General features: G+C 38.1%; 1 protein-coding gene and 1 non-coding gene across 3 annotated transcripts; one reads left to right on the top strand and one right to left on the bottom strand.

Moving 5' to 3' along the window:
* Nucleotides 1-14,794: 14,794 nt before the first annotated feature.
* On the top strand, nucleotides 14,795-45,475 carry RNF125 (ring finger protein 125). 2 transcript variants are annotated; one of them, XM_090285673.1, is made up of 6 exons: nucleotides 14,795-15,162; nucleotides 27,822-27,975; nucleotides 31,066-31,160; nucleotides 33,524-33,614; nucleotides 41,890-41,997; nucleotides 44,792-45,475. In XM_090285673.1, the coding sequence occupies exons 1-6, from the start codon at nucleotides 14,999-15,001 to the stop codon at nucleotides 44,876-44,878; spliced, it is 699 nt and encodes a 232-aa protein (XP_090141799.1). In that variant the 5' UTR covers nucleotides 14,795-14,998; the 3' UTR covers nucleotides 44,879-45,475. The 2 variants fall into 2 exon arrangements, with proteins under 2 accessions (XP_090141799.1, XP_090141800.1); XM_090285674.1 differs by lacking the exon at nucleotides 44,792-45,475 and adding an exon at nucleotides 43,032-43,986.
* Nucleotides 45,476-52,241: 6,766 nt separating this feature from the next.
* On the bottom strand, nucleotides 52,242-52,348 carry LOC150002683 (U6 spliceosomal RNA). The gene has a single exon (XR_016512828.1). It is a non-coding gene; the product is annotated as a U6 spliceosomal RNA (small nuclear RNA).
* Nucleotides 52,349-60,948: the final 8,600 nt, after the last annotated feature.

The following is a 60,948-nucleotide window of genomic DNA, read 5'->3' as shown; positions in this document are numbered from 1 at the left end:
ACTCCCCTGCTAGAACCTCCAAACAAGCTCTCAAGAAACAGGTTGCTGAACAGATGTAGCCCCTAGCAGAAGATTTTGCACTGATGCTTACCCCAGATATGACCAAATAGGACAGTACTAGGGTTCAATTAGTGCAACAAGAAAGCAATCCTCTCAGGGCATAGCCTCAGATGGGTTAACCAAGTCTCTCCGCATGGCAGAGAGCTCTTGTTATTCCTGTCCAGCAGGATATAATGTGTTTTGAACTGTATGTTCTTGCTCTGCCTCCCGTTTCCCAACATCTTAATCTGTTCTTTGTATATTGGGGTGTTGAGAGCGATTTATCATTCAGACATTGGCCTCGTGAGGAACTATAGCTAGAATTGGTAATGATAACATAATGAGCAGGTTGCTGAAGTTGGCACCGGTACCATAGTTGGATGTCTTTGAGTTGACTCCTGGGTGAATGCATCTCATACTAGAGGGGTCATGTATGAAAATATAAGTAGTGGATGCTGCAATGCACCACTCAGCTCTCCCCACCATGTCCAAGGCACTCATTCCCACCAGCTGCCAGAAATTGTCCTGCCTCTAAATTACACTTGTCCTCAGGAGAAGCCTGCATCCAAAATTATAGGAAGGCAGGGATGTGAAGTTTTTTACCCAATAACTTTCCTGTACCTAAATTCCTATCTCAGAGTTTATTTCCTGGGAATCCAACCTAAGATAATAAATGATAATAATTGTCAGGAAATGCTTAGAGAGGGCTTTTTATGTCCCAGTCACCCTTCAAAGTGCTTCACATACATTAACTCATTTAATTTTCTCAAACCCTATGTGGTAGATGTCATTACTGACCATGTTTTATAGACGAAGCAAATGAAGTGCAGAGTTCATACAGCTGGTAAGTGCCAAAGCTGGGATCTAAGTGTAAGCATCCTGTTTTGAGAGTTCTGTGCTCTTAACTGGGCTGCCTCTCAGCCACTTGCATAGTGCTTATTATGTGCCAACCATCTCCAAATCCAGTACCACTGCTGAGAAATAAAAGGCCAAGAAAAATACCAAGTTGCTACAGAAGCAGATACCTCACAGATAAAATTTGACTCAGCTTGCCCATGGCCAAGAGGATCACCCACTGCAGGAACTCCTTGGCTTATTCCTGGCCTTCCTGGCTGTCTCAGAAGAGGCAGTCATTAGTCATATCAAGGTGTAAACATTCCAGTGCCTTCTTTAAGCAAAGAATGTGATGGGGGTAGCTGCTGCTGAGGACAAGAAAACTCAGAGGAAAACCAAGAATCTGAAAAATCTCAGACAGTCTGGCTCCATAGCAGGGCTGTTCATCCTGTACCCACTGCTTCTCAGCAGGGAGGAGGAGGGAGCATGTGGAAAGATGCTAGCAAGCCCAAAGGGAAGGACAAGAGCAGACTCCAGCATGTATCCCACCCCCACCCTTAGTAGCAATCATGTTCTTCAGGGAAGTGACCCCAATGAATCTCCATCCTGTTTTCCAGATACGAGTTCAAGAACTCAGGCCTCAAGAATTACCCTGGCCACAGGAATTGTAGCAAGAATGAAGGGCTATGAAAATATATTGGGGACACGAGGAAAGTTACCTTGAACCCATAGGTGGCAGCTATCTCACCTCTTCCTTAAGAAGGAGGTGGTCATGGAGAAAGCAAGACAATGGGAACTGGTGCTTGGTGCCCCTGGATGAAGTCAGCCCAGAAGCTTGCACTTCCTCTGGGTTTGCAGCTACATGAGCCAGTAAGTCTGACAGGTTAAATCAGTGTGAGTTGGACTGTCTGGTAGCAGCTGATAGCAGGGGCATCTCCAGACTTGAGTCACACCACCTCCCCTCTAGACCTATCAATGTTCCTGTGAGACAGTCAATTGAAAAAAAATGCTTAGAGTAGTTATAATTTTTTAATACATTATTAGTTCAGATTTTTTTGGTCGCAGATGACCAGAGCCAAGTTGAGCTATCTTAAGCAAAAGAGAGAACGTTTTAGAAAATAGGGACTTTTCACTGAATCCAAGGACAGAGTCCCAGCTGGGGCTCAGGGATAAACCAAAGCCTGAAACACTGGAGAGAATCCAAGGGCCTCATTCTCCCTTTCACTCTGGTGCTTCTTCCTTTTTCTTGTTGCCAAAAGGCTGTCTCTATTTTGCAGAGCACTATGAAGAATGCAACTACACAAAGGTTTTGAATTTTACATGTTACAGCTAATGTCAAGAGAAACTGATTCATTTTCTCTCCCTCCTTCCCTTTCTCTGCTCTAGCTTTTGAAAATCTCTCTCTCTCCTGATTTCGGAATTCATAGGAACAGACTGCTCAGTCCAGCTTGGGTCAGGTAGCAAGCCACTGCTGAACTAATAAACAGTGGCTCGTGGCTGGGGGAGGGGTATTGAGTGCAAAGTCACTTCTAGGAGAGTGGTTACTGTTGCTGAACTGAAAAGATAGAGTGGGTGGGGAGAATAATAAGCAGAAAAGAACTTCCCAGCAATATTGCTACGGACAACAATGAAGGGGAGTACAATAAAATTAAGCAGTTTCACCAGGGTTAGGGGGTTATTTGTAAAGTTTTTCTCTTCAATTTTGTAATTTTAGGACAAAATATGGAGTGTGGGCATTAAAAACTAAAACTTTGGTGTCATACAGCACTGCCTCTTAGATGCTGCATGACCTAGTGCCAGTTATTGAACTTCAAAGTGGGTTAATAATGCCAGTCCCATAGTTTAGGATAAATATTGGTTAACATATGTGATGCACTTCCCACTTTGCTGGCACATAGCAAGTGCCTTGTAAGTAGAAGCTAATGTTATTTATGAATTTTCTTTAACTGGCTAAAATGCCATTTCAACACAAATAAAAAGTGGGAAAGTAGGGGAAGTGTCCACTGCTTTGTCTGAATCAAGTCATAAATCATCGGTACTGTGAGAAATGGTCTTTGCCAGGCCTGTGGGTGAGACCCGGCCAAGCGGCTTCCTCCAACCATGGAAGTCAATGGTTCACGAGATATGAAGTCTGCAGCCCTGCATTGCTGTATTGATTGACTGTGAAGAAATTTTTTTCTGCAAGGGCTTTGACAATAACAGAACCATTAGCAGCATCTCTTTGAGAGCCATCTGGCATTGATTTTTTTCCACTGTTTCCTGAAAGAGAACTCGAAGGAGCCTGAAAGTGAAAGGAACAATGATTCTTCTCTTACCTCTGCCATTGCTGACTTAGATTCACCTGATTTTTTATATTCACTTGAACACAGAGACAAGCTAGAAAGAGGGCATAGAAAAGTCATTATTTCCATGTTAGGCCTTGTATGTGTGAGGGGCACAGTAATTCAGTTTAAAATTTCTGTTCAGTTTTTATCCCTGTAAGTTTTGTGTTTGGAGTAGAATTAACTCACAGTTAATGTTAATTTCATTTTACTGTAACTTAAAAATTGTTTGATTTAAAGTTTGCTTGTCCTTTGTATTACTACTATCTACAAATCACTATTAATAATTTCATTTTTTGACCATTTGGGCTATTCATTCTCATTTGGCAATGGAGTTCCAGATAATTATCTGAAACAAATTTAATAAAGTCGTGTTGTCATTAAATCTTTTGAGTTTGTTAGTTTATATATTATGGCTAGCAATCGTAAATATAAAGAAATAGTTGTAATTGTAAATATAAGAAATGCTTATATTTACAATTATTAACAAACATAATTAAATATTTAATTACAAATATAAGGAAATAAAATAGCAATTATAAATATAAACAATGGTTAAATATAAGCAAATTTAGAGCTGCTTATTTTTCAAGTATCAACATCTTTGATTAGGCTCATATGTTTAAAAAAATTAACAGTTTCAAATTTGACAGACTGGCCCTGGCTGGTGTGGCTCAATGGACTGAGCACCGGCCTGCAAACCGAAGGGTCTCTGGTTCGATTCCCAGTCAGGGCACATCCTGGGTAGCAGGTCGGGTCCCCTGTTGGGGGCATGTGAGGGGCAACCACACGTTGATGTTTGTCTCCCTCTCTTTCTCCCTCCCTTCCCCTCTCTCTACAAATAAATCAATAAAATCTTTTAAAAAGTTTTTTCAACAGACTGTATTTATGTGTATCTGGTCACGAAGTTGTTCATCCCACCCATATTGGCATTTTAGTATAACCAGTTTAATATATTAGAAGGGAAGTTAGTTTTGTATTGGGATCCAAAGAAGAAGGAAACAGGCAAATACAATTTATTAGTGCTATATACATACACTAAAAAACAATTGTGGTGCCTTGACTGGGTTTGGTTCAGCTGGTTGGGCATCATTCCACAAAGCGAAAGGCTGCCAGTTCAATTCCTGGACAGAGTACATGCCTGGATTGCAGGTTTGGTGCTTCAGTCACGATGAGAGGCAACTGATGTTTCTCTCTCACATCAATATTTCTCTTTCTCCCTCCCTTCCCCTCTCTCTCTTAAAAAAAGAAAGACCCCTCCCCACACACACCAATTCTGGCATGATCTTAACACACTAGATCCACTTGACCACTGCCTTGAAAAAGAATTTGTGGTTTTAAGCTAATTCTCTTTGTATGATTTTTTATATACTCTTGAATAGTGTGCTTTTAATAAACTTTTATTGCCAGTGATGACATATCCTTTGGTATACCACACTGAAATTGGAGAAATGCTATACTTTTAATAATCCCAGTTGAAGTCTTAAAAGTAATAAACTTAATTCCAGTGTCCATTGATCCATAACAGCTCTTCCTTTAACATCTGTTGCCAATTGCAAAGGGTCAGAGAGTGACCCCATCCAGCTAGCACACCACCTAACCTGGCTGGTCAGCACTTGTGAGAAGGCTTTGTATAGCTAGCACTGTATCTGCCAAGCTGCCACACAGAGCGTTATCATCCCATTTTACCCAGGGGTGTGTACCTTCTATTGCCTGTGGCTCATAATTCCTACATGGACCATGACTCTGTGTCCTGTCCCACTTTTCCTATTTGCTTATACAAAGGACCAAAAGACCAAATATAAATGGGGAAGGGAGTGGGGATAAGGGAGAGGAACACAAGCAATGTACAAAATGTATGTCCTCTAGCACTTTCTTAAAGACAGTTGCTTATTTCAACACCTGAAGTCACCATAGCTCTTTCACCTGGTTCAACTGGTATGGATTTTGATATAATGTCAAAAAGTGACACAACTCTTACTGCTATCCTATTTTTTAAGAGGAGAAATTGCTGTATTAGTTTGAGGCTCAGAGGAATAACTCTTAGTACTAATCTTTCCAAATTTATGCATAAAATCCATATACTAGTTGTTGACACTTCAGATCATTGGAATTTAACCTCTACCATAATTTCTTTTTATCTATTTTTCAACTGACCTACATTTCAAATTGTGAGGACATAAGCTAGAAATGAATGGTGTGTTAGGCCTATTTATATCCTTGAGTTTTCCATTTGTAAAATGGGAATAATAAAGTTTATATCTGCTTTAGTTCAGGGACACCTTATTATTTATAATATTATATATATTATTTGCTTATAAAGGTAGCACAAAAAGCAATTACATTTTTGTAATTAAAACCTAAAGCACTAACATTCTTCTGTTATAAAAGATAGCTAGTTGTGTAGTTCATAAAATGACTTCCAATGGCAAACTACATAACTGTTATGCAAAATCACAGAAAGATCTTACATTTGTATGCAATTAATTTTGGACTACTTTATTACATTGCTTCTAATTTTGTTTAAACTATTATATAAATAATTTACTGTTACTTATCTTTTCATCATTTATGATCTTACCTCCCCAAATAGATATCTCTTATAAATAGGCCAGTGCTTTCCAAGTACTAAATGACTTAATTTTTCTTTCCAATGTGTTGATTTGAAATGTTAAGGGATGCAATGTGAATGCCCTCAACTCATTGGGAAGCATTTTACTTGTCTGCAAAATGAGAGAACTGGGTCAGATGCCTCTATGATCTTTTCCCATTCTAGGCATGCCATGGTTTCATGTTCATTGAAATAGAACATACCAAATGTAGATTTGGTTCAAACATTACCCAGTTGTGCTGCTCACTGAGTTACCCTGGAGTGAGACAGCATGATTTGAGGACATGCTATAATGTGACTGTCCACAGTTGCAGTAAACTGCAGGGATCACAGTGGCATGGGGATAGCTGCCCTTGACATGCTATCTGGGAAACATAGCAACAAACAGCAGAGACCAGCTAGCAGGATAACAGAACAGTACTCAAGTTTGAAAACCCAATTATGCTGAAACCAGGGCAGAAGATCAGGTCCTTGACTGGTTTACCCAGATGACTCACTCCTAACTTTTGCTTTCAGCAGAACTGTGATGAAATCCTTCATTTTTATGGCATCCTTCTCCCTATAAGAAGACAATAGTACCTCATTTTATCATCAAATAATAGTTGAGACTGTGCAGGTGTGCTAAACACTATTCAAGTCACACCTTGGATGTTTGTGTTTCTGTAGAATACTCTGAATATTACTCTCAAGAGGTTTATAGACAGGTGTTTTTAAAATTGCCTTTGTAAATTCAGAAATATTTATGTTTTGGTACTAGTGGAGTGTCATCCAGTATTGAGAAGGCATAACCCTGACTGGTATGGCTCAATTGGTTGGATGTCATCCCACAAAGTGAAAGGTCGCTGGTTTGATTCCTAGTCAAGACATATGCCTGGGTTGCAGGTTTGGTCCTAGTCTGAGCAGGTACGAAAGGCAACCGATCAATATTTCTCTCTCACATTGATGTTTCTGTCCCTCTCTTTCTCCCTTCCTTCCCCTCCTCTCTAAAAATAAATTTAAAAAATATTTTTAAAAACAATGAAGAAAGAAGGCATGGACAAGGTTGAGAGCAGATCACATTAGGAATCAATGTAAATAACTCTCTCCTGGCACCTGGTCTCTGCTGTTGTCAAAGTAACCTGGGAGATCTGCTGTTTGCCTACCATGTAGAACCATGTTTATCAAAGAATGGTCTATTGACCCCTGCATCAGAACCAGCTAGATGTCTGTTAAAAAATGCAGCTTCCATAGCTCACTCCTGGCTCACTTAATTGAAATACCTTGAAATTCGGCCATTCTGATGTTAGGTAAAGTTTGAGGACCCTTGACATAAGCAGAGTGACTTGTCAAAATTGCAGCTATGGCCACGTCACTCTTCTTCCTAAACTCTTCATTGGCTCCACAAAGCCACAGGAGCAAGTTGAAAATGTTTTACCTGTCCAATGCAGCTTTCATGACCTTGCTTCTGCCTATGTCTCTTTTTTTTCTCTTCACCACCTGCTTCATGCTTAAAAATTCTGAAAGAAGGAGCTGTTTGTAGACTCCTAACAGAGCATGCTGTTACTTCTCTCCTTATCTGTTCTCACTGAGTCCTCTCTACCTGGAATGTTCCACCTTTCTTCCATTTCAGTTTCCCTCTCTCTGGAATGTTCTTTCTTTCCCTTCCCTTTCTTTATATTCCCCCTGGGCTAAGTGAGCACCAAAGCTCTTTCTCTATGGAGAGCTCTATCATTGGTCTTATCATATTGAACAATAAATGTAATGCTATTTTCCTGTCCACCTTACTTGCCAGGCCATGAAAGGCCTTGAGAACAAAGGATAAATGTGTGAGTTTGGGTGCAAGAGCTCAACTCTGAATAAATTAATCAAGAAAAAAAGGAAGTATTGGTAAGATGCTGCCTAGCTAGAAGATTTAAAAAAGGGAAGTATATCAATTATGCTTAGGAAGAACAGATACCAGAGAAACTGCAGATCACAACAGCAGGAACTCCTCTTCACACCAGGGGTGGGCAATGAGGGGTAAAAAGTATACACTGTGATTCTCAGCCCCACCAAAGTCAAGTGAGATAACGAAAGGGCAATTCCCTAAGGAAGAGTGTGTGGTGCTGTTACTGAAGAAGATGAGATGCTTGGCAAACACAACAGCTGTCCACTCCATCGAGCCTGGCTCCTGATTATGCTCCCAATGTCTAGTGAGGAGTTTGACGCATAGGCTATCATTGGATGTTTGTTGAATGAATCAAGTCAGAGAGAGAACTAATACTTATTTAGCACTCCTAAATGTTCAATGTTATTTCAATCGACCTCTCATGACAGTTCTACACTAAACATTATGTGTTTTCCAAATGAGGAAGCTGAGACCAAGGAACAACTTGCCAAGGTTAGCAAAAGAAGGAGCTAGGATCTTGAATATGTACTACTCCGCCTCCCTCCAGTGAGAAATATATAGTGATTTTTCTCCATAAGAAATATATCTTCTATTGATTTTTATTTTCTTCAGTAACATCCCTTTTTAGCTAACAGTGTCTTAGAAATACATTCATGTTATGGCAAATAGAGAAAGACATAGTGGTTAAGTCACAGACAGTGACAGCCAGATTTCCTGGGTTGGACTCCCAGCTCTACTTTTCACTACAAATGTGATTGGAGGCAAATTTTTAACCTATCTCCATCTCTGTTTATCCAGAAAATCAGGATAACAATATTAATTACCAATATCACAGAATTATTATGAGGATTAAATTAGTTAATATATATATAAAGCTCTTAGACTAATACCTGATATATAGTTAGGTGCTATAAATGTTTTATTTATTCTTTTTAGCTACTGCATTACCTCCCACAATCAGAGAAGGAAAACTCTGACTCCAAAAAACCTCCGCTGCCTTGCGGCATACCTCTTCAGGGGAAAGGCTAGGGGAGTAAACCCCGACAGAAAATCCGAAGCCGGAGTCCCTAAGGTGGTTTGACGTTGTAGTCAACACCGGCAACTCCTGCGGCGCACCTGAAGCCAAGCTGTATTGACTCCGTCTTTCCCTTGGATCCTTCAGCTGCGAAGAGAGGGGGGGTCTGCTGCATGGGCAACAGCAGACCCTCCATATCACCCTGCCCAGGCTCTGTAGCTTCAGCTTCACTGGAGAGGACACTCCAGCGTCATCGCAAGATGTCGATTCAACACGGGAGGAGACAGATACCGTGTCACTCCCGAGACGGACTGCACAGCCATTCTCGGCGGTGCAGATAGACTCTTAAGAAGCTACACCATCGTCTCTCGAGACGGACGGCTGCCGACGATTACCTCCCACAATGTGTATGTACCATAATATGTTTAATTGTTCCTCTGCAAATAGTTTTGCTGGTTACAAATTTTTGATATAATAGACAACGCTTCAAAGAACATTTCTGTTTATGCTTACTGGTGTACATGTCTATCAACACATTGGTTCAAGAATTAGAATTGTTGAGTCAATGGGTATATGTATGTTAAAATTACTAATTTTTATCTATGCAGTGAATATATATACAGTAATCCCTCTCTATATCGCGGTTCACTTATCGTGGCCTCATTGTATCCCGGGATTTAAAAAAATATTATATTTAATTATTTATCGCGGATTTTTCACTATATCGCGGGATTTTGCTGTACTGTATACGTATGTTGTTAAACTTACGTAGGTTTAAGAGTGTAGAATAAATGTAAGGTTCCTACTTCGCGTGGGGGGAGGGGTCTAGAATGTAATACCCGCGGTAAGTGAGGGAATACTGTAGTACAAGTGTCAAAATGGGCAAATGATCATGCAATAGGTCTTTTCCCATCCCTTTTCTCCAGCAAGTAGGTCCCATCCCTAGAAACCACAACACATACTCATTTTTTGTGTTTATTTTCAAGGCTATTAATATGCATATACTGGTATGTAGGTATGTGTGTATCTATACACATATGCACATACATATGTGCATATGCATGCATATGGGTTTTTTAAAATACAAATGATGATATAAATACACTCAGTTGTTCTCCTAGTGCTTTTTTCCACTTTGTAATAAATGTTGGAGAGCTTTCTTTGAGGATAGGTATTGAGTTGTCTTTCTTTTTAATGACTGCAGAGCATTCCACTGTAAAGATGTACCATTATGTATTTAATCAGTCTTTTATTGGTGGACAATTAAAGTGTTTCTAATAGTTTGCTATTACAAACAATACTTTAATAAATATCTATATGTCATTTCACCTATGTGAATTTTCAAAATGAAATACTGCAAACAGCCCTAAAAATGATGAGCTACACTTTTTTTAATGTTGTTTTATCTATTTGTTAAGTAAGCTTACTGCACTTTAAGAAAACATTTTCCTATTATGGCCATTTAGGTTTTCTCTAAGTTTTTGGTACTAAAAATAAACTTTGAAGACTATAAGAATGTCTTTCTCATACTTTCAACACTACTTTGAAACTGTAAATTCATTTCTTTTCATCACTCTTTTCAAGGAAATAAATAAAGCATGTATTTTTCTAGCAATTGTGCTCTCCTTTTAGTTTACTGAGGGATATATTAGCCTTCTTGATAATGCAGATGTTGATTTATAATAATCTGTACTCCTTTTTTAAAAAATATTATATATATTTTTAGAGAGAGGAAGATGAGGGAGAAATAGAGAGAAAGAAACATCCATGTGAGACAGAAACATTGACTGGCTCTTGCACGTCCCCAACTGTGGACCCAGCTTGAAACCCAGACATGTGTCCTGATTGGGAATTGAACCAGTGACCTTTCTCTTTGCAGATGATGCTCAACCCACTGAGCCACACTGGTCAAGGCTAATCTTTACTTCTGATGCCCTCAGGGCCCACAGTCTGGATTGAAAATTTATTCTCTGGCTGATACCACAATTGTCATCTTCATCATTATTGCTGCCTTCATAAGTTTATGAAGAGACTTATAAATAATATCAGATGCTTAATTTTTATTTGCCCCACCCTGGTCTTATTTTCCTGCACTCTTTTATTTAATTCTGCCTTTTTTTCCTAAGATTCTGAGTACTTCTGATCTCTTTACAAGTGCCTTCCTTAGTTAAAAGCACATGGATTTTAAAATAAAAGGTCTAGAATTAAAACATGATTTTATCACTTATTGTCTATGTGGGCTTTTCCTAAGTTAAATTTTCTGTGATTATAAAATGGGAACAATATTTACCTTATGAGATTAGTATTGAGTTACATAAATAAATATATGTATCACCTCCTACATTCCAGGTACTTTACTTGCATTATCTCTAACTTTTGGAGTAGCCACAAGCAGGATGAATTGGAAGGCAAATAAAGTGGACTATGACAGAATCAAAGCGACAGTATGAGATGGATGGGTGTAAAAGTCACCAACTAAGATCTGAAGGAAGTTAAAAGTGATGGGTGTTGATAGAAGTGTTCAGGCAAAGCAAAAATAACAATTAATAAATAAATAAACAATAATAGTAGTAATAATAATAATAAAAACAGGTATAAGGGCCCTGAAAACAGAAAGAACTCAGTACACTCAAAGAACTGAAAGTAGTAGAGTAATTTAGAACCATGCGGGGTAAGGGGGAAAGAGAGAGCAGATAGAGTCCAAATGATTCTTTTGGGAGACCTTATTGTTGGCCTAGCCAACTGCCTTAGCCTCTTCTTTGTTGGTAAAAGAATCCCAAATTATATTGTTCAGATAACTGAAGGGCCAAGACTTCTGGGATGAATTGTGAATTTAAGCCAATGAGAGTACCCTTATTGTTTCTTGCTAATGACTGTTTAAGAATGGTCATGGAACCCAGCTTGGACTAATGAGATGTAAGGGAAAGTCGGCAGAAGGAGGCGACTAGGAAACATTTTCATTTTACTTAAGAGGAGAGAGCTAGGAAGAGGAAACATGATCTTTCTGTTTTTCGATATTTTTGTGTGTAGATGTGATTATTGGAGTAGTTCCTGCCATCTTTCTGCCATTTGGAAGACACTACTGACACTGGGGATGGCAAGGGACCGAGGCCTTGAGGACAGCATTGAACTGCTGAGCTAACTCTGGAACTATTTACCTCTGGACTAATTTACTATATTAGATAATAAATATCCTTATCAACTAAGGCACTTTCAGTTGAATTTTTATTCCCTGCTATTAAAGGTGTCCAACTGGTTATAGTTATTGAAAGAGTAAAATCTGCAGGGTTTTGTAAATCATGTTAAGGATTTGGAATTTAATCCTAAGGCTTATGGAGAGCCATTAACAGGTTTTGAGCATAGGGTGACATAAGATATTTGCTTTCCAAAAGGTCACTTTAGTTGCAATGTGGATAATAGCTTGGACAGTGCCAATAGTGGATACAGGTGGAACAAATAGGAACTATCGCAACATGTCACACAAGAGAATGCAATGATTTAAAGTAAGCGGTAGCTGGCCATGGGAATAGAGAAAGATGAAACTATTCAAGAAATACTAAGAGATATATTGGAGGCAGAATTCTGACTGTGACTTTGATTGACTCAATGTGAATGAGGAAGAGGAAGAGGAAGAAATCAAGAATGGCTCCCAGGTGTCTGGGCTGAGCTACCAGGTGGATTGTAATGCCATTTACTAAGAGAAAGATAAACAAGTGGAGGTGGAACAGGTGGGAGATTACTATAATGAGTTTATTATTTTACATGTTGAACTGAAGGTGCCTTATGTCAACTAAGTAGTTGGGCATTTAAGTGGCCTAAAGTAAAGATAAGGACTTGAAGGTCTTTGGGATATAAATGGTTTAAAAAAATCTATGTGGTTTTTGAGATTTTTATGGAAGGAATGGGAAGGGAAAAGATCCAAAGAGTCTTTAGGTCTCTAGCACTTAGCTTTTAGCTTTTCCATGGAGGAGAGGCCAGTGAAGGAGACTGAGAAGCAACAGCCAGAAACAAACAAACAAAAAAGGAAAGCCAAAGAGTATTTTTACAAGGAGGAAGTGGTCAACACTGTTAAATATGATTGATTGACAGGTCAAGCAAGAAAAAGCCTAAAAAGAACCTACTGGATTTAGCTACATCAGGGCTATTTACCTGTGATAAAGTAGTTTTTAGACAGATGGAGGCAGAGCGGTTGGTTCAGAACACAGGTTGGACCGGATAAAGAGGGAATAATTAAGAAATGGAGACATAAAAGGTAGAGAATCAGATCAAGAAATTTGGCCTTAAAGAGGACATAGGGCAGAAGCAGAGGGACATGTGGCATTAAGGGACGGTTTTTGTGTTAAAGATATCCAATTCATTAGCAAGCACCCTCAGTCATTTTTCTAAATATATCTCAAACCTGTCCATTTCTCACCTACCCAGTTAACTCCCTGGTTCAGGCCTGTATCATTCTCACTTGGACTAATTCAGTGGCCTCTTAACTGGCTTCTCGGCTTTGTATTTCGTTCCTGTCTTTTTTAAAACATACAGCAGTCAGACTAAATCCAGTCATGGCACCTGGAATAAAGTCTTGGTCCAGACCTGCAAGATTGGATATGATCAGACCTGTCTCCTATCTCATCTCATCCCATGTACACCTCTTGTCCCCTGGTTCCAGCTCCACACTGCTTCTTTCTATTTTTTGTTCTTGCTTCACTCACTGTACTCAGTGCTTGGCAAGCTTCTTTTTTTCCTAAATTTTTGAATGGCTGACTCCTTTTCATTATTCATGACTCAACTCAAATATCACCCTATCCAAAAAGTCTTCTCTGACCTTCTTAACCTCCCCACCATCCTCACTGTCTGTTTTATCTTCTTCATGACTCTTATTATCTGAAATGATCTTGTTCATTTATTTATTTGTTGATTTTTTTATATCTCCTCATTAAATTCAAGTCTGGGGGAACTGGGTGAAGTTTAGGGGATTATTATGTATTATATGTACTCTATGTATTATGTATTACTATGTATTATTTCTTTGTAAGCATGTGAAACAGTAATTATCTCAAAATAAATTCTCAAAAGTTTTATTGATTTTTCTTTACCAGAAAGAAAAACGTGGATTTGTTGTTCCACTTATCTATGTATTCACTGGTTGATTTCTGCATGTGCCCTGACCAGGCATCTAACAGCAACCTTGGCAAATTGGGTGGACTTTCCAATTGAGCTACCCCACCCCTCCCAGCTTTTTTTTTACGTTCTGTAGAGAACTGGATTTTGCTTGTTGGGAGGTGGGTGGGTCCCATCACCAGAATGGAGTCTGGCATGCAGTGGGCACTAAATAAGTCTTATTAAACGTGTAAATTAATAATGATATATTTTGCCCTGGCTACTGTGGTTCAGTGAATTGAGCATCGGCGTGCGAGCCAAGTGTCGCTGGTTCGATTCCCAGTCAGGGCACATGACTAGGTTGCACGTCAGGTCCCCTGTTGGGGGCGCGAGTGAGAGGAAACCTCACAGTGATATTCCTCTTCTTATCTTTCTCCTTTCCCCTCTCTCTAAAAATTAATTAATTTTAAAAAATAATGATATATTTGGTTATGTTTAAAAGAGAATGGGTCAGAGAATACAAACAACAGCGATAGATCCTGAGCCAAAGAAAGGGGAAATCGAAGAAGTTAGCACTAGAACTCCTGTGTTCGTGTTGGCATTCGAATGCAAGTCTTCAGAACTCGTCCCTCTACTCCACCTGCCTCTCCATTAATGGAGTACTGGTTAGATGACTGAACTAGTGATTAGCCCGGTCTTAAGAGATGTTTAGTCATCGGTCTTGTTTGTAGCCTATTATGATTACAACAGTGCAGGACTGAAGGGACCACCACCTTCCAAGTGGGTGTTCTCTGATTTCCATAAAGCACTACCAGGCCTGCTTTTTCCTTAACTTGCGACCCTGGGAAAGGTGGATGTGCACAACGATCTGGAAGGTTCACTGCTGAAGCAGGTCCTCTGCTCTGCAGTCGCGGTTTCAGGTTTCAATCCTCGCAGGACCAGAAGTTGCAGCCTGCACCGCGAGGCTACTGCCTCCGCCTCCCCGCCTCAACCTAGCTGGGCAGCACGCGAAAAGCAATTTCAGACCCCGGCAGTGCACTTCGCCTGCCCTAGACCGAGGTTGGGCGCTGCGACGGAGCCTGCTTCTAGGCTGCGTTTGCTGGACGCGCTGGGAGGCGGCGATCACAGCTGGGCCGGGACTTCCTTCCTCCACCGCAGGACAACAAAACAACCCGGCAGCAAGCACTGAGCTCTTGGCAGCTGTCTGGGTGAGAGGCACAACGATGGGCTCCGTGCTGAGCAGCGATAGCAGCAAATCCTCGCCCACCTCGGCCACCCCGCGGGCCCTGGAGCGCAGAGGAGCCCCAGAGCTGCCCGTCACGTCCTTCGACTGCTCTGTGTGCCTCGAGGTGTTGCACCAGCCTGTCCGGACCCGCTGTGGCCACGTGTAAGTGCCAGGGGAGCGCACTTTGCGCGCCCACCCCGTGGGGCTGACAATGTTGAGGGAGCCGAGGGCACGGGGAGGAGATGTTCAGAAGCCAGCAGGCAGAAACCTGGACCCGTCGAGTGGGGGCCACAGGAAGTAATGCCCAGTCGGAAGGTGACACAGGATTTCAGAGAGCGGGCCCTGCAGTCTTCCTAGAACTGCTTCCTCTCAAAGCCCAGGTGCGGAGCCCCAAGGATGGGGATCCCAGGCGCGGGACCCGCCAAGAGCCAGGGTGTGCCAGTTGGCTGGAGCGGATGATCTTGGCAGGAGAACCAGCACCCGCCTTGGCACAAGGCAGTAGCCTCCCGCAGAGCACAGTTATCCCGCTGAACTCCGTTAATTCAGCGGTGCCCCCCATCCCCCCAGCCCCGTTGGTTTTGTTTATCTGGCTGCGTGCATGTTCCAGAACGCCCGCTGAGGCTTGACTCTTGAGCAAACAAGGACCTGTGCAAATTGTCCTTCCAGCCCCAAGCCCACCTCCCCTTCCTAATACTGAAACCCACACCCCTCCAAGATCATCTAGTGAATCTGGAACGTCCAAGTGATTAACTGTAGTCAAGAGTTTAACGACCTGTCCGGGTAGGGTCAGGAGCTTGAACGTTAGCATCAAGCTGTGAACGTAGCCGTTTAAAACCCAGGAGATTGCGACTACCTGCTGTGCGCACGGCCTCCGCACAACGGTAGAAAGTGTGGATAAAAATAACTGTCTTAAAAATCACGTGCTATAGAACTAAAACTCGCTGTTGACGCTCAGCTGTGGTATTTTCTAAGAGTTCAAAAACAAAATCTCTGTAAAATTGGCACGTTCTTAATATGTGCTTGAGTAACTAGTTGCGGGAGTTGCATCTGTGAATTTGTGTTTGTTTACTTAGAAGCCTTTTTTCACGGGTGCACTGGTACGTAAGAGCAAGAGCGGAAGCCCACTTAATGTCTGTTTTGGACCGCCCATGAACTATAGTGAGGCGACGCTCCCCGGCAATACCGCAGAGGCTAATAAATTAGTGCTTTTGGCTTCCCCATAAAAAAGAAGTACCAAATTCTAAGTGCCTGAAATGTTTTATAAAGGACTTAGGTGGTCATTGACACCTGTAGCCTAGTACATGAGAAGGGGTTTTCACCACTGAAAAGCCGAGCTGTTAGTCATGGGGAGAAAAATCTTTAGTCCACAAAATGTTGAAATAGGCGTGTCTCAGGCATTATTCTGTGGCTGTACTCAGGGCCTGCGCTTTCAGCTTTGTTTTTAAACTCAAGGCTAATTCACCTCCTGTCTTGTAACTGATGTTGTTACCCAGCTCTCAAGATGTAGCTTATTGACTTACTATCCCAAGGCCAATATGGAAACCAAGATGATGTTGTGTAACAGCATTAAATACATTGATTTGTTCAGGGTAGTAACTGTTTCATTTAAATTTAGCATTAAAACTTTACAGTTGTGCCAAAGATGTACAGTGGTTATCAAGTCTTGAAGATTTCTTTGATAGAACTGAAATGGGCAACTTTGCTGTTGGATACTGGAGATTGTTATCTGATTGGAGATTGTTTTCCCTGGTTTGGATTTTGAATGCTGTAACTAAGTGTTCTCAGGGCTTTTGCTTCTGCTAAAGGATGATATAAATTGGCAAAATGTTAAGTCTTGTATGATCTTTTTCTTTGTTTGAGTGACTAGGAAACCAGCAACTGGAAAAATAGTCATGAAGTATAACAACAAGAGCTGAACTGAATGGCCTTCCCTCACTTTACTGTTCTTTGTTTTGATAAATCTATGTCCATTGTTCTGGCTGTGGGCAGAATTTCCATATTCCTCCTTTTGGCAAATTTACTTGGGCCCCTTCCACTTTGTAAATGTTAATTAGAGTCCCTTCTGCACTGGAGATGGTGAGTGCTGTTAACACCATTTGTACTTCCTAAACCAATTACTCTCTTCCATTGAACTTAAATTGGAAAGTGAAGAAATGCAAATGAAATCTCTCTACATTATTCCATATTGAAGCTAATTTTCAAACTTGTCGAAATAGATTATTTATGCTAATTTATATTTATAAACCTATTTCAAGTCCAGCAAGTATAATAATGGTAGCAATATTATCTTCAGTGAATATGTGTATAGCACTTTATTAGCTGTATTTTGATGCAGTAGAAACAATGGGCTTGATAGAGAAGCAGGATTTGAAATTTATCTCTGCTACTACTCATCAGCTATGTGATGACGAACACATTGTTTAATCTCTTTGAATCTTTTTCATTTGTAAAATAGGGTGAGTAATAGAATTTTATGAGTATTTAAAATGTAGCCTATAATAAAGGCTCAAAACATAGTTTTTGTATTTCCTTCCAAGTCACTTCACAAAGCAAAAACTCATGAAGGGATATTGTTTCTTACCTCTCTCTTTTTTTTTTTTTTTTTTTTTTAATAAACTGGTCCAGAAAAGGTGGACTTTAAGAAGTTCCATTTTAAAGTTTCAGCATTCTAAAATGACGTTTATTTATATATCACTGTATCAATTGTAAAAATACACTTGAAGGTGGGAGGCTTCTTTATCTTTGCCTTATCTTCTGTTTTGAGATGAAGAAAGAGGGAGTAGATAAGTAAAGCTGTGTAAATGAAACTTAAAAGGGATCTGACTTACATTTAAAAGAAAATTCAGAAATATTCAAAGACATTTGTTGTCCCATTGGATTTGGTAGATACAGGGGAAGAAAAAAGTCCAAGACAACTACCAAACATGCGGCAGAGATAAAGGGAGCAGAGTTTAACTCAGGAGGAAGTTAATGAACTCAAGTTTGGGCTTACTGAAAGTACAATAGTCAACAAGAACAATAAAACTAGTGAAATTACTTTCTAGTTCCACCTATCTTTTTAAAATGGTGTTGGCATTGTCTGGGGCCATGGTCCACCCTGACATACTAACTGCACTGGAGACAATGAGACTTACTTTTTGTGCATTCACCCAAAGCAGAAGCACAATTAGTGGGAAAGATGGGAGAATTGGAGAGCAAAAAGTCTATTTTAAAACCAAAGCATTATTTACTGCTTTGTAAAATAGAATTCATTCTCTTTATCCAAATAAGTGAGAAATGTGGAGATATAACTAAGGTAGAGTAAATGAGCCATTACTTCATAGGCAGTGCCTGCAGAACTGAGACAGCCACAGATCATCCTGGGCAACTAAGTAGAATTCTCTTCCACCTTCTTAGGTGGTAATGACCTGGTGGGATTTCTTAGTTTTGAAGGAAGCACTGACTTGTTATCTGATGTCCCATAAACATACAGGATCCTGGGGACAAATGATATTACATTCTCATTTTCTACCTTTAGCTGTAAAACAACCTTGGCATAGGGTGATTGGAGGTCTAGCTGCTCCAATGCTGTGATAATGAATCATATAATTCAAAAACATAAATAACAAGTTTTAAAAAATATATGTGCAAATAATGTGGCTTAATAAAAGACCAAAACTCAAGTTCCAGCTCTATTACTATGTGATCTCAGAAAAATATAATTAAATTTCATGAATCTCAGCTTCTTCATCTAAATCATCATCATTGTGGTCACCACTAACACAACACGCTTACTATGTTCCCACCACAGTTTTAAGGGGTTTATATTTAAACTTATTTAATCCTTAAGAAGCCCATGACAAGACACTAAAAAAACAGAAAGAAAGAGGGAAAAAAAGAAAAAAGTACAGTAGTCCCATAGGGTGACATCCAAGTGGAATTACTCCAGGGGCACTGGGACACTGGCTTTGGGGAAAGAAATCAGAACTGGAGGTAAGGGACTTAACTAGAAAGGGCTAAGAGGTTGAGAACTGACCTAACAGAGCTAAGTACTAACAGGAGAATACTGTAAAGTACAAAGAGCCACATCTCCATAGAACTGATTGGATTAAATTGCTCCATGTCACAGAATTTGCCTTTTTTTCTTTTTTCTTTTTTTAATGGAATGGTTGAAGATAATTCTGAAATGCTATCAAGTAAAGGGATTGAAATGTTCCATTTGTGGTCAAGTATAAGCAATACAGCCTACAACACATTAGAGTCCAAGAATCAACTGATGAGTTTTAAACTGACCCAGAAATTACACATCAGTGCTTTCATTTATAAATGCAGGTAGCTGAATTGAGGTAGTGGGAGTTTGTGAAAGTTCCCCCATAATTGCAGATTATCATTGACATAATGTTTTGACCTGTTATTTGGCTTTAGATGAAATTTTGCAGTTTAAATATGAACCATCCAGGCACCTATATACATATACATATGTATATAGGGTGCCGCCTTCTCCCAAGGTACTTGCTTGGTTAAAGGTCAGTTAAAATGGGATGAGTGGAGTTTTTTGTATCATCAGGCTTCAAAAACTCTTGAGAGTCATTGCTCTAATAAAGGAATGCTACTTTTCATGTTGCTATTCCTTTAAGGTCTGGCACTTAGTAGGTGTTGGATATTAGTTGAATTAATGAATGACTCAACACAAAATGCAGTTTGGATACTTTGGTGAACATCTCTCAAGTGGGGACAGCCACTCCATAGTGTCAGCCAACTGATGATATGTAGCTTGAGTAATAGATAGAAGTCCCATGATAGTTTTTGAACTCTGTTCCTTTTATAGGGCTACTGTTCTGTGCTTATATTATTGAGAATTTCAGAAGGATGTAATTAAGATGGCCTGAAATTTGCCTTATCTGGTGGTTGGACTGCTCTGTGTTTACTTAGTAACATTAGTGTTGTCAAAGGCAAACTAAGTATTAGTGATCTATTAAATTGTATATTCTCTAACAGACAAAACCTAACACTGTAGCAGATTGAGTTTTATGTTCATATTCTTCTTAGGACCTTGGTACTTGGACCAGCAGCATTGCAGTACTCGGGCCCTACCTCATATCTAATGAATCAGAATCTGCATTTTAACAAGATATCCTGGTAATTTGTATCCACTTTAAAGTTTGAGAAACACAACCGTAGATAACCCTTTTTAATTGTCAGTAAGATACAGGAAATTGAAGACAGGGTTTGAGGGATATAGAGAGGCAGCCCTCTAAGATGTCAAGTTAAAGGAAATGCAATTTGCCTTAGGGGTTACATTTAAAATCAACACATAATGGAGTGTAGAGATATGCAAAGTCATGTTTCGAATGATTCCCAAGAGGAACGCTGAGTGTAAATTAATCAAATACACAAGCACATCAAAGGAATTCTTGAGGAGCAGTGTGTGGTTGGAGGAGTCTGTGCTTTTTAATAACTGCACTTGGACCTGTCCAGTCTGATCCATCATTGGTGAAGAGGAAGTGGTGTGTATGTCTGTGTGTCTTCATTGCTCTATATTGGAATACTTTAGCCTGAGACTTTTCATCGTCACTTTGAATAATAAGAGCAAATCCACTTATTCTATTCACATTTTCAAGTTCACCAAGCTAGCTCAAAGTTTTCATCAGCTCCATATTGACGTACCCACAGTGAGACAGCCTGGTGTTGAGAACAAAAATAAAATAAAGTGTTAGACTGGCCATGTGTTGCCAGTGGCTTTTTCCAGAGTCACAAATTCAGGGAAACAGAAGGGGGTTAATAAGATAACCAATGGGAATTGGGTAATTATCTTTCCAGCTGGTTTCAGAGGTCTTAGAGTCATTATCTAGCTCCTAAATAATTTCTTCAGGAGCAGTAAACTCAACAGGGCTGAGCTGCAAGTGGTACAAATGATTGTGGAAGGTGTCTGTGTGCTACTCCACAGGAGGGGCACCAACCCACATGGCCATTTGGGAATTGAGTCTAGGGTTGTAGGAGGTTGGTGAGCTTTTCAAGAGAAGCCAGAAATTTGGTTGTGTGTGTGGAATCTGATTTTAAAGAAATGGCAACTCATTCAGAATTTTTTAAAACAAACTGGTCTTAAAAAACATGCATATGAATGGAAGGAGATTTGACTTGGGGTGGTGAACACACAATACAATATATACAGATGATGTACTATAGAATTGTACACCTGGAGATCCAAGATGGCGGAGGAGTAAGTGGAAGCTACACTAACCTCCTCCAAGGACCAGTCTGGATTTACAGCTTAATTGTGGAGAAATCATCTAAAATAACCAACTGAACACTAGCTGGAGAGAGGTCTTATAACCACGGAGGGACAGAAAAGGCTGCTACATCACAACGTGACCAAATACAAAAAGAATACCAGCCTGTTAAATCAAGAACGCCGTTGTCCGGGGACAGCCAACTGACCTGGAGTCTGCACGATCCTTCACCATGTGGGAAGGCCACCCTCCCCTCTACACCCCTACTCTTATTAGGGATTTCTGGACCCAAGGGTAGGTAGGATGACAACCATGTCCAGCTCGAAGCAGCTAGAGGAGCTGGAGACCTTCGCCCATTGTTCTTTATAAGATTATAAAGGGTCTTAAGTCTAAGGGGCGGGGGATTGTTATTTTTTATTGTTTAAAAAATTAATTAATTAATTTTTTTTTAAAGAATAATATAGAAAAGGGCGAAGCCAGAAAACTTGTATGTATGACCCATGGGCATAGACTGGGGGGTAGGGGTGGGGATTGCTGGGGGAGGGGTGGTGCTGGGCAGAGAGGGGAGCAAAGGGGAAAAAATTGGAGCTATTGTTACAATATAATCAATAAAATATACTTAAAAAAAAAAGAATTGTACACCTGAAACCTCTTTAATTTTATTAACCAGTGTCACCCCAGTAAATTCAATAAATAAAAATAAGTAAATAAAAGATACAAAAAGAAAATACAGTTGACTTTCATCCTCAGCTTCTACTTTTCACCAAAAAATACTCCTCATTCTGATTGTGCCTTTTAGAATTCATTATTCTGAACCACATTATGAAGTGAGAGAAGGGGTAGACAAATACAAATCCCTTGTTTCCTTAGGTTTGTGTTCATTTCTATCCCTTAGGTACTTCTAGAAGGACACAAGACTCTTATTTATTAATGGGAACATTGGACCCTGCCCGGAAAATTCCCCTTGGGAAATTCCTCGTAACTGATCTAGTTATTTCAGTTTACTGAGTAGCTACTGGGTGCCTGGAGCTGTGTAGGAGGGAGGCCTACCAGATTCTGAATGGTTCTGTGCTGTATATATTTCTGTGATCTTCTCCATGTGGTGTTCTTGTCCCTGACCTGTTGTCCGGCGCATTTTTGTTTTGTTTTATTGTTCTTTAGCTTTATTGAAGTGATACAGTCCTGTATTCACACAAAATGTACAGGTTGATGAACTTTGGTAATTGTGTACAAATCCTGTGACCATCATCACAATCAAGAACTAAGAGTTTCATTATCCTAAAGCGTTCCCTCAAATTCTTTGCAGTCAACCCCCTCCCCAGACCCCTGGTCCCTGGCAACCTCATCTGCTTTCTGTCACTAAGTTGTGGAATCATCGTTCAGTTTTCTTCATTCAGCTTAATGGGGCATATGTTTGTTGTCATTTGATATGTTGTAAGTCCTTTTCCTCTTGCAAAATAAATCCTAAATCTGTCCCCTTGCACTGTCTAATGCTACATTGCTGGTCAAGCCACCATCCTGTCTTAAACTGACTTAAAATTGATTTAACACTGGGACCTTCACTGTGGCTCTTGTGCTTCTGTAATCCATTCTTGACACAGGAACCAATGATGTACATAATGTAAATCAAATCATACCACCCTCTTACTTAAAACCCTCCAGTGTCTTCCCATCACTCTTAGCTATGGCTTTATGTTTTGTCTCCTACCTACTTCCTCTCCCACACATCTCCCGTTACTTGATTCTAGTACCTCAGTAAGCTGGTCCCTATCTTTTGTACCTTTTGTTTGCAGGTTGGAAAACCATTCCCAGATCTTCCCCGAGACTAGTGCCTTCGAATATCATCTAACTGCTCCCCCTGCCTCCCCCACTCTGTTTTTATTGTCAAACATTTTATTCTTCTCAAAGCATTTGGCATTTGCCAGGCTATATGTTTACCTGCCTATTTCCTCTCCCCATTGTAGAACTCAGAACAGGGACCTGACGCACTGCCCCAGTCTCATCTCTGGCATGTCACACTGCGTGACAATAGTAAGCTATCACTAAAAATTTTGCCAGTGAGTGCATGCTTATATGCTTGGGTATTGGGAGATTTGTGCAGATTTATGCATTCTATCATAAAGTCTTCATTATAAACCTGGAATAACTATTCTTATTAAAAGGCACACAAGTTCATTTTTTTTAAGTTTTGTATTTTGTCTCTTCAGCCTTTTATTATATTTCAAATTGTTCAGTGCACTTTTATTTAAATAATCATAAATGCAATGTAACCTTTTCCTCACACCAAATTTGGGTGTCCTTAAAAGTATATTTTTTAATATTTTTCTCTTCAAATCACATTCTACTGGAAATTTCAGGTTTCTCATTCTTCAAACATTTCCCTTCCTAATATTCAAACTAAATTTTTCTCAGGAGTAAGGAAATTTAAGTCATAGTTAGATGGTTCATTTTCCCTAATATTATAAAACTTTTCAAACATATAGCTAAGTTGATAGAATTGTACAGCAAACACCCATATATCTACTACCTAGGTTCTATAATTGTTAATTTTGCTTTATTTGCTTTTTTCTCTTACTTTATCACATACCTATCCTTCCATTGATCCATCTTATTTTTTGATGCATTTCAGAGTAGTTTGTAAATATCAGCACACTCTAATTCTTTCTCATATTAATATGCATAATATTAATCAGAGTTCAACATTTGTTTATGGTTTGTTTTTCTTACTGTAAATTACATATACAGTGAAATGCATACATCCTAGGCATAACATTTGCTGAGTTTTGACAGATACTGAATCTAAACCTTTACCAAGATCTACAATATTTTCAAGGGACAGTTTCCTCATGCCCCTCCCCAGCCAATCCCTGCCCATATATCCTCATAGGCAACCACCCTTGGGATTTTTTTTTCTACCGTAGATCAGTTTTACCTTTTCAAGAACTCCATATAAGTGGAATTATACAGGATGTACTTTGCTATATTTGGCTCATTTTACTGAATATATCTTTGAGATTCGTCTATGATGTTGCTTGTATCAGTAATTCTTTTTTATTGCTGTGTAGTATTCCAGTGTAGGAATATGCTGTGATTTGTTTATTCATTTTCTTGTTGATGGATACCTGGGTTATTTCTATTTGGAGGCTATTATGAAAACATTCCTTATGAATATTCTTGTACAAATGAATGTATTTTTTATTTCTCTTGAGTAAATACACACTTGGTATTGCAAGGCCAAGGGGTGCCTGTATGTTTTGTTTTTTTTTTTTAAAGAATCAGTTATTGTGCAGGCAATGTGGTCACATGGTTCAAACTTAAAATTTGACAATGAAAATGCCCTCTTTCTACGTTATACGCCTTCTTTCCAGTTTCCCATTTCTCCAACAGGTGAATAAATGTTTCTTATTTTTTTTATCCTAGATGTTTTTATATATCTGCAAATCTAAAAGTGGCTCATACTCTATATACACCTCTACAGTTTGCCTCCTAAGAGATTTTTATTTTGAGTCATCTTGTCTATGGGCCTTGTTTTATAATATATATCACCTAAACTTTAATTCCCCGGTGTGGATTCTAATTAGACAATTCATGAAATGTTTGATCACTCATATACTTTTTATGCTAATGTCTTAGGGTTGGGATGTTAAATTCTCTACCTCTCATTACTTGAATTTAATAACTATACCTTTAATGAGAGAATTTTAACCTCAGAGCTTTTGAATTTAGCAGGTCTGCAATCTTGTTTCTGCACCCCATAAAGTAAGACTTGACCTGCAGTAACATCCAATTCATTTCCAAAGTAACACTTTTAAAAGTTGTGGTTTTTATGTACTCATAATCTGTAAGTTCAGTCTGTTCCAAGACACCTTGGTGTTAATGTGTTTTTTCCCGTTTAATAAACATTTCTATTAAAAAATAAGTACAACTAATTGACTGATCTACCAGATTTGCAAGTAATATCTCACGTAATGCAGTGACAGCTATATAACGCTTATTTGAGAGTTTCATACCACACGTAACACCACTGTACAGATAGATATAGGACGGTTATAGAGGGAGGACTTGATTAAAATAGTGGTTCAAGTGTGCTACTTTTCATAGTTATCTATCAGGCATTTCCATTGTTGTAGTTAGAAAAACTTGCGCAAAACATTTACAAAACAACAGCGAAAATGGACCCTATGTAAAGCCCACTGGTTTATACAGATACATCAGTGATATAACTTTGCTGCTTCTGCTTCTCACTGGGAGGATTTAAAGTTTCTTTAAAAAGACTACAAACTTTGAGCCTCTCCTGAAATTGTTTGAGGAGAAAAGCATGACTGTCTTCCAGCTGTGTGACTTCGTCAAGTTGCTACACTTCTCTGAACCTCAGTTTGCCATCAGTCAAGTGAGGAGAACAGAGAGTAACGTTTTTGGATTATGGTGAGGGCTAACTGAGTTAACGTACCTCAGTGCCGTCCATAGGACTTCACACCAATGTTAAATTTCTGCTTATATTGGCATAAATCTCAAATACATTGTAAGAAAAGGGGGAAGACTTTTGGTTGTTCTTAAATTGTGTAAACAAATAAGTCACAGCAGAACCATAGGTGTTGTATTAAAAATGTTAATTATGACTTGAGCATTTGGACCATTTGTAATAAATACCTTTCAAAGCCTACATTTTGAGAGCCAATTCTTAGAGACTCAAAGAAAAGCAAGTTGTGCTTTAGAACTTAAAATTAGTCGTCTGAGGCAGAGGAAAGTAAAATAAAGCAGAGGACTTAGGTCTCTGGACTCCAACAAAGGTATCGCTTTTTCTAACTGGGCCAGCTGTGGTGACAGAAAGAAAGGTTACTGAATTTTGAGTCAGAAAACTCCAGCTTAAGACAAATCAATTTCAGGTACTTTGTATAGATGTGGCCTTGCAGAAGTAACTTAATCTCTATGTACCTCACTTTCTCATCTATAAATGGAAATAATCTTTCTTAAGGGTTTGTGACGGTTAAATGAATTAAGATATTTTATTTTATCTTAGTTGTTTCTTTACATTTTATTTTTTAAATTATAAGAGAAAGTTTATTTAGAAAGTTAGAGGTGGTAAGAGTGAGCGGGCTGGACTGTGTAGGCTCAGGAAACCAGTTACAGAAGCAAAAGAAGGGAGGGCCCTTGGAGTTTAGGAGAGAGAAAAGCCTCAGGGGAAGGAGAGAGGGAAGGGAAAGGAAAGGCGTGGGCATATTCCTGAGAGGGAGAAAGCCCTTGAATTAAGGTATTTTTAAAAGTGTTTTAACGATTTGTATTTTAAAACAGTGTATCAAGTTTGAAATTGTATTAAAATAAAGTTACCAAAGAACAATAATAACAAAAACACCTAGGAAGAAAAGTCTAGAAACCTAGGCAAATCTGGGTTCTAATTAAAGAGCAGGATAGTCCCATTGAGTTGTTCGTGAATCTGTCTTTATGTCACTCTGTTTAGTATTCATCTTTCAGAGAGAGTATTCACTTAGTCTGGCCTACTTCAGGTGCTCTTGTCTACAGCAGAGGGTGGTGAGCACCTATTTAAAAAAAAAAATTATTGATTTATTTCAGGGAGAGAGAGAGAGAGAGACATCAATTTGTTGTTCCACTTACTGATGTATTCATTGGTTGATTCTTTTATGTGCCCTGACCAGGGATTGAACCTGCAACCATAGCATATGGGGACAGTCCTCTAACCAACTGAGCTACCTGGCCAGGGCTGGTGGGCACCTTAACCGAGGTCCCACCAGATTGTATCAAGAGGTATAGCTCCTGCAGAAAAAAATCAGGATGCTATTGAAAGAAAAAGGGGAAATGGATGTGGGCAGGCATAAACATTAAGCAAATGCCTCAAGCACCATGCAAATGTCAGCACCTCTGTGTGTTAATAAGAATTTTTTTTTTTAAATAACAAATCAGAAGAAGTACTTTTAAGAATCAATAATAGCTGGTAGAATTGAGTATTCAGTTTGTGAAATTTCTTTGCACTGTGTACTTACTACATATATGAACTTTTCAGTATGTGTAGTATACTTACATTTTTAAAAGCTTAATAACTTTTCCCAAGTATTAGTACTCCCACATAGATGTTACATGCTGAGTACTTTTAGGAGCCATCAGATCATGCTAATATGTATAATCTACCTAAATGCTCATTTTTACTTCCATGTGTACTTTGCCTTCAACAGCAACCATAAATGGGCCAAGATATTCTGTGAATTCAGTTGATTAAAGTTTTGTTCTAATCTTTAAATAAACCAGAGAATTTATCATTCCAAAAAATTTTAGGTAAAGTAGGATTAAAGGAAAGAAAGAATACAGTGCATATCCTTTGGGTTATCATTTTAACTCCAATTATAGGAATACTACGTAGTTCACTCCTTTGTCTGTGTTCTTTTGTTTAAATGTGTGCGGTGCATGTGGTGAGAACACGTGACCACAGAGAGGTTTTAATGGAGGAAGGTAAGAGACTGACCAGTGCAGGATGCAAATAGACCTTTAATTTAGTAGTACAGCGTACAAAGTGTCATTAAAATACAATTCACACAAATGAACTCGTAGTGGTGGCTTCGCTATAAGGAAAGTTACGCATCCTTGGTTTGTTTCGGGTAGATTCTGCCGTTCCTGTATTGCTACCAGTCTGAAGAACAATAAGTGGACCTGTCCTTACTGCCGGGCCTATCTTCCTTCAGAAGGAGTTCCAGCGACGGATGTAGCCAAAAGAATGAAATCAGAGTACCAGAACTGCACTGAGTGCGACACCCTGGTAAGGGACCCTGTCTGTGCTCATGGTTACCAGCTTGGACCGCTGAGGAAATTGTTATGCTGCTAATCATTTCATCTATGCTTTTGACCTTATCCTACCCCGACTTCCTAAAGTTTATTGTCTCATCCTTTCTCCCATTTCGTTTGTGCACACTGTAGGAAAAGGGTCACCTGATTCCTACCATCACCAAATTTTTCAAACAAATGCTTTCATTGACCACCTCTATTTCCTCTCTTCCCATGACTCCCATAACCTCCTATTATGTGGCCTCCATTCCTGCTACTCTTGCAGCCCACCAATGAGTAACTTTATTATCAAATCCAGTGGCATAATTGCACCTGTGTTCTTCTGGGCTTTGCAGTATTTATATCTCTTGATCACTTCCTACTTGTTGCTGTTTCATCCTTTGATACATGGTTAGATCATGTGAAGTCTTGGAGGCCACACCAAAGATTCTATCTAGACTTTATCTCAAATGCAGTAGTGAGTCATCAAAAAAGTGTAAGGTTTTGATCAGGTTTATATTTTTAGGATATTACTTTAGCATGTGTGGGAGGGAGGGGGGAAAAGCAGGACTAGTGAAGCCAACTAGGTGGCTATAAGGATGGACCAGGTAAGGAAGCTGGATTAGGGTGATAGAATTAAGTATGAAATAAGAAGTTTTTCAAGGTGTATTTAGGAGAGAGAATCAAAGGAAATGGTAATTGACTGCGTGTGGGGTGAGTGAGAGTGAAGTGCCAGAAATGCCTGCAAGGTTTCTGAGTAGGTGAAGGTTTTAAAATGGGGGTCAGGTTTGGAGAAGAATTCACAGAGTGAAATTTTAGATATGTTAAAATTTGAACTGCTAAGTAGGGGATATTTAGATATACCAGTCTAGAGCTCAAAAGGAAGATGATGTATTGAAAATCTAAACTTCTTCAGAGAATCCTTCTTGATTGTTAACCTAAGTTATAGCCTGTTATATTTTCTCTTAGCCCTCTGTATTCCCTTTATAGCACTTATCACAAGTTGCAATTATGCTTTCCTGGTCTTTTAATTTAATATCAGTTATCCCCACCAGATTTAAGCACCATGAAGGTAAAAACTATCTGTTTTATTGGCAACTGTGTACACAGCACTTTGAAAAGTGACTGGCACATAGTAAGTGCTTAATTCATTTTTGATTTTTTACATATATTTACATAAGACTCAGTAATCTATTCATGGCTGCCTGACTACAGATTTATGCATGGTCTTTGGAGTCAGACTTCCTGGGATCAACCACTAGTTCTCTCACTTATTCTTTGTGATTTTGGGCAAGTTATTAATCTAAGTTTTTGTTTACCTCTGGAAAATAAGGAAAATGGCAGTGTTTGTGTCAAAGGATGGTTTTAAAGGTAAATGATAAAACATAAGGCTTTTAGCATGGTCTCAAACAGGAAATGTTCAAAATCAGTAGATTTTTACGTTAATCATAGTAGACTATTGTTTATTTTTACCTTGATATTTTTGTCATCATATAAAATTTAACATGGACAAAATCAAATGTGGGATATTATTTTATCATCCAGTTGTTTATCCCACCTTTGCTGTCTGCCAGAAACAAGAACATTCTCTCAATTATCCTGGATGGACATCCCTTTCCTTTTTTCAGCCTCTGCGCCCCACCCCCATTTCTGATTATTCCCCAATATTTTGCATATTTCTTGTATCCATCTCTTCCATTTTATGTTATTTGTCTTGCCAGGAATACTGCTGTTCCTTGTAGAACCATTTTATACTCTACTTATTCTGGAGAGTCCAGGCTAGAACGCCATTCCATGAGGCCTGGCTTTCATATTCCAGTCCCCAGTACCAAACAGTTTCCTCTCCACTTGTCTCCATATCTTCTTTCTCTTCCATTAGATTAGAAGCACCTTGACAGCAAATACAGTAGCTTATGCTTCTTCTGTCATCTCTTACAATGTCTTATATAATTTTGTCTCCAGAGTAGCCCTGTATGAATTTATGAATTCCTTTGTCAGTATATTGCCCTCAGATTGCTAATTTATGTGAGGAATGCTCTGTTGATAAGAAATACAAAGAGGAAGAAAGAAACTTAACATAAGTAGTGAAGAGATGAGAGAGCGTTAATGGGCCAAGTTGGGTGTTAAAGATTGTATAACATTCTGTTTCAGTCCTAGTTTTTACATCTTTTAGATCGATATTTGTAAAGCAAGGGTTTGCTTTTATTTTTGGTCTTTTGTTAAGCAATTATAACCGTTTCCTTGACGTGATAGATTTCAAGTTTGAGGTTTAACTTCCGTAGCTTGGGCAGAATGAAGCAGAGTGCGTTGGCCACCTTACCACAGCTGTAAAAGCTTCCTTTAGCACAAGATCTTATCAGAGTTTCTAATGAAACATTGAGTAGAATATGTGTTATTTAGCAACAGATCCCTCATGGTTAGGATCTCTGAATGTATATCTGGAGGAACAAGGGCTCTTTATTTGGCCTTGATAAAAATGGACTGCAAGAGCTGTCTTTCATGTGTGTTCTTAATGGGGCCATTAAGTATACTGTGTATTGTGAATTCATGTGATGCTACTAGATATGTTACAAAATCATGGTATTTATATCTTTCCCAGAGGCACAGAGTTTCTTTTTACTTACTCTGGACATTTCTAAAATCCATCCATTTATTCTTCTTATTTCTCTTTGTTTTCCTTTTTTTCTCTTTTTTCCCTTTTCCTTCCTCTTTTTCTCTTTTTCCTCTCCCCTTTTTCTTTCTGACCCCCTTCTTTCCATCATCAATTTAGGCAATATCATCCCCAAAATGTAAATTTGAGTTAATATATGCCTTTCCACTTTAAAGAAGATGTGCTTTCTAGAAGAACCAAATTTAAGAACTCAACATTTGGGTCTTTAAAGTATTAGGGAACATTTAAAATTAGTGTTTTTCTTGATAATGCCTTAACTTCATTGTACTGTTGTCATGAATGCTTCCTTTTAAAGTCAGCTGACCCCACGTTATGACCTTCTTTGAAACAATGAAAGTAATAAAGCTGAGTCACATAAGACTTCATTGAGCCCCCTTTCAACAGTGAGTTTATTTTGAATTTGCTTTTGTATAGGTTTGCCTCAGCGAAATGAGGGCACACATAAGAACTTGTCAGAAGTACATAGATAAATATGGACCACTACAAGAACTCGGGGAGACAGCAACAAGGTTTGTTTCATTAAAATATAGTTCAGTGCTAAATTTGATATGCCTATAAAGAATTGAATGCTGAACCTAATGCAATATAATATTGAATGTAAGCTGTAATTGAAAATTTTTTAAATATTATGTTACAGAAAAGCAAAAATAAAATTTAATGGGCTAGAAAATTGAACATTTTTATTGTGAAAATATGCATGTAGTTATGTGTAGGCTTTTAACCATACCACCTATTATTGGTAATCATTTGTTAATAAAAATAATTATGAAAGAATTTTGCTCTCTCCACTTTAAAAACATTGCATGGAGGGAACCAAACAAACACTGGAGAAATTAGGGAAACTTCCTTAGAAAAGTTTGTATTAAGGAAGGTCCAAAAACAGAGTGCAGAACTGTTCATTTATGCTAAGCTCTGTTTTCTGACTAATAGGGTACTGAAGTAGATCATGATGAAGAGGCTTTTCATCTTTACTTTTCCACCACCGCTGCTCAGTTCCCCAGTTCACTCTCTCTCATTTTGTTAGTCTCTCCTTAGAAAGTAGGAAGTTATATCTCTGTATATATTCTAACAAGAAAGTATGGCCATCCTGAATTCTGTACTTTTGGGGACTGGAAGATGGATGGAGGAGCCTAGGAGGTGTAATGGAGGATATTGATCATTAACTGTTTTTTTCCTTTAAAAACAGAAAAGAAATCAGGGTCATTATTTTCCTGATAGCCAGAATAATTCCAAAGTTGGGAGTTCCGCTCTACTAAATAAATGATTTGTGTTCTCACATGTAGGTTGATGGCTTTGAAGCCATTACATCTGCTTATAAATCAATTGGCTAATAGTGATATTCAGTAGGAGTGTGATTTCTTTTTCTTTCCTGAAGAAAAATATTAGGTCTGCTTATTTTAAGAAAATACATTCAAAATATAGCTTATACTTTTTAACCTAGAAATCTAAATCATTGCTCCATTCCTTTTGTTTTACTAGAGATTGCTTTGAAAATATACCTGTTTTATAGGATTAGTTTTATACCATGACATTATAAATTTTAAATGAGTATTTTAGTTCTAAGCAGAGTATGGGTTCTGTTAAATTGGACACAAGGAACAACAGAAAGGACAGATAACAAATGGCCTGAGAAAGTATGTGTATTTGATTGTAAGGTTGATAGGCTTTATGAAAACTTAAAAATATATGAAAGCTAATTTAAAGCCCAATTTCTTCTGCTAGTTAGAATTAAATAATAAAGAATTAAAATAACAGAAAACGAGAAGGGTTGGTGATTAATCATATTTACAAGATAGATTAGTATTTGCATCTAAGGTAGAAATCTTTGCTTTATAGAACTTACTACATGATCCAAATTTTAAAAAAATTTTTAAGTAAGACGTTGTCTAGAGTACAACTCTTGGGGAGTAGGAAGTTACTTTTGTAGTGGAAAGTGAGCAAAAAATTTCAAGCTCCATATTATCCCTAAGAATTCAAGGCACTGTCCAATAGAAATAGATGCAGAAGACATAATGTAATTAAATTTTTTCTAATAGCCACACTAAAAGAGTAAAAAGAAACAGGTGAAATCAATTTTTGATACATTTTATTTAACCCAAATATAGCCAGAATATTGTCATTTCAACATGTAGTCAATATACAAATTTTTGAGATATTTTACATTTTTTAATATTAAGCCTTTGAATATTAGTGTATATTTTACACTTCAACATATCTCAGTTTGCACTAGCAATATTTCAAATGCACAACAGACACATATGGCTAATGGCTACCATATTGGACAGCACAGATATAAGGGACAAATGCTCCTAGGTGTAAGGACTTCACAGGATAGTTGTAGGTCATTTTTCATTCTTCTCTGGATATTAATTATGTGAGTTGACACTTGCAATTATACAGGTAGGTTTACAGTTGTGAGTATGCGAAACAGAATTTATTCTTGCATTATTACGTATTAATTGTATTATTCTCCTTACAAACAACTGTAAACCTACTTTTGCCCCACCCTGTATATGTTAGAGCTGGAGGACAAATAACACCGAAACCAAAATTAGGAAAGGGAGGATGTAAAAGTGATAGAAAAAGTAACCCAGGGACAGGTGTGTGGACTGATCCTCAATTTCTCAGTTAATGAGTGCTTCAAGTGTACTCTGTTTCTCTACCTAGTCCCCATAAGGATACACATTTGCATCTCTCATGAGAAAAAATTTAGGCACCAAGACCATTATGAGGATAGAAAAAAATATCAAATCAGAAAGAACAAGGACTGGAAACTAGATCTACCTAAATTCTGTTTTTTACCTCTAGTTAAGTGACTACTATATAATTTGCCAGCAGTTTTAGTAATATTTGTATTCTATGCAATTTCCAGGTGTGTATGTCCATTTTGTCAGAAGGAATTGGATGAACACAGCTTGCTGGATCATTGTATTACTCATCATAGATCAGAAAGGAGACCTGTGGTAATTATTTTATATATTACTGTAATATCTAAACTCAATACACATTAGAAAATTTATTTGAAAGGCTTCTGTTTATAAATATATTATAAAAGATAATTTGTCAAGGTTATGCTAATTCTGTGACATTAACAATATATGAAAGTGTTGAATTAAAACTGATAAGAATTACTAACGTGCAATCACTCATTCATTTATGAAATTAGACAAAATTTTGTCTTACAGATAATCATGGACATGATCAACTAAGAAAACCCAAAATGCACAGTTAAGATCTAACTTTAGTGTATTAACCATGATCATGTCTTAGGTTAAAAATATTTTTTAATAGTGCAAATAAGTTGTCATGAAAATACACTAGAAAAGAAAAGTAGCAAGTCATATAAAATAAGACAAACAAAAAAAGAAAAGTAGAAAGTCATTCATCTTCATTAATCAATTTATTATTTTATTTCATAGTCTTGCACATTAAGTATACCTGTTGCTCTTCATTTCCTAGATTCATAGTGAATACTGTCTTTTTTCTTTTCAACCTGGCATTTCAATTCTACTTTGCAGTGTGGCTTTTATAATTTTTATTTTTGTTTAGTTGTAAGATGAAGCAGGTTGCCAATGGGTATATCATCATTTACTTAGCCATTTTACTATTTTTGAACACCTGAATTATTGCCAATTTTTAGAATTTTAATTTATATTTTTATACATTTAAAAGTCTCCTTTTATTGAATTTTTAAATTTTTTTTAAAACAATAAAAAATAACAATTCCTCCCTCTCGGACTTAAGACCCTTTATAATCTTATAAAGGACAATGGGCAAAGGTCTCATGCTCCTCTAGCTGCTTTAAGCTGGACATGGTCGTATTCCTACCTACGCTTGGGTGCAGAAATCCCTAATAAGAGTGGGGGTGTGGAGGGGAGGGTGGCCTTCCCACATGGGGAAGGATCGTGCAGACTCCAGGTCGTATGGCTGTCCTTGGACAACAGCGTGCTTGGTTTAACAGTCTGGCATCCTTGTTGTATTCTGGGGCAACAGATTTGGCAACAGGGTTAAAAGGCATCATTCAATCCATAACCACTAGAAGACAAAAGGCAGGGATTAATTTTTCAATGTCCCACATTAGGGGGAAAAAAAGACTTCTTTGGAGGAAGGTGTGCAAAGCACGTCACACTTGTCCAAAACCCTTTTGCCCACCACACTTAGTTTGGACTGAGGGGAATATTTTAGGTTTCCCCCTCTCAGACCTCTGGGCCCTTTCTGTTCAAGCCATTAGGATAGAAAAGAGAAACCAGTTTAAAATTTTTTTTAAAAACATAATTTATTTATTTATTTATTTTATTTTTAGAGAGAGGGGAAAGGAGAAAGAGAGGGAGAGAAATATCACTGTGTGGTTGCCTCTCACTCGTGCCCCCAACTGGCGACCTGACGTGCAACCTAGTTATGTGCCCTGACTGGGAATCAAACCAGAGACACTTGGCTTGCAGGTTGACGCTCAATCCACTGAGTCACAGCAGCCAGGTGATGAGAAACCAGTTTTAAAGTGAAGCCCACAGACCACCCCATGCTTCACCAACCCAGTCACTTAGCTCAGCCAAACCATTGAGTCTCAGGAGGCAGCAATGCAGGCAGGATTAAGTGGGGCCTATACGTACAGGCAATCACTCAGGTAATGAGCTCATAGGCTTATGCCCTTTGGAAACAGAGCACACGTTAATTTACGGAACATAACCCACAAACCAGTCTCTAAATCTGCAAGACTGTCTTATTGGGAAGACATCCAGTTGCAAGACATTTGACATTCTTCCTGCCTGTAAAGTAAGCATCTTTGATGATGTCACAGACCTAGTTTAACTTTGAAATGAAAACAAACTTTAAATGAAAATAAACTTTAAATATAGTTAGCTGCACTACTTTATGGTCTACCACTGAGCATTGTGATTTTCTTTAAATCATGATTTTTCTCCTTAAGATTACCCTCCTTGTCATTAAAGGGACTACATTAAGTCCAGTTTTAATTTATGCTGTTTGTTTGCATGAACACAACAAGAGCAGCAAATGGTCTTTAGTTCTGCTTTGCTGGAACTTACACAAGGAACCCTTAGGGCGACCTTCAGTCTGCCCTTCAGGGCACAGAAGCTGAGCCACATACCTACCATTCAGCCTTGCCTGTAAACACCTGTCTTTTCCAAGTCCTTCAGGTTTTCCATTGTACCTTAAGGTCCTTTCTAGCCATCTTTCAGGAAAGCAGCCTTCGTTCCTTCCCTGGAAAGATTGCCATGAATCACACAACCAACCAAGGTACCAGGCCTTTTGGATTTTTTTTCCTAGAAAGGCATTTCTTAGATTGATATTTCTGGGACCAACAGTGGCAGACTTTTTAATAACTCTTGAAATATTCTTATAAAATACATTCCAAAAAGTTCGAGTCAGTTTATTTTTTTACATCAGCAATTTATGAGTAAACCACTTTTACCTTAACCTAGCCAAGATATTATACATTTTTTAAAAATTACCCACACTTAACAGATACAAAATTATATCTTGAAGATTTTTTTGAATTTTAGTTTAGGTTTATATTTTATATGTATGTTTCTATGTATATGTGTGTGTATATGTATGTATACATACATATGATATATATATACACATAAATACGTGTATATGTGTCATCTGTATATATATGACTTTTTTGTTTTTTTTTAATTTGGGTTTTAGGTGTTGTTTTTTTCCCCCATAAAATCCTTTCAGGAAGTGGATGAGATTGAAACACAAGTATATTAGATAGATAGATGATAAATAGATACAGAGATAGATACAGATAGTCCTCACAACAATCCTGTGAGATAGGTGTGTGATTATTATCCCCATTTTACAAAAGATAAACTAGAGAGATTCAGTAAGTCTTACGGGTCACACAGCTGGCAGGTAGGAGAGCCACAGTTTAAACACAGTTTGGCTCTAGGGCCTGCATGGTGAACTCCTTTGCAAGCAAACTCATGAGAAAGCCACACAACACAGTCAAAGGTATATATTATTAATTCTAATGGCCTAGGCATTTTGGTTCTTGAAATGGCTAACTAGGAGCTTGACACGGTGTTGGGGGAGCAGGGGAGATTGTCATGGCTTTTCCTGCTCGAGTTGCTCTGAGGTAGGAGCTGGACTAAGGGTTTTATAATAGGCCCTTGGGGAGCTACAGGAAATTGGAAAAAAACATTAGGTGGCATGAAATGGCTGTCATTTACTGAGTTCTGCATGTGTGTTGTCTCCTCCTAGCAACCTTATTAAGAAGGTGTTATTGCCTTGGCCAGTATGGGCTCAAGCTCAGTTGGTTGGAGTGTCCTCCCATAACCAAAGGGTGTGAGTTTGATTCTGGTCAGGACGCAATTGGGTGTGAACCATCCCCAGTCCTGGTGCTTCCGGAGGCAACCAGTCGATGGCTTTTCTCTCCCATTCGATATGTCTCTTTCTCCCTTCCTCTCTCTCTAAAGGCAATGAAAAAAATGTCCTCAGGTGAGGATAAAAAAAGAAGGTGTTATTGACATAACCTGAGCCTTGACCAGTAGTGTCCAGGGTGCTGCTGTCGCTGGAGGACCACCAGGTGCTCTGGACCGTGGGCTTCATCATAATGGCAGTCAGGGGCAGGCCACGTACCAGCACATACATTTGTACTATGTACCCGCTCCAGCAGAAATCCAGCCTGCATGCTCCTAAATTTGGCCACTGAAGGGGGTACATGGAAGCTGAGTCTTCCATAATTAGGTCATTGAAGAAAGCCCACCTAATAACAGAAATAAACCAGGGATGAGATCAGATTGCTGATGGAATTTAGTAGTTATAAACCTAGGCTTTGGAGGAGAAAAGCTTTGGTACAAATTCTGGCAAATCACATTAACCTCTCTGCCTCTGTTTCATCATTTGCAAAATGGGGATGATAATATAATGATGCCTTTTTCACAGGGTAGTGATAAATGAGTCAGGCATATAAACTAAGGACTCTTTTGTCATATGATATTCATCCCATAAATGAAAGAGAGTGGAGGGGATAATGGTGGGTTATTACCACCTTTGGAACTATGTATAAAATATATAGAGATTTCTCAGAGGAAGCCTTATATTCTCACAGTTGGGGAACCCAAGCTAGGAGGAATTGGGGAGGTCAAGTGGTAAAATTTTACCACAAGACCTGGGCGTTTTATGGCCTTGAGGCAGGAGCAGATTATTCAGATCTGTGGTTCTGTAATACACTGGAGCCATCTAGAGATGGTTCCTGGAACAGAAGACCTTTAGGTTTCCTATGTTAGTGTTTAATCCTTGAGTGAAAGCCTGATACTGTACTCGTGTCACTCTGAAGGATCTAGAGCCATGAGGAGTAAGATGTGTGCTGAGGTTATGAAAAGGCTGGAGGTGGATACAAGAACATAGCTGAAGTTCATGTGGTTGGGGATCCCCAGTGGGAACCCATGGTTGAAACACACTTGTAGAAGTGCTGGGAAAGCAGGGCTGCGTCTGAAACTGATTCTGGGTTGGTGGAGAAGCTAGCAAGGAATTACTGCTTTGTATGACTGGATTGCTTGTTTTGACTGCAGATAAAATCAGTGACGTCATTGAACATGGTATAAGAAGTTTCATAGCAGTTAGAAACTTGGACTGGTGATTCTACCTTCCAGAAATAATTAGATAATTCAGAGATCAAATCATAAGCAACTAATCTCTTTTTGAGTTACTCAAAGCTGGAGTGGTAGGCTAAGAACATTGGGGAACTTGGACTTTTCTCATATGTAGCCATAAAAGGCAACAGCTCCTTTTTGTCATACAATAAATATATTCTGCCATGTTTAATTTTTTGAAAAATTTTATCAGTGGCATTTAGACTCAAAGGAGGCAAATGACCTACACAGCATGCTTCAGACTGGATTAAGAGACCACTTGAGAGAAATTTGGTATTTTGTCTGGTAAAAGGAAGATATTTTAGCAAGAACCATACTTTTTGGTTATTCTCCCTGCAAGAGTGCTGTTTCTTTCACTGCTTGGCTCTTATTTATCTTTTAGAACTCATCCTAAATCTTACTTCCTCAGGAAGCCCCTTCAGTATCCAGATTAGTTTTGTTTGGTTTTTTCTTTTCTCTCCTCTTTTTTTCTTATTTACCACAGTTTGTAATTGCATCTTCATTTCATGTCTGTCTCCCTCTAAATTATTAGGTTTACAAAGTCATGGAACTTAACTCCTTTGTTCAACACCCCACGTCCAGCTCTTGGCTGACATCCTGGTACATAATAGGATATAGTGATATAAAGAAATAGGATATTAAAGAAAAGTCTAATTCCATTCACCCAGGTTCAAAGGTTCTGGTAGTCTTTTATGTTCTTCGATGGAAGGGACAAGACTTCGTTGCTTTGGAACATAAACTGTGGTGTCTGTAACCTGAACTATTAATCTTTTTGTTTGTTTGTTTGTTTGTTTTAATAATTGTGCCAATTAAATTTTTTATTTATTCATTTTAGAAAGAGAGGGGAAGAGAGAGAGGGAAAGAGCACAAGAGAAACATCGATTTGTTGTTGTTGTTATTTATGCTTTCATTGGTTGGTTTTTATATGTGCCCTGAAGGGATTGAACCCACAACCTTGGTGTATCGGGATAGCACTGTAACCAACTGAGCTACATGGCCAGGGCCCTGAACTACTTATCTCTACAGCAATTTATTTTTTTGAGTAGTATCTGCAACTTAACTGGACAGTAAGGGAGTATGTGTATAAATGTTTTGCAAGCAAGAAAATTTTTCATTAGATTTGCTTTTGAGCTCCTACCTTGATTCTGATTATGTATTTATCTGTGATTATTTTCAGTGCATATCTTTTTTCTTCCGTTCTTGGATTCAGTAGTCTTTAATTTATTTCCCCAAATGGCATTTGTCATCACAGGGAAAGTGTTTTGTAATTGGCTGAGTTGCTGTGGAGGTTAATGTAAACTACAGGTAGAGCTGACGGTCCATGTCATAGATATTCCAAAGGATTGGATCCTTTGCTCTTGAGATGCTTGTATCATGACTGTACTGTTATCCTTGTACCCTGAGAATTCATACTCAGATCTCAGGTCTTGACAGAAAAATGACTCATTAAGGGTCATTGCTATTAGATGACATATAAGGACCATACTTGGCAACTGAAATCCCTCAACAGTAAAATATGATGCGTGACACCTATGCTTTTAGAACCTAAGAAGAGGGTACCAGAAAAAAAAAAAAATTCTCCCATCCAATTGTCCTGTTCTTTGCAAATCACTCATGCACACACTTTAGAAAGAGATTTCAACTTTTACGGTATAAAATATACCTCAGTCACAGGGTTTCAAGGGTTTTAAGGACCTGTACTGAGAAAGATATTCTTTATGGGATCCCCTCTAACAGTACAAGAATGGGGGGAAAGCAAGGTTTGAGGAACTGGAAGGTTGACTCTCCCCATCAGTTGTGTTCTCTCAGTGTTATTGCCCTTATTCTTAAGGGGATACAGGAGGGGTGTCATTTTGAGAAAGCTGATAAGGGCCAGTTCAGACTGGGATTGAGACTGGATGGTTTGGCTCCATGTATCCATGGAGCAGCATCACATCCATTCTGTGTCTTTGGTATTTGGCATGAGGGATTTTGGAAAATGTGTCCTAATGTATCCACATTAGATGCTAACGTCTAGTACATTGATGATCCAAGGTCATATGTTCCTATCAGATTTTTGTACGTTTTACAGATTCTCAGAAGCCTTTACATTGGCTATTCTCAACCTTTTCTCTGTCCCAGCACATCTAAAGGATATGATGGTGAACTAAATCATTCTGAATTTAGTAACAGTGATTTTTGAAGGTGGCCAAGAAATCTCCTCGGGAGAAAAGGTGATTGTATCAGAATTGAAAGGAAGAAGTAGAGTTGAAAAAGGACTTGCATCTGACTCTATGTGTATCAACTTCACATGTCCTCTTCTTCCCCTATCCTTAGCTGGCCCAGTTGCTCTGTTATAGGAACAGGTGTGAAGTAGAAGACTTTTTTCTTTCCTTTTAGGATTTCCCTGCTTTTACCACAGATTCCTCTGCCTGTATTGTTCCTCCTTTGGCATGACTGACTCATTGCTCAAGACTCACTCAGTTGATTCCTTTTCTGATTTCCTAGGCAAAATTAATGATTCCCTTTTCAGGTCTTGAACAGTTGCGTCTTCATATCTTGAATTCAGTACTTGCTGTGCTGTACTAAAAGTATCAGCGTAAGTAAAAGTTATAGTAACAATTTATTATTTGTGCCAAGGACTGAGCTAATACAATTACTGAGCTTCATAATGTTACATAATGCACTACTTTAAATCTACCATGGGCCCTGCAAAAACAGAGATAATTCTTGTTTTTATAGGTTGAAAAGATATTAATGGCTATTAAATTAGGAAAATACATATAATAACTGATGTTGGTGTGTTATAATCTATATTGCCAGTAGCAATAAAAAACTTTAAAGCAATAGGTATTATGAACCATAAATGTTCATAACCTTAGACTACAAATCTCCATTTCTTGTCATTTATCTGAAGAAAGTAATTTCCCCAAAGATAAACACTATAGATAATGTCATTTGTAATAATAAAATATCCACATACAAAAAAACTTATTTCAAGAAGTAGGAACTTAATTAAGTACATTACAGTACATTTACTAACTGTAATATTGTTTAATTAATCACTTGATAAATATGAAAATAATAGCTACACAATTATACAATTATAAGAAATGCATATAAGAATAAATGCAATTTGTTTAATGTTGCCTTACTGTTTATGCAATTTTAAAACATGATACTGAAGTATGGCCTATAGATTCATCAAGTTAAAATTCACTTTATGGAATGGTTAATTTTTTCATTAAATTTATTGAAGTGACATTGGTTAATAAGATTATATAGGTTTCAAGTATAGGTTTCTATGATACATGATCTGTATAATGTATTGCGTGCCTGCGACCTGAAGTCAAATCGTCTTCTGTCACGATGTATTTGACCCCCTTTATTCTTTACTACCTCCCTCCCCACTTCCCTCTGGTAATCACCATACTGTTTTCTCTGTCTATGAGTTTCAGTTTTATATCCCACATATGAGTGAAGTCACGTGGTTGTTACCTTTTTCTGACTGACTTATTTTGGTTAGCATAATATTCCAGGGTCCATCTATGTTGTCATAAGTGGCAGTATTTAATTCTGACATTAATGACTACTTTAAATTCTTCCTTGAACTCTTGGTCTTGTATATTTCCAGTTCTGCCCACTTTGCCGTTTAACACCTAATGAGAATCCAAACAGCTTCAATGGCAGTTTAATAAGACATCTGCAAGTCAGTCACACTCTGTTTTATGACGATTTCATAGTAAGTACATATTTTTCCTTTTACATTGTCTTTATGCTGTCTATGTTAAGCTTACCTTTTTAATCTAAGTAGAGAAAATAAGGGAGGAAATTGTGTATACAGCCAAAGTGTTAAGTATTAGCATCAAGTAAGAAATCATAAAAATGTAGTGTTTTATAAATTTGGGTATTAAAATTAAAGTAGTTATTTACCTTAGACAAAATTATTTGCTTTGTGATCTATATAATTATCCATTGTATAAAGAGCCAGTTTACCTTCAGATTATTTTAGTTTCTACTCTGCTCCCTCCTTATGTAGTTATAATTTTTATGAACTTGAAAAGTTATATAGCTGAGATGAAATCACATCAATAATGAAATGACTCAGTTTACTCTACACCCAGTTGCGTTTATAGTACATTGAATAGCTATTAAGAGATATGACATTATCAGTGTAGTAAGACACATAGGCATTATTTTCCATTTAAAATTTATAGAGCACAAAACTCACTTATTGAACTTTTTTAAACTTAAAAAATTTATTATGAAAAATATTAAACTTACATAGAAGTAGATAGAAAGAATATTATAATAAATCCCCATACAACCATCACCTACCCATCAGTAACTGACAACTCATGTCCAATCTCATTGTATTTAAGATTTTTCATAATACAAGAAAAGTTAGGCATTGTATGAATAGTCTTAATACTTATACTGTATTTCCCATAATCAGAAATGAGACTAACAAGCAAAAAGTTAACATAACCTTTGTTGTACTTTGGTCCATGTGTTTGCCATGTGATGGTAATGTATTGTCTTCTGAGTCCCTTTTAGCCTATTACGGGGGAAATCACCAAAGCCATGTTCTGAAACAATATTTTATTGTTGACTTTTATATAAATACATGAAATGTTAATGGCTAATTCTAATTTGCATATAATTTCTCTTGACTTTGTTTTTTATGCTATTTCAAGATAGAATTTAATAATTGTTAAAGGCTGTCATTTGAAAATTTTCTCTTTGCTTTCTGATCTGTGTGCTGTAACTATCCAGATTCAACACAAGGAACAACGTAGGCTCTGACCTGGATTTAAGTAACAGTTCTGTCACAACTATGTAACCTTGGGCAGACCGTTCAACCTTTGACCATTTTTTTGTTGATTTGTTAAGTGAAGGGAGTAAAAGCACCTACTCCCCAAAGCTTTTGAGGTTAAATGAGATAACGCATGTAAAGTGATTTGCACAATGTGGGCATGGATGTTAGGCAAGTTAGCGATAGGGGGAGAATAAATGGGATATAAGGAATACTTGAAGAATGAAACAAACTACCACAGAGGATTTATAGCCTCTGCTCCATCTCTCAAATAATGTCATCTGACCCCTAAACTACACAAGGCCTCAACAGAACCTGGTCTGTGTGTTCTCATTTTTCATAGCACATAGGGCTTCCTCTTTCTTTTAACTCCATAAGATAGTCTAAAAGCCAGGTTGAGGGGGATAATGGTGGAAAGAAGGGGAAGGGACTGGTCAAAGAACATGTATGAATGACCCATGGACACGGACAACAGTGTGGGAATTGACTTTGGAAGTGGGGGATGGGATGGGCGGAGGAGTGCGAAGGAGGAAAAATTGGGACAACTGTAATACAATAACAATTTAAAAAATGGTTTAAAAAAAAAGCCAGGTCGATTCCATTACCTGTTCTGGCTGTGCACATTCAGTTCATTTGTAATATCCTTCAGAGTACAAATTCAGGGTTCATTAGGGTAAAGTCACTTTGATGAGAATACTTTTCATCCATTCAAAACCATATTCTTGGATATGGAAGTGAGATTGAAACAGTGTTCTTTGTTTTGATTTTTTTGTTTTGTTTGTTTGTTTCCCGAGCTACCAAGTACTATGGTAGGCATTTTGTGTGTATTATTATCTCATTTTATTCCTTGCAGTGACTTCTGTCACAGAAGTACTGTGTTGTTATCCTCATTTAGGTATGAAATATCTGAAGCTCAAATGTTAATAAATTGTCTAAGAAACAGCCAGCATCGAGTCCCAGAGCTTATGCTCTTCTATTCTTTATGGCTCTCCTTTGGATTTTATTTGTCTTTATGGTTTTATGTTTCAGAATGGATTTCAACAGAAATTTTATGTTTTTGTCTTTTCTCTTCTCTTGTCTTGTCTTCTCTTGTCTTGTCTTCTTTTCTCTTCTCTCTCTCTTCCCTCTCTCCCTCCCTTCCTCCCTCTCTCCTTTCCTTCCTTCCTTTCCTCCTTCCTTCCTTCCTTCTTTCTTTCTTTTAGCTTTTAGTGTTTTGAGAAAGAGGAGATGGGTTACAAAAGTTTTTGTTTTGTTTACAGAATGTGCTGACTTAATGTTTTGAATGCCATTTTGACCATAGGAAAGCAAAGAGAGTTTTTTTTCAACAGTTTTCAGATAGATATTCAGTAGTACCACTGGTGAATCATGTGGAAATGTCTTAACTTTACTCCATATTACATGTTTATGTGGGACCTAGCTCTCTGACCAGTATTTGTAATGTTGACCAAAAACTACTCATTAGATCAGATTTTAAAAAGTTTAAATTTCAAATCAAGACTATTCTACTATGACAATAACTAGTTAATTTGTAGGCAGTAAAATGAAGTAGAAAATGCACTGGCCCCAAAGCCAAAGTCCTAGGTTCTCTGACAGTTTTTTGTGGAAGTTCTGACAGGTCATTAGACTCAAGGCTTTAGTTTCCTGCAAAAATGAGGAAGTACAATGACCCTTCTCTTTCAGTTTGTGATTGTATGTTTCTAATTATTTTTCTTAATTGTAGGATTTTAATATAATTGAGGAAGCTCTTATTCGAAGGGTATTAGACCGGTCACTTCTGGAATATGTGAATCACTCAAACACCACATAATGTTATTAAAAGGAAAAGAAAGCAAACCATACAATTGCACCATTTGTTCAGATGCTGCTTGAACAGTTGGAGGGAAATTGTCGTGTTTGATGGGAAAAATCATACAACAGTTATATGTTTGTCCATGTTTGTTGTTATATGGCATTTTAAAACTGCTTTCATTTTGATGGTTTAAATCTGTTCCCCATTTCTGGGTTTCTTAGATACTTGACAACAAAAAAGAGTATCCATTAGCCATTAATATATGAAAGAGAACACAAGGTTGGGATTTTTGGGTGAAGGATCTTTATTTGCCAATTGGATGATACTGTGTGTAATGCTATGTATTAATAAACACCATCATGGTTGGGCAAGAGAACTAATCTATGTTCTATATAAAAAGATGAAAGGTGAAACATGTTTCACGGAAATATAAAATCTCTCTCAATGCTCATGTTCTAATCACTAATAGAATAACATGAATAACCTAGTATGGTAGGAGAGGAAAATTTTAGATGTCAACAAAGTCCATTTAACCAAATTGTATAGCATAATGTAACAAAATTAATTTCATGTTAGGAATGTATGCTTAATTCTTTTACTTTTTATAACTGTACACATAAGAATTTAATATTATATTTTTCAAATGTTTGTAGTTTATTATTTAGAAATATTTCTATAATGTAGGCAATTTCTTAAGAATCATCAGCTGATAGTTACAGTAGAAGTATTCATTTCCATAATTTTTAGTGGAAAGCCCAAAGGGCTTTGATGTTACTTCTCTTTTACCCTTTAGAAAAATTATAAAATAAAAGATAAATACTGAAAACCAAACCAGAAACATATAGCTCATTACATTATGATAGGGAAACACTCTTTTAGAACTCTGCCACCCACTTTGGATGGCCTCTGTGTGTCCTGTCACACAGTTCACAACCTTCTTCATCAACCCCACGAAAGTAACCACTATGTTGATTTCAATAGTTATCACTTTCTTGCATTTCTTTAGTATTTTATTACCCAAATGTGTATCTCTACGCACTATTTTTTTTTATCTAATCCACTTAAAATCATTATTAGATATATCTTTTACATTCCTTTTTCATCTACATGTTCCTCCTTTCTTTTTCTTAAAATTTACCTGTTGAAGAACCTGGTCTTATGATTTACAGAGTTTCTCACAATCTGTACTAGTATTACTGACTGCAGACTCATGGCACAATTTGGCATGTTCCTCTGTCTCTGGATATTGTCACAGCGATCCGGAGGTGTGAGCAGACTTTGGCAAGATTATAGGGTATGATGTATTCTTTTATCAGAGGGCATGTAAATGTCTGCTTCTCTCTTTTTGTGTCATCAGTTAAAATTGATACTCAGTGCTTACGTAGATCCATTGATTTATTGTGGGTTGGAGAATCTTCCTGTCATTTCTTTTTTGTTTATTACTTGGAACAGTTTTGTAAAGAGATATTTCCCCACATCTATGATTTTGTTAACCAGTGGTAATGTTCATATAGAAAAGGGAAAACAAATATTTGAATTTTTCCCTTTATTTTCCAATTTTCAAGATAACAAACTTGTTTCCTATCATCTTATGGTGATCACTATTTTAAAATATTGTGAACTAACAAATGAATTCAAACATATTTCATAGACTTTAATCCATTTTAAATATTACCTTATTAAAACTCAGATTGTCCCATCTTTAGCCATTGGGTGCCCATCAAGTTGTTTCTGGGTCCTTTTATACTTCTCTAGCAATCTTTAATAGCTTCCTTGCTGTCTCATATGACAAAATATTCTAGGCTAAACTTGTGTGTTTCATGCCCCAGACCTGGAATTGGCCGTTTCACTAAGAAGCCTGGTCATTTTCAGTGAGAAATGGTATTTCAAAACTAAGTGGGGCTGTTATGCTCATCGCAACTAAATTTGCCATTGTTTTGGGGAGAAAGATAAGAAATATCTTTGTCTTTTAAAGATAAAATGCTTCATGAGTTTATTTTGATACTTATTAATCAAATTGAGTATTACAGGGTTTTTACCTGATCCTTTTTGTTTCAACTGTATCTCCATTTTTCTATACTGAGAATCTTGGTTTCCAAGATATAGTCCACGACAGAATTAGAATATCCACAGATACTCATTTCTTTATCTACCTTACACATGCAACAGTCTCAGAATAACAGTACTAATACAACCACCACCAATATTTAATCAAAACAATTAAACATTTTTTATTTGCTCTCCATTCTCCCCTATTTTTTTAAAGTTGTACTTATATTAACATTTTCACAATGTGTTGGTCCCCCTCTGTCCTCCATTTAGTCTTAGTTCTTCAAGTAACTATGTTTAGTGCTTGCCACCAGTCCTTGATAGCTCTGACTGTTTTTTATATCTGATTCTTTAATGATGAGTCCAGAAAATAGAATAATGTTTCCATCTGGAAAATAAGCTATGAAGACTGTTTAAAATGTTATTTGGCTGCAGTTAGTTTTTAAATTGTAATTATTTATAAACTTTTTGTTTTTTACTCACAATCATGGTGCCCAAAATATCTATAATAAACTATTCATTACTTCTTAAAAGTCTTACTTATTATTCTGCCTTCCACTACAAGATAATTAGAAAAATGTAAAGCTGATGACGTTAGAAGGTTTTATTTCCTCCTATTCAGATACTGATTTCACAACTGTGAACAAGTAACAACAGACTTTTAGTTTCACAACCTTCCTCCAATTTGGGTGGATTATCCAATAAAGCAAAACCTGTTGGACAAGTGCAGGAGAGTAACTTCTCAGAGGTAATCATCAGACTGAAAATCTAGTCCCTGAAAAATAAAAGAAATATATTTCTGAGCGTTAGTACTAACAATCCAGAAAATAAATGTTCGTTAATTTAGAGCAATACAAAAGGCATCTTTAAATCTGTGAAACTTGAGAAAACTTTAGAACTTTAAATATCATATTTTAAGTAAAGCTTTAAGTCACCTACCACTGTTGACCTCAGTGCAGCAATTCTACATCTTGCCTAGATTCCTCGTTTGATAATTTTGTCACCTACAGGAAAAATTAGGTGCTGGACGCCGGAATTATTTTGAGTTCTAAAATGGTCAAGTGCAAATATTCATTCAAATATTCATTGTTTCACTGTGCCTTTAACTTATGATAAAAAAAGAACTTAAAATTCATTGTTTAAAAAAATGAAAACTAATATCTGAAGTTATTAACTACTAATGAAAATTTTCACTTTGTTAATAGTGCCTCAAGATGCATCTTTTTCAAGGCCTTGTAAGGGAAATCTGATTCACATGTTATTCTTCAAAAGCTAAATTCTTCTAACCCTACAAAAACCTATAGAGATTGTCCTTTCATGTATTCTTTCATCCACGTTTTTATAACATAGGTTGAAAGTTGGATTGTGAATCTGTGAATCTATGGTAAAGATAGTTTCTGATCAGATCTCCTAAGACACCCTGTCTCCAACAATGTTGCTTCATTACTTTTACTGGGTGCTAAGTGTCTTTCATTTTAATCCAGTTATTGAATGTTCATTATATAATTTGTACCTTTAAGCATTGAAGTTGTTTTAAAAAGTCATTAAGAGATCGATTCTTTTCTTATTCAACTGCAAAAAGAAATCTGTATAATGGTCAGAATTCAAAATGTACAGTTCTTTTTTCCTTCTGTAAATACGTATTGTGAGAAATAAAGAATGGCAGGACCATTGCTTTCATTAAAATATCTATTGTGTCTATTCTTAAATATTGATCTTGTAATTTTTTTGCACACAGCAAATAAGCTTTAAAAATTGTCATCATTCAGCAATATTTATCACAAAAATACACCTTCATGTTGGCCTCTCAGGGGACATTTGGTAATATCAAGAGACGTTTTCTGTAGTCATAACTGGGCTTGTTATTGGCCAGGGATGTGAGTAGAGGACAAAGATACTGCTCAACATTCTACAATGCGCAGGACAGCCCCCTCACAACAAAGAATTACCATGTCCCAAATGTCAACAATGCTGAGGTTTAGTGACCCTGATTTAGGCCAAAGTAATGCCTATCACCATGGAGTTATTCGTTCTGCTTCCAAAGGGCTTCATTGAAATTTAAAAGGTAAAATGTAGATGAACTCCATGTCCAACTCTGCTGAATATTGATGCATACTAAGTTTTAGGTGGCTGTAACTGTCATGTGTACTCCAGAGTATGCTCAAACATAGGAAAGCTTTTTAGATTTTTCATAAGAGGTACAGGTCAGAACACAAGTATTGTTCACATGAACTATGATGAGTGACATCCTGAAAGATAAAGGGGACCAGGATGAGTTGGGAAGGCTTACTGTTGTCACCTAGACTATTTTAGTGAAGTAAATAAGACAAAATATTAAAAGAGGGGCACGTATACCTGAGGACCTTGAGGCTAAGAAAAACTTGTTTTTATCTTATTACTGGAAAATCACCTGGTATTTTAATCCTGCAGGTTTCAGAGAAAGCCACACACAGGTCTTGAGTAAGGCTAATCATTGCCCACAAAGCAACCATGTAAGAGGCTCAGTAAGGGTGACCCATAAGGAGAGATTGGTCAAGATAGATTAGGTCATGCTGGGGTTATAAAAAACTCCAAATCCCAGCACTCAGCTAAGGTATACTGTGGATCCTGGCTATACTCCAGGCAGCTGTTCTCTAACCTCAGAATTACAGATTACTTTGACCTCATAGCATATGTCACCATGTGCTTCTTCAGACTCCCCTCATCACAACAGGCTAAAGAAGTGGTTGGTTACACAGGTAACACAGGCCCCATCTCCAGATACCGTCATATTGGGGATTAGGGTTTCAACATATGAACTTTGGAGGAACACAAACATTCAGTCTATTAATAACATGTTAGTTGAATAGAAAAATGAATGGCTGACAAATGGATCAGACTATTCACATTAGATCCTCTGCATATTCTTTTCTCACTAGCAAAGTCCACATGGGGAGCAAAATTATAATAAAAAGAGCAGCACTATGTCTAAATTTGCTAATTATTGTTTCCCCAGAACTTAGCGCAGTACTATGCACCTACAGGCACTCAATAAATACCTGATGAATAAATTAGTGAATAAATTGTAGTTTGGGAAGCATAGACAAGATGTTCTTAATGTATAGTCTTCAAGCCGGAGATGCATCTCTTCTCTTTAGAGATACACGTGTCAAGTGAACTAAACTACCAAGCAACTTCTTTCCTTAGAGTTCTAAACCAAAGATTCCATCCAGTGGTATAACCCTTAAGGGATAAGCAGCATTAATTTGCCTTCATTCAGTAATATTAGAGGTATGGTGCTAATTCGGAAGAATGCTGTACTTTATATATAATAGTTGCTGAGTTTAATTTGCTCAAGATTATGTAATGTAGTAATGTGTTACATAGTTAACCTAGGTAGCCAAATAAACTTAGTTAACCCTAGTAAACAGATAAAATGAAGAAAATCTTTAGTTCTTATTTCCACTATATTTTGATACATCTCTAAGTGTATTTCACTTTTTCCTTTTGACACATTCATAATAATGTATGCAAGAAGGCCAAAGTCTTACATGTAAACTCATACTGTCCTTTGCCAGTATTTCAAGGGTGTGTTGTACAGAAGTTTCACCCTTGAGGCATTCTGATTTTAAAATTACCTTAAAGAGAAAAACAATAATTTTCTAACTAAAAAAAAAAAAAAAACAAAAGTAGTCAAATTCCTAAGGACGGAAAATAAAATGGTGGATGCCAGGGGCCAGTAAGAGGGAGAAAAAGGGAGTTAAGTTTTTCCATAGACATAGAGTTTCAGTTCTGCAAGAGGGCGAAGTTCTAGAGACATGTTGCAAAGTTAGTGTTCTGCTTTGGTATACTCTTAAAAAGTTAAAATGGTAATTTTTAAGTTATATTTTTACCACAATAAACAAACAAACAAAATTGGTATGTGGGTAAACCAAATACCATGGTGTATATATATTCCTATGCCACTTAGTTTGGAAACTTAAAATTGTTGGTGAAATTTAGGAAAGAAGTGTTATCTTACTGGCAAACCCTTGAGATTTCAAAAATAAATTATTTAAATATAGAGACTAAACAACTCTCCTCCCTGTTGCTATTTTTTCTGCCCACTGGTCTTTCTCAAGACTTCTGTTGATGTTGAAGGCACACAGCTTTGTTTGCTTCCTTTTTTTCTCCAGATGCAGTCGTTGTACATTCTCATAATTATTTGAGTCACCAATCTGGGTTGCTTTCACTTAATTTAAAGGGTTTTGAAGAAACTCCTAGGAGAGAAAGCAGTTCTTATTGTTGGTATTGTTTTTCACACTGAATACCTTGATCTCAAGCAATTTAGCATTTGGGGGCCACCAGAAGAGAAGAGTTTGCCTGAGAATAATGTCAACCCAAGCAAAACAGAGCCATGCAAAAGTGAGAAACTAAAGCCTGATATATTTTGCGCCTCTGGTTTCAAACATGCGTTATCTTAGTTTCCCACTGGAATGATGTGAGCTGGAGAAATCTCTATTGTATTTCTATCACCTGCAACTGCCCCCCAAATTTACGAATGTGGGTTCCATGCAATATCTCTGAATCCTTAAAATTCATTTACCCCCTTATTCAAGTTTGGCTCTGTAATTTATACCTGAGAGTCTTAAGTGATATATAAGATCAATACCAGAAGTGGGATTATGACTTTAGATCATAAGAGAAAATGGAGAAGTAGCTTAGCTGTGGCTAGTTTGGGGGTGTGGGGCAGTAAAGATTCCTGCACTGTGGGATAAGAACTTAAGCTGTTGTACGTAGATGTAAGGCTCAAGGCATATGATCGTGGAGGCTTTAGAGGCATAATGTCAACAATGGGTCAGTATCAATATGTCAGTTTTTAATCTATTCTTTCTCAAGTCTAAACTTAAATCCTTTCTTGCTTCTTGTGTGAAAATGAATCTGGGTCCTTTAAATATTTTTCCTTTGCCAGCTGGCACAATACTAAGACTTGCCAGTAGAGGACACTAGAGAGAAATTGCAGGAGGAAAAGGGTTTTGTTCCCTGTAGCTCACCGGCCAGCCCCAGCTTCTGCAGTGCCCTGTGGCCAGCAGCCCCCTGCATACATTAGCGTCCTCCAGCCTCCCTCTGCATGGTACTGTAGCAGAATATCTCCCATGAGATACTTCTTTGTGAACAAATAGTTTTCCCTGGGACCCTAGAGGACAGATTTCCAGTAATTTCTGACAGCATGGCACCACTGTAACTTCTCTGCCATCCAGTGAGCCACAGCTGGGACCTCTCCAGCAAGGTCTGAATCTTATCTTGAGTGGTGGTGGTAGTGGTAGAGCCCTACTTTGGAAACTCTATTTCAACCCTATATTCCTTTAAAAAAAAAAAAAAAAAACACTTCACGAATTTGCATGTGATCCTTGCATAAGGGCCATACTAATCTTCTCTATAGTGTTCGAATTTTAGTATAGAGAGTGAGCACTCAACCCTATATTCTTTAGATTTCTCTATTTCTTATGCCAATGTATTAGAGTTAAAATTATTTATATTAAACTTTCTCGGTTCAAGTTACTGTGTGTGTTCACATTTCTCTTTCCTGATTTGACCCAGACTGATAAATCAGATGTTGATTTTTCCTCAGTACCAATAAGAAATTTGCATGCTCCCATCAAGATTTTCCTGGATGTGAGTAGAGAAGAAGAAGAGTCAAGAATTTAGAATGCTGAGGTCCAAATCAAGTAAGTAATCATTTGCTGGACTGAGGTGCAGAAGTTCTCTGATTCACTTCCCTTTCTGTGTATAAACTTGAAATGCTGGCAGAAAATGTGAGGTCCTGGGAAGGAATTAATAGAGGGTTTGGAGTATTCTGGCTCCGTGAGCCACAACCCTGTGTTGCTGGCTCCCTTCCTAACAAACAGAATGGCCCTGCCCCTGCAATAGACACTGAACTAGAATTCAGTTTGGGGATGAGTGATATTATGCCAGCCAATGTTCTTCATGCACCTTGTCCTGAGAAAAAGTTTGTCAAAAAGGGAAAACTGGGTATGTGTTGTCTCCAGAGTTCCTGCTGACAACCAGAAAATCTATGTGTAGCCCCATCTTGGATTTTCAATTTAACAGCCCTGCTAACATAACAAAGCTTTTGTGTTTACATTTAGGAAGTTCTCCTAAAATGAAACTGATAGACAGGTGACTATTAGAATTTATTAGAATCACAGGCCCAGCAAAAACTCTGTATAACAGGCCTGTGGTTTATTAAAATCCATGGGGCAGAATGCCTTAATTCCTTAGAAAGCTTCAGGCCACTTTTGCACCCCAATTTGACCTTCAAGAAAAAGTGAGTTGCAAATAAGATATATGTACCACTTCTCTCTCCACAAACAGGGTCAGATACTCTTATGTCCTTTTAGGTATTCCCCTGGCAATAGAAATGATCCCAGCAGTCAATATCAGAGGGTCACATTGGTTGACAATAGAATTTTCACCTCTACCAAATCAACCAAATGATGCCTGTGAGACTCAGTGGTTCTCTGCTTTACTTCATTAACTCCTTCCAGCAGCAGGTGGTACATACCCTATTTCTTCTCCTTTCTCTGTGTTCTAAATGGAAGTTTTCATTGTAGTTGTATTTGCTCTGCATTGTGGTAGATAGAGGTGGATGTTAATAGGACTCACATTTATTATTTAGTCTAAGGCTCCAGGATCATGAAATGTTAAAACTGGACCAGATTAAGACTCAATTAACAGTAAGAGACATTGGATTGGAAAAATAGTGGCCTCATGACATTTCTTCTAGAAGCATAGCTGGCAGGGAGTTAGATTGTCTCCTTTTGAGGAAGTAGTAAATGCATATGTATTGAAGGGGGAATGTCTGGAATAACTGAACTTTATGTATAGAAAGAAGGCTATATATGTGCTGGAAGGTTCTACTTCCCTAAAAATTAGGCTTTGTTTGCTTTTTAAAGCTGGCATTAAACTTTTGCCTCCACTTTTATACTAGAACAAATCTTGTGACAGTTGCCTTTATCCTGGCTATGAGCCCAGGATAGAACAATGACCAGAAGATGTCAATAAATGTGTAAAGGAAAGAAAAGAAGGAAAAAAATAATGAGGAGGGAGGAAGGGAGAAAGATGGAGAGAGAAAGAGGGGAGAGGGGTCTTTTATCTTCAAATTTCTATCTTTTGCTCAAAGATTAATTTAAAGGACATCAAAGAAAAGTTGGAACATGGGCCGATTTGCTGAGATCTGTTGCCATTTCTGGTCCAGTCTATCGCTCTGCCTGCTCAGACAGCAGCATATCTTATTCAGTGAAACAACATTTTTAAAAAAAGATTTTATTTATTTATTTTTACAAATCAACTACAGTCCTCCGCTCTACCAGCTGAGCTATCGAAGGGACATTATTTATTTATTTTTAGAAACAGGGGAAGGGAGGGAGAAAGAGAGGGAGAGAAGCAACAATGTGCAATAGAAACAATTGGTTGCCTTTCTCATACCCCGTATTGGGCAGCTGGCCCACAACCCAGGCATGTCCCTGGCTGGGATTTGGACCAGTGACCTTTGGGTTTGCAGTCCAACACTCAATCCACTGAGACACACCAGCCAGGGCTCAGTGCAACAACTTTAGCTGCATTCAGAATGTTTGTTTTATTGTTAGTTTGTTCTCTCTCTGCTGATTGACTTTCTCTGCTCGGGCAAGGGAGAAATCAGCTGCCCCACACCATGTTAGAGATAAAGAAGCCAGTGACTCTCAAACCAGTAGGAGATAATTAACAGATGAATCACGGAAAAGGGGCGAGGAAATGACATTCCACAGCTCCTCACACAAATCTCTGGGATCAAAAGGAGGAAGATTGTTATCATCAAACACAGAGAAATGGGAAGATGTAGCTAGACAACTTTGCAAATAAGTTGGAGATAGACCTATAACTAGATTCGTCGGCGGCGGCGGCAGCTGTCCGTCTCAAGAGACGATGGTGTAGCTTCTTAAAGAGTCTATCTGCACCGCCGAGAATGGCTGTGCAGTCCGACTCGGGAGTGACACGGTATCTGTCTCCTCCCGTGTTGAATCGACATCTTGCGATGTCGCTGGAGTGTCCTCTCCAGTGAAGCTGAAGCTACAGAGCCTGGGCAGGGTGATATGGAGGGTCTGCTGTTGCCCATGCAGCAGACCCCCCCTCTCTTCGCAGCTGAAGGATCCAAGGGAAAGACGGAGTCAATACAACTTGGCTTCAGGTGCGCCGCAGGAGTTGCCGGTGTTGACTACAACGTCAAACCGCCTTAGGGACTCCGGCTCCGGATTTTCTGTCGGGGTTTACTCCCTTAGCCTTTCCCCTGAAGAGGTATGCCGCAAGGCAGCGGAGGTTTTTTGGAATCAGAGTTTTCCTTCTCTGATGTGCCCTGACTGGAAGATCGAACCAGCGACACTTAGCTCGCAGGCCGACGCTCAATCCACTGAGCCAAACCAGCCAGGGTCCTATAACTAGATTACCTTTAGTTAATCACACTCTGAGTTAAGGAGTTAATTGTGTTAGATTGTGAATCCAGATTAACCTGTAATGGAGACTCAGGACAGAAGGAGAGGGGAGGGGAAGCTAATCGCATTAATATAAAACCAGTTTTCTTTGTCTACTTCGTGCGCACATGCCCCTGGCTGGCTGTGCCCCCAACTCTGCAGACTCGTGAATAAATGCCTTGCTTTGCTGCTCAAGTCCTGTGTCCCAGTGTTTTATTGTGAGTTTTCTCACAATTCCTTTCAAATTGAGGCATTTAATGAAGATTGACTAGAGTATAGGAATATGAACTGTACATTCCTGGGAGAGTGTGACTGGCATGAGTTGGGACCACATATACCTCTATTCTAATCAATTGTAGCATGGAGGATGGATGTCACAGGACATACAGGGCCACTAGGCTACTAATAGGAACATTATTAAAAATTGCAACTCTATAATAGTACATAAAAATACAGCTGACATGAACTTAAATGTCAGTAGTATGAAAATACATATTCATAATGACATTTATAAAGTTGAACTTTGTCTCAAATTAGGGTACACTAAAGAAAAGGATAAATTCCTTTATTTTCTATACTTAATCTCACTTTTAAGTTTCCATTTGTGCTAGTTTGCTGAGTTGTGAAGAGAAAATTTAAACCTATAATAAAAAGTAATTCAGTTCCTTCTCTTTTGGAAGAAGGAACACTTTCGAAGCGTTTCTCCATTGCCTTCCCCTCTCCTAAAGTGTTGATTCAGTTAGGAAAATGGGTCAAAGTCCAATCAGAAAAGTAGAACTCTCAATAAGTAATTCAAAAGAGGATGTTTAATATGAAAAACTAATTACGATGATGTTGGAATTGTTGCAAGGCCAAGTGTGACAGTGTAGCAAACACAGAAGCAACTGAGAAAAGGCAGGGAGGGACTGCCCAGAGGAGCTGCAGACCACAGTGGGAAGGGCGGTCTGCCAGAAGCAGAAAGACAGGGTAAAATTCTGTCACCCTATTCCACTGTGGGGTGGAGCGGTGCATCCCACACACCAAGCAATTCTTGGATACCAGCTAGGTATCCCACAATTCAACTCAGTTCTAACACTGTCTACCTGGAGATAGTGTCATATCCCACAGGTTTAGGGTATAGCACTACAAGACTTCCCCCCACCCCCTTCAGATACCAATTGGAAGTCCAGGTTGTCACCTGAGCTTCTGACTGACTGGCTATAAATCAGAGGTTCCCACTACCCCTCAGGCTTGATTTATTTGCTAGGGTGGCTTACAAAACTCAAGAAACCAGTTTACTCACTAGATTACCAGTTTACTGCAAAAGGATCTTACTCAGGAACAGCAAGATAAATATATGAGCAGGGCAAGGTATGGGGAAAGGGGTGCAGAGCTTCCTTGCTCTCTGAGCAGCGTACTATACTCTTCCATTTCCAACCTGGAAGCTCTATGAAGCCTGTCCTTTTAAGTTTTTGTGGAGGCTTCATTATAAAGGAATTTTTAATTGAACATAATCTCCAGCTCCTCTCTTCCCTGGAGGTCTGGGTGTGGGACTTAAAATTCCAATCCTTTAATCACATGGTTGTTTCTTCTGACCAGTGCCCATCCTCAGGTTACCTAGGGACTTTACAAAAGTCACCTCATTAACATAACAAAAGACGCTTTACCACTCTCATCGCTTAGGAAATTCCAAAGGTTTTAGAAGCTCTATGCCAGAAATGGAGACAAAGACCCAATATATATTTCTTGTTTTAAGTCACAATATCAGAGAGAGAGAAATACTTTGGCTTCTTCCAGTCTCTCTCATGAGTGCCTCCCATTGACTGAATATAGTAAGAAGTCAGTTGGCAAGGAAAAACGTGAAACAGTTTGTAAGGGTGAGCTCCAGCAATACAGCAGAACAGGCGACTATTGGGGAAATGGATCTGAGGGTCAAGAAACAGATGTCCAGCTTAGACACTTGGAGCTACAAATGACAGAAGAGCCAACCAAGAAAGGCTTAAACTAGAAGGGCTTAACAGGAGGTAGGGCAGTTTCAGTGTTGATTAATCAAATGGCTCAACTACATCCAAGGACCTACATTCTTTCCATCTTTCAGCTCTGCCATCTTCAGTACGTTGGCTTACTATTTATATGGTTTCGTTATGGCTGCAGAGTTCCAGGCAGCACAGATAGACAGGAAAACATCAGGACACAGCATGGAATTGTTTATTCCTATTTGTCTGGTTTTTTGTTCAGTAAAGTACTTGCTACAGTCCCTCAGAAGAGTTCCCCTCACAAACTCCTTGGTTGTAACTGAGCTATTAATACATGGCTATGCCTAAATCACTGGCAAGAAATGGAAATGGCCCATCCAGATTGGCCCAACTCAATTATGGCTTCTCTTCTTGGGGTGGGCATGCATGTTGCCTCCTAAAGTACATAGCTGGGAGAAGGAGAGAAGTTACCTGAACACTGATCATGATTTGTTAAGAGTGGGGGATGGAAGTAGGGTTTATGAATGTTGATTGGAACATGGTACCTATTAAAGTTTCCCTTTCACATTCTTATTCACTTGACTGCCTTTTTACTTAGCCTGAGGCATCTATTTGTCTGTGTTAGTCTTGGGTGGGGTGAGGTGGAGAAAAGAAGGAATTAGGATTGCTTCATCAGAAATGAAAAGAATGTTGTTGCTTTTTTTGTTTTTAAAGGAGGACATTTCCAATACAGGCTTGAATAATTAAATTATATACATTCAGTGAATAAGTTTATTTAGGCACGTGGTTAGAAGTAATATTTAAAATATTTAATAACTGGAATCAACAGCTGGCCATTCACGACAGACTATTGGCCAATCAGAAAAGACAAGGCTGAAAAAGGATTATCAAAGCAGTACTTGTGCAAACTAGCTGAATGTTAACACTGCATATGGTACCAATTTGAAAAGATACCAAAGGGTAACTGGTAACCAGTGAAACATGAGCCTCCCTCTCATTCCATCCCTCAGCTCCCTAGTTTACTTCTTCAAAGGCAGCCAGTTTTACCAGAAAAACAGGCTTTTCATGCTCTGTAGTAAGACAAAGACAGGCTTTGTCAAGGAAGAAACTAACTTTCTAAATTCAATTATTTATCCCTTTAGGGTGCTAACTACCTGACTTAGTGGATTTGATTAGAGTTTTGCATATGGGAGGTCCCAATAATCACTAAGTGGAAGGATTTAGTCCATTCTTTCCAGTTGGAAGGAATGTGGCTGAACAAAGAAACAGAGTAGGGGAAAGGTCTGTTAGATAAGTTGAGGGGAGTGTGAGGAATAGAGCTGGAAGCATGTGACCTTACAGGCTGTTCAGAACCAACATAAAGGTCAACACTTTATGTAAATCAAGTGACATAGGATGTTTAGGTAGAATAAGTCTCCCTCCCAGAGTGGCAGAGGCATGGACACCAAGGGATGCCATGCACAGTGGCTGTGTTGAGAGCGGCCCTACTAAGGCACTTGCCATGTTGAGGGTCAAGGAACTAGAAGATGATTGTGGTAGAAATTCAGAGGGTTCTAAAGCATTGGTGAGGCTAAATCAACCAGGGCCACAAAGCCTTGAGCCAGCTGAGATAGGCCAGAGCAGTCTTCATTAATAGATACCAGCAGAGTGCCGAAGGCTCATTGCACTGCCCAAAAGTCTAGCAAGAATTCAAAGGAGACCTTGCAGATCTCAGGACCCAGATTCTGTAGTACTGCGGTGTCTCCAGTTTATATTAGCTATCCCTTGTCCTCCCTCCTGTGTTCCAGAATGCCATTTGGATGGGAGCAGACTGAGAGCTTACCTAAATTTAAAGGAACTATTTAAATTATTGCAACTAAGTTTATCAAAGTGGTCTAACCTTTAGAGATTTTCTCCTACTGTCCAGAAGCTGAGGACATTTTACTTACATGGCTGAATGTATTTTGAGTAAATCTATGATATTGCCATAAAAGTATCAAGTAGTTTTTCATATACATTACTGCCAAGACAGAAGACTGTGTTGTTTGCCAATTATGGTTTATTTTTCTAAGCTTACCTCTTAGAAGGTAACTAAAGCTTCCTTATACCCACATTTCCAGTGATTTTCCACATATTGACTTTATGCTTACACGTATGCCAAATGACTTCTTAGAATACATGAGAAAGTAACACAAACGTGTTTTGATTAGGGCATTAGTAAGGCTGCCATTACAGAGAAGGAATAAAGCAAATAACATTAAAGTTACAAAATGAATATTCTGATTAAGAATTCCCAGTGAGTAAAGGGAAACACTCTATCAGGTAGAAAATATATTTTACTTCCTAAAGTGGTCAAAATGAGTGAAATGATTGGAAATATATTATCAAAAAGATGAAATCTGGACTCCAAGAATTATTTTGTAAGTGAATTTGCAAAGCACCTGGACTAGTGCTATTAACTACCCCTGCTATCAAGTGCTCTTCTTCCTCCCAGGAAATTTGAAGCTAAAATGAACTATCCTTCTTTGCTTCCAGTTTTTGTTAGGGAGGAGGAAGAACAAAAATACAAAATATAGTTTGGTAGAGGGAATTCAGTGAATATTATTCCAGGAATTTTAAGATGCACATTAAGACCCATTTCCTCCAGAAAGTTTTTTCTAAGCCCACACAAATCCAACCATTCTACTTCCTACCTTCCATATAGTCACTGTTAATGAAAAATTTAATACTTTGGCAAATACCTTTTTTTTTCCTTTTCATTTTCATAGACATTCAAGAGTGTAAACTAACTTGGAGCAAAGTTCCTAAAATCTGCATAGCATCTAACATAGTGCCAAGAACAATGTTAGACAATAAATGACAGTTGGATTAACTACTCCCTTCAATGGCTTCTGTTAATGATTTAATTAGAGCACGGCGGAGAGTCTTAACATTGCACGGTAATGAAACCTCTCCTTTCCTCCCACCCCCCTGCCCCCGCCTGAAGTTAACTGAAGATGCTTTATGACGTTCCAGATTATCCTTACTCTTTTCATGTGGTTGCGATTCCATTTTAGATTTATCAATTATGTAGATATATCAACAAAGTAAGGGTTCATTAAAAAATAAAGCCCTGACTGGTGTGGCTCAGTTTCTTGGGCGTCCTCTCGAAAACCCAAAGGTCGCCTGGTGGATTCTGGCACAGAATAAATAAATAAATAAAAGCACTTAGTAAATAATGTTGGTGAAATGTCTTGATCCATACTTTTACCTCATTTTTTCTCCAAAGCTATCAAAAACCGAAACAAAAGGAAGGTGTGGATGTAAGACTGCATCTGTAACTGTGACTGACCAGTCACATTAAGGGCGAAAACGAAACCTAAAGGGAGGCCCCCACCCCCACTCCGCCTAAGGATTAAAATCCCCAAACGGAATTACTTGCTTCATAACACAACTTGACACCATCAAAACATTATGACAAGGACAAGCAGTTGTTAAAGGCCAAATCCTTAATATTAGGGATGACATTTTTTTATTAGAAATTGCTGAAAAAGTAATATAACTGATAGGAGTTGTGAGAGAAATGAGGTCCCCGCTCTAGGGAGGCGGGGTGGGAGACGATTACAGGTGGGCACCCAGCTGTTTACGTCACAACCTGTGG

This window comes from Furipterus horrens, unplaced genomic scaffold, assembly GCF_987537825.1.
Source record: "Furipterus horrens unplaced genomic scaffold, mFurHor1.1.pri manual_scaffold_8, whole genome shotgun sequence".
NCBI lineage: Eukaryota > Metazoa > Chordata > Mammalia > Chiroptera > Furipteridae > Furipterus > Furipterus horrens.
The sequence above is the reverse complement of the archived record's forward strand: the minus strand, read 5'-3'. Positions and strand labels throughout refer to the sequence as shown.

Coding starts and splice junctions, on each gene's coding strand:
- RNF125 (XM_090285673.1), top strand. CDS start 14,999: ATGGGCTCCGTGCTGAGCAGCGATAGCAGCAAATCCTCGCCCACCTCG. Junction 15,163..27,821: donor CGGACCCGCTGTGGCCACGT/GTAAGTGCCAGG, acceptor TGTTTCGGGTAG/ATTCTGCCGTTCCTGTATTG. Junction 27,976..31,065: donor GCACTGAGTGCGACACCCTG/GTAAGGGACCCT, acceptor GCTTTTGTATAG/GTTTGCCTCAGCGAAATGAG.